The sequence below is a fragment of the Pristis pectinata genome, chromosome 28 (genome assembly GCF_009764475.1).
Source record: "Pristis pectinata isolate sPriPec2 chromosome 28, sPriPec2.1.pri, whole genome shotgun sequence".
Lineage (NCBI taxonomy): Eukaryota > Metazoa > Chordata > Chondrichthyes > Rhinopristiformes > Pristidae > Pristis > Pristis pectinata.
In genome coordinates this window covers 8,762,763-8,834,851 of record NC_067432.1, presented here as the reverse complement: position 1 = coordinate 8,834,851, position 72,089 = coordinate 8,762,763, and the positions used below count along the sequence as shown (strand labels likewise).

Below are 72,089 nucleotides of genomic sequence, written 5' to 3'. Positions count from 1 at the left end.
TTTATTGTTCCAGATCCCAGCATCTGCAGTCTCGTGTCTCCAAACGTTTGCTTTGCCTAACTAATTAACACCGGTTGGAAAATTTACAATTTACTTCTGTTGAAGAAAAAAGGAAATCCTAGTGCATATCCACAGTCCTTCACAGCAGGGTAGCACTGAGCACATTACAGCCAGTTAGCCAGTATTAGAAATTGAGTCACCAGTTAAGGCTGTCAGCAACACATTAAGCTTCCACAAACAGCATGACGAAAATTGAACAGCCTACCTGTTTCGTAGGTATTATTTGAGGGATGGATAATCAAGGACACCAGGAAGAACTCTCCTGTTCTTCCTTTGAAATTGTGCCATGGAATTCAGTGTAAGACCTGAAACATTAACTCTGTTTCTCTTTCCGTAGATACTGCCTGACCTGCTGAGTATTTCCAGTTTTATTACTTTTATTTCAGATTTCCAGCATCTGCAGTTATATTGATTTCAGGTGCAGGCTGAGGGGTGAATGTTGGTCAGGGGTCTGCAGAGAATTCATATTATGGAGCAGAATTTTCTACATCCACCTGAGAAGGCAGAAGGGCCCTCGATTCAACATCAGCCAAGATTTTGCCCTAACATCTCCTGAGTTAGAGCAGAGAATGCTACTACTGAGCACTGCTAATTGGGGAAGAAGGAGAAGGGATTCTAGACCTGCTGCTTGTGGCTTCAAACACCTACTTCTGTTCCTTAAAATCATTGTGCTCTACTGAACTTGAACTTATTCAAAACTCAGCTGCTTGCATCCAAGTTCATCCCAACATCCATTCCTGCCGCCTGCGTGGGTTCCTATATTGAGTGTCAACCCAGTTTAGAAATTTTCATTCTTTTTTTGAAATCGTTCCACAACCACACTCCCTCTATCACTGTGGACTCCTCCATCCCTGCAAAAGCTTAGTACTCCTTCATTTCTAGCTTCCCAATCTTCCTGAATTTAATCGTTCCACTGTTTATCTGTCACCGAGTTCTGGAATTCCGATACCTCAACCGCTCTCCACCTGCCTACCCTTCTTTCATTCAAGACACTCCCTAAATGCAAAGCTTAAGGTCACCTATTCTGATATCTGCTTATGCAGCTGGGTTGAACTCTGTTTGTTAATTCTCCTCAAAGCCCTTTGGGATTATTTTACCATTTTAGGTGGTATATAAATGCAAGTCATTGTTGCAAATATGCAGCAGGCATCAGTCACTGCAAAGCTGCTGCCTCAGCAGAGATATGTTTGACATTATTTGCATCTGCTAAACATAAGTCCCAGGACCCCACACACTAACTTGTATGGAGTCAAGTGAACCTCCAACACACATGGGCAGCCCTGTGCTGTCACTCAGGGGACGCAGGTGCTGAGACCCCCAATAACTCTATCCAGTGATTGTCTCCTGAAAAATGTCTTCCACTGCTCCCACCCCCACCAGTCTCTGGCTGAGCCCAGAATCATCCCAGCACTCCAAACACTCGTCATCTAATTGCACACAAAGCAAACCATCTCCTGACAAGTTTGCCACTGTATGTTATGAGGTGTAACAATATTGAAACCACAACCTCAGATGGAAGCTGTTTCACCTTCCGCTGCCTGATGAACAATTTACATCGAGTACGTGAGCTTACTCTGCACAGAATGCTTGCTCACAGAACTCTTTCCTTGCGCTTTCTTTTTAACTCTCTCTTCATCTTTATTTTCAAGTATCCTTTATCCTTTTCAAAGCTTACTTTCTTCCCGAGAAGTAGAGGTTTTTTTGTGGTGTGGGGACTGAAGTTTGTCACGGACAGTGGCACAAAGCAGCTGCAGCAAACTGCCACTGTCTGTACACAGGCACACACACACACACACACACACACACACACACACACACACACACACACACACACACACACACACACACACAGATACATATACAAACACAAAGCACACGCACAAGAAACACACACACATGCACAAGAAACACACACACACAGATACACACATACACAAACACACACAGAAACACACAGATACAGATACACACACACAGATACACACAGAAACACACACACACATACACACAAACATATATACAGAAACACAGACACACACACGTGCAGGCATGCACGCACATACACACACATAAATACATGCACAGGCATGCATTCACACATATTCACACATGTACACACAGATACATGCACAGCACATACACATATACAGACACTCACACATACACACACACAAAAACACACACACACACACAAAATTCAACCCTGATTGACTTCTGGCTCCCTGGACACATGCACTGCCTGCTGTGGTAGAAGGCTGCACAGGGCCAAATTCTCCTGGTTAATGTCTGTTCTGTTCTGAGTCAGAGAGGGCAGCACAATTCAGCACTGGGACTGGGGAGGAGGAACACACAGTGACATTTCTTGCCCCCACCCTGAACACTCCCAGGTGACTCTCCCAGCTGGGATATGAATGTGAAGACTGGAGAAGACCAGGATTCTGGAACCTCCTGACGGCATATCCCTGGATGAGCAGATTGCAGATGGTCGCTCCTTGCCTCACACACTGAGAATGATCCTGTTGTGGAGTACCTAATGCAGCCTGTGGCCTTGAACCTTTACCCCAGCATGGCTGAGAGTGACCAGGAGTAAATGATGATGCCACCTCCTTGACTATGGAAGTGAGGGGTCACTTAAGCTCAGTAGACAGGTAGTGTTTCCAAATCAGCAGCTTGGGTGTTTAGGCCCTGCTGTTTCTGGTGTAGTACTGGGGCAGTTCTGCAATGTTGGAGGTGCCTTCTTTCAGAGGAGATCTTAATCAAAAGCTCCCTCTCAGATAGGAACAAAAAATTCCACCTCCAGTCTCACTGTTGTCAAAGCTGCCACTGCTACTGAGTGCTAGTGAAGTGTCTTTGACATTCACAGACATTCAAAGTTACTCAGAACCTGTGAAAAAAATGTCGACATAATATGAAGAGCTTAAATGCTCATTTTCACACACTCAAAAGCAATTTAAAACACTTAAATTGACTTAAAACAAGTGAAAAGTTCTATGTACCCATCTCCCACTATAATGGGACCACTGTATAGGCACAAGGTTTAATCTAATGTAGGAATAGCGGGCAGTTTCCCAACCTCAAAGCTAGGAAATCTGCACAAGTTGGCTCTATCCTGTTGGAGGAGCCCAATGTGAACACACATGATCCAGGGTCTGTAAGGAAGAGCCTAGTTACCATCCCATCAGCAATCATCTCTGCAGAAGATCAAATCCAGAGTCTAATAGAACGCTGGCTTTTGTATGCACAGATGATATGCTCATGTTGAAAGTGGAACATGGTTAAAAGACCTGGTGGGCTACTCCTGCTCCTATAAGACCATAAGAGATATAGGAGCAGAATTTGACCGTTAGGCCCATCGAGTTTGCTCTGCCATTCAATCATGACTGATTTTTTTTCAACCCCATTCTCCCTCCTTCTCCTCATTACCCTTTACTCTCTTACTAATCAAGAACCTATCAATCTCTGCCTTAATGAATTCCACAGATTCACCAGCATCTGGCTGAAGAAGTTCCTCCTCATCTCAGTGTTAAAGAGACATCCCTTTCTTCTGAGGCCATGCTCTGGGAATCCTGGACTCTCCTATTAGTGGAAACATCCTCTCTATCCAGACCCTTCAATGTCCGGTTACTTTCAATGAGATCCTCCCTCATCCTTCTGAACTCCATTGAGTACAGGCCCAGAGCCATCAAATAATCCTCATTTTAGCACTTTCATTCCTGGGAACATTCTTGTAAGCCTCCTCCAATGCCAGCACATCTTTCTTTAGATACGGGGCCCAAAAGTGCTCACAATATCCTAAATGCAATCTGACTAATGCCATATAAAGCCTCAGCAGTACATCCATGCTTTTACGTTCCAGTCCTCTCAAAATGAATGCTAACATTGCATTTGCCTTCTTTACTACTGACTCCATCTGCAAGTTAACCTGAAGGGAATGCTGAACTAGGACGCCCAAGTCCCTTTGCACCTCCAATTTGTACTGCCTAAAGGACCTGTGCACCAGATGGAGAGGTTATGCTGCAGTTAGATAAAGTCCTGGTTCGAGCACATCTCTCTGTGAGCAGTTCCTGAATCCACGACACCTTAGTGGGAATTGAGCACAGATGTACTAGATAGGATGCTTGGACTTCAAGTGTTAAATTACAAAGGATTACACAATCAGAGTTGTTATTTGCTGGAATTATAAGATTAAGGCATAATTTGCTTAAAATTTGAATGACTTTAAGAGTGACTGATGGAGTCATAAATTATTTCTTCTCGGTGGAGAGTCGAGCATGGGGAAATAATCCAAAATTTGGAGCCAATCTTTTCGGGAGTAAATTCAGGAAAGAATTCCTCATGTGAAAGAAGGTAGAAGCAAGAGATGCCAAATAATTTTAATGCTGAGATTGATAGCTATTTGCTCTTCAAGTTAATATGACAAAACAACAGGTTTATGGAACGAGGTCAGAGATTGGTCATGATTACAGACTCAAGGGGCTGAATGGCCTCCTCCTGTCCTTGTGTTCCATTGGCTGTAAAGTGCTTTGAGATATCTTCAAGCTGTAACAGGCACGACATAAATGCATGGCCCCTATTTCCAAGGGTTTGTGACTATGCTGTTGTGTGCTTGCTTTTTCCATCGCTGGTCTTGGCTTGGAGTTAATTGCGCAGGTGTGTAGCCTGTCAAAGGGCAGTCAATACTTTGAACCAGGCTTGGGGAATAACCCCCCCCCCCCTCCTCTTCCCCCTAAGGGAGTGCTCATTTCCTCTCGTTTGTGTCGGAGCCATCTATTATTGACAGCTGCTGGTAAATTAGCATTCAGGCAGTAGGCACAGGGTGTCTCAGGCTTCTATGTGTTATTTCCTTTCTCTTTGTTTCTCTCTCTCTCCTGCTCTGGAAGTCTGGTGTATCTCAGGGTCCCCTGTGTTCGCAGAGGGTGAGGTGACTGGCTCTGTCTCAGAAAGCATTTCCCGACTTCAAGGGAGGAGGAAGAAAAATAGGCCGGACCCCTGGGTTAAAAGGGCAGTATCTTCCCATCAGGAACTGCATTCAGCCCTAACTAAGAACTGCTGTAGCCTGTGTTTGTATAGATTGTTCGGAAAGGAACTGGAGGTAGGGGTAGTGGGGGGAAGGAATACAGGAACAAGCTTGAATAGAATTTTTTTTAAAAAAGCAGCCAAGCCTTTTCAAACTTTTGTGCAGAATTGCTTTTCACACTTTGTCCTTTCATTGAGCTGAATCTGTGAGGTTTGGTGAGAGAGTTGACATAGTGAACTCCTACGCAGAATACTCTCTCAATCAGGACCAGATGCAAAAGACCATCGCTTCTCATGCTCCCTGGGCCAGTGATTTAAAAAATAACAGAAGCACACAAATAAAGAAAATGCTGATTGACTTCCACTTGCTCATGAATAAGTTTCCCATATTAACTTCACTAAGCAACAGAGGAGAATGAGGCCTTTTATCAGCCTTAAAGAGGCAGTAGAATGCATCCAGTCTCAGTGTGATCTGCATCCTCCCACACCTGTAAGTGCCAGCTGTGGCTTAGTGGTTGGTCTTTGGAGTCAGGAGGTCTTAGGTTCAAGACCCTCTCCAGAGACAGGGAGTGTATCTCCAGAGTGCGTAAATCTAAGGTGGTAATCCAGACTCAGATGGGGTATTACGCCAAAGATCCCCTCACACTATTCTGCAGAGCAGCAGAGTCATTCCTAGCTTTTCTGAGCATAAGCTAAACCTCAATTAAAATCACTCAAACACTGGTAGAGAAATTAATCCTTTGTTCAGTCCCACGAAACGTACAATGTTATAAGGTGCAGCACACAAAATGCTGGAGGAACTCAGCGAGTCAGGCAGCATCTATGGAGGGAAATGGACAGTCGACGTTTCTGAATCCAGATGAAGGGTCTCCACCCGAAATGTCGACTGTCCATTTCTCTCCATTTCGAAATGAACAATTGTACCTAATGTGCTTTTTCTTCCCCAGGAGCACCAGATCATTTGCTACAGCAAGGAAAGGTCTTTATATAATTTCGCAAAAGCAAACTGGTGCCCATACTGGAAATTTTGAAGTGAAAATGAGAGTGAAACAGAGTTAATGTTACAAATCAATGAATGTTCTTCAGAGCGGGGAATAGTTAGAGATAAAATGCAGAGAAAAGCAGTGAAAGGATGAATATGGGGGAATGTCTGGGATTAGGTGTAAAACAGCAGGGATTAAATAGAGTCAAAGAGACATAGTCATCGAGAGATGCAGCACAGAAAGAGGCCCTTAAGCCCTATGAGTCCACACCAAATGTGAAAGTGCAGGATGAAAATGGGTGGTATTAGGGCAAGTAAAGGGATCAAAGTGAGAAGATGTAAATGGGAGTGGCCAACCTATATCTGATGTTGTTGAACTTATTGAGTGCATGTGGGAAGTTGCAAAATGAAGTGCCCTTCCTCAGCCTTACACAAAGCTTCATTGGAACTGTATAGAAAACCAAGGACAGTGTGGAACTGAGACAAAGAATTAACGTGCCACCTCATCAGAAACTTGGGCCCTTACTTGTAGACTGAATGGGGGTGTTCTGCAAACACTCACCCAATGTGCATTGGTCTCCTCAAATGGAAATAATTTGTATCCAAACCAGATGAGGATATTCTGTAAAGACTGAGAGCTGGTATAGACAAAGATTTGGGGATCCAGTTATGGAATTGTAAATCCAGTGCAAGAATTAAGTAAAAGGCTCAATTAATTGTTGACTTTATCTCAAGAGGATGGAATAAAAATGGAACAAAGTAATGTTACAACAGATTTGTCCCAACTAGAGTATTGCATCAGGTCTCAGCACTTAGTACAGAAAGAATATCTTGGCCTTGGAAAGAGCACAGTCACACTGGAACAATATGGGGTCTAGAGGGTTAAATTATGAGGAGAGGTTGTATAGATAGTTGCACCTTTGTCTTCCTCCCTCCACGGATGCTTCTTGGTCTGCTGAGTATTTTCAGTTATTATGGCACAATTAAGGCCTGAATTCCCTTTGAACCTATTGGGTGGTAATTCTAGATAGGTTAAGAATTTGATAAACTGGATAGAAAGAAATGATTTCCTCTCCAGAATAAGAAAGTGAAGTGTTGGGAAGAACCTCCTTGCACAAACATGGAAACCAGAAACTCTTCCCACAAAAACTGTTGAGGGTGGGAGTTAATTAAAAAGTTGAAAACCAAGATCAATAGATTTTGTTCGGCAATGGTATTAATTGGTATGAAACCAAGGCAGGTATGCAGAGATAAGATATATTTAATCCCTGATCTGATTAAACAGTAAAGAGTCTCAGGCTAAATGACCTACTGCTAGTATATGAGATGGACTACAAAACAACTCCACCAGGCACTTGCACTGCAGTGACACTGCACCATGTGACTCACACAGGGTGGTGGTCGGCATTTCTACTCTCATTGTTGGTGGGAGGGACAACATCATGAATACCCATGGACACAGAGCTGTCATGTCCAAGCCACATCCACCCATGGTCTAAGTCCGCAAGCAACTGAGTAACACCAGGTCCGAACCGTTTCAGAAAGGAGTCCACCATTCATTTTACTGGTGTCGTGAGTTAAAATATTCCTTTCTTTAGAAATGTTAATGCAGACAATTTGAAGCCAAACCAGTCACATCACTCCATGATAAACACTGTGCCATTAAAAGTGACATTTTCTTGGCGCTGCCTTCTGATCACATGTGATGGAACACAACTGGAACTTGGGTGTGTCTTCTGCTTATTCTTTTATCCTCCAGTGTCAATGAATCAGGGCGCGAGGGCTTGTCTCAACAAAAGTTGGTCTTGGAACTTTTTTTTATTAATAAATAGAATTTGGTTTACCCACAGTAAAACCATCACACCTGTGTGTTTAAAGTTTGTATAGTAATTAAATCATGTTTACAAAGCAGAATAGCCCAGCTATGATCAATCTGAATGTGGTTTACTGGCACGGTCTCCCATACCTCAAGTTGACTCAGTCTTTAGCTTTCATTTATCACAGCAAAAGATGACAGGAGCTTGGCAAGTGCAGCAGTTTTTTTTTAAGTGAGTCTATTGGGCTGACATTTGCAGTGGGAGTTGCTGTGAGGGCTTGGTGCCATGGTTCCGTAAAGGAATTCAGGCTCACGAGGAGCTGAGGGTCAACACAATCCAGCTCAGGCAGGTTAGCTGTCAATCCCTTTACTTAGCTATCTGCAAGGAACCTAAGCAAGGCGTGATTGGGGCTATCTCAAACCAACCCCTCACCAGTACCTTTGCCCAACCTAACTAAACCCGGCTTTATTAATAGAGGAAGGCTTTAACCCTTTGTCACCCAGGGTCTGGTCATTACCTTCAAGATCCCACACATAATGCAACTGCTCTGTCCAGGACCGCAAGAAACTGCAGAGAGTTGTGGACACAGCCCAGTGCGTCTCGGAAACCAACCTCCCCTCCTTGGACTCTGTCTTTGCCTCTTGCTGCCTTGGTGAAGCAACCAGCATAATCAAAGACCCCACCCACCCGGGACATTCTCTCTTCTCTCCTCTTCCACCAGGTAGAAGATACAGGAGCCTGAGGGCACGTACCACCAGGCTTAAGGACAGCTTCTATCCCACTGTGATAAAACTATTGAACGGTTCCCTTATACAATGAGATGGACTCTGACCTCACAATCTACCTTGTGACCTTGCACCTTATTGTCTACCTGCACTGCACTTTCTCTGTAGCTGTGACGCTTTACTCTGTACCAGTACCAATACCTATACTACTTCAATGCACTCTGTACTAACTCAATGTGACTGCACTGTGTAATGAATTGACCTGTACGATCAGTATGCAAGACAAGTTTTTCACTGTACCTTGATACGAGTGACAATAGTAAACCAATACCAATACAACAGATGCCAAGTGGTGAACTATTGTCGGAGAAATTATGATCCACTTGCACACTTTTTCACAATTACACCTTCATTTTCAAATTAGTCTCACCTGTCTCTATACTCTTCTCTTGGTCTATGATCTCTGTGCTCCTCTCGTTTCTCCACTATAGGTTGCCATGGTGTCAATGAGCTCTGGAGTTCCCTTCCTCTGGCCTCCACTCTCATTCCTCCTTTAATGTTCTCCTTAAAACCTTCCTCTTAATTTACCTGACCTAAAATCTCCTAATGTAGCTCAATATCAAATTCAGCATGGTTGACTGCTGTGAAGCACCTTGGGATGTTTTACTGGCTATATAAGTGTAAGTTTTCTGCTTAAAAGATGCCATTCTATGTCCCTTGGAGCCCTTAACATTTCCACTATCTCCCCAGTTCCTAGAGGTCTTGTCTACTTGCTGAGAAACAGTATTCTTGTTGTTGGAATCTTTATTTTACAATTGCAGGGAGCAAACATTGGCAGCCTATTCAACTACAGAATGCCTGGTGGTACTTGGAATTCTCTCATCAATTACATATTCCATTGAAGTTGGATTTTCTATTATCCCATCTATATTTTAAACTTGAGAATCCAACTTCAAATTACTGCTGCCCACACCATTCCCTGATTAAAAGGACACATGCTCACAGTCTATTATCAACAAAGTGTCATAGGTTTCCTCGCAATACATGGTGCGATTAATATAGAAGGGCACTTGATGGTTGCCATGGATGTGGTGAGCCGAAGGGCCTGTTTCGGTGTTGCTTGACTCTATGATTCCTCATGACCGTGGAATGTTAACATGACGTTCATCAAACCTTGCCTCCACAAAACAAAGACAGAGCCATGGAGCAATACAACACAGATACAGATGAACAGGTGAGTGTGTCCATTGATGAAAGTGTCCCACTAAATGTTCAGCAAGCAGTTACAGTTAGATTATGGAACTATTCAGCACAGAAGGAGACCATTCAGTCCATTGTTCCCATGATGGATCTTTGTAAGTACATTCCACTTAATCTCACCCCCCGGTTCATTCCCCATTGCTCTGCATTTTCTTTTCCTTTCTCAAATATACTACCAGTTTCCAGTTGAAGGTTACTGTTGAATCTGCTCCCATCATTCTTTCAGGCAATGCTGGTCAACTAATTGTGTAAACAACAATTGCGTTAAATCCATGTCCCTGATTACAGACCCTACTCCCGTTGGAAGTCAAAACCTTTTGTAGTATTGCACACTTTCCCCAACACTGACAAGAATTCCCTTTTCAACTTGTTCCCCATGGCTCAGTCAGTGAAGACAGTGAAGGGTGTGCGATGGGGTCAACAGCTGGGTGAAGCAGTCTTCACATGGCAGTTGTAACGAAGGTTTATTGATCTGAATCAGTGACTCTCTTTTTCTCTCCACAGATGCTGAGTGGTTTTAGCAATTTCTGTTCTTGTTTCAGATTTCTAGCATCTACAGTCCTTTTTCTTCAACTTATATCACATTTACTGGGATGTAAGTTTAATGAGGCTCCTGCACACCATGCAGCAAGGTGCAACATTCGAATAAATCTCACAGATTCCTTAAGGTAGCTGCAAGAGTGGTCTTTTATCAGTTTCTCTAGGTGAATCAGGCAGGGTGGGAATGAAATAAGTGGTTCAGGAGGATGAACAGTCCACTTCCTGAGCAGTTTCCATGGAAACCTCTGAAAACTGCTTGTAGGCAAGAAGAAAATGTCTTGGTTGTGGTTGTAGTGGCCCACATTGTCACCAAACCCCCTTATCCCCTTGGTCCATTGCACCTGCAATCAACAAGGTTTGGTAAATCCCAAGCTTGGTATCATCTACCCACCATTTCTGAAGTCATATCATCTCTCCTCATCTTCACATCTGGAGTTCAGATTCTGGCCTTGTATCTGGAGGGGAGCATGGTGGTGAGAGTGCAGCTGTGAAATCGCTGCTCTTTCGCTTTTTGGCCTATTTTCTCTTTACCTGTTATCACTTCCCTACCATAACAGGACATACAGCACTTCATTAAAAAATCAATCTCATTGAGTACAAGAGTTGTGACATCATGTTACAGCTGTACAAGTCATTGGTGAGACTGCACGGAGTATTGTGTGTAGTTCTGGTCACCTAGCTATCAGAGGGATATCATTAAGCTGGATGGGTGCAGGAAAGATTCACCAGGATGTTACCGGGACTGGAGGGCTTGAGCTATAAGGAGGGACTGGATAGGCTGGGGCCTTTTTCTCTGGAGCATGGGAGGTTGAGTGGTGACCTTATAGAGGTATATAAAATCATGAGGGGCATAGATAAGGTGAATGGTCACAGTCGTTTTCCCAGGGTAGGGGAGTCTAAAACTAGAGGTCATAGGTTTAATGTGAGAGGGGAAAGATTTAAAGGGCCCCGAGGGGCATATTTTTCACTGAAAGGGTGGTGGGTGAATGGAACGAGCTGCCAGAGGAAGTGGTAGAACCAGTATAATTACGCTTAGAAGATATTTGGACAGGTACATGGATAGGAAAGGTTTAGTGGGATATGGGCCAAACGTGGGCAAATGGGACTAGCTCAGGTCGGCATGGACGAGTTGGGGCCTGCTTCCATGCTGTATAACTCTATGACTTCAACTAATTCTGCAGGAGGGCAGTGAAATCAGCTTGTGGTATAACTACACAAAGCCTGCTTTAGGTCAGGACAGACTGCCTGCATACTACCTGCCACAAAGGACATCAAACTACTCCAGAAGCAAAGAGAGTCAATGATCACTGAATGTCAGAGAGTGCTGATAACTTGTAGGCCACCTGTTTCACACAGGAAAGCTGACATTGCATTGAACTGGGAACTCCAGCTGCCCCCTTAATAACTCAACCTCATTTGAGATCTTCTATTCATGGGTGACTTGTGCATTTTACTATTTATAGTCTCAAGGCCTTGAACAAGCAAACTTGTCAGTCCATTCTAATTCTTCTCCGGAACACTGTCCATTTTTCCATCTATATTTTCTGACCTGATGTACACAGGCATAACCTCCTTGCACTTTGCACTCCCCAAAAAGGGAAAGAGCAGCAACTTGGAGACACGAGAGACTGCAGATGCTGGAATCTGGAGCAACAAACAATCTGTTGGAGGAACTCAACAGGTTGAGCAGCATCTATTGTATTAATGGTATTGGTATTGGTTTATTATTGTCACTTGTACCAAGGTACAGTGAAAAGCTTGTCTTACAAACTGATCATACAGGTCAATTCATTACACAGTGCAGTTACATTTGAGTTAGTACAAAGTGCATTGATGTAGTACGGGTAAAAACAGTAACAGTACAGAGTAAAGTGTCACAGCTACAGAGAAAGTGCAGTGCAATAAGGTGCAAGGTCACAACAAGGTAGATCGTGAGGGCATAGTCCATCTCATTGTACAAAGGAACCATTCAATAGTCTTATCACAGTGGGGTAGAAGCTGTCCTTAAGTCTGGTGGTATGTACCCTCAGGCTCCTGTATCTTCTACCCGATGGAAGAGGAGAGAAGAAAGAAACCCGGGTGGGTGGGGTCTTTGAAAGAATTGTCGACGTTTCAGGTCAAAACCCTGCATCAAGACCAAGAGCGTCAACTGCGTGGAAACACTTTCACCACCATGTTCCACTCCAAATCACATGGCTTGGAAACATACCACTCCTTCATTCAGTCATTGTGTAAATAGCCCAAAATTCTCACCTGACACCACTGTGGGAAGAACATTGCCTCAAAGAGCAGAGCCAACAATATCTTTTCAGGGCTAGTAGGGATAGTGACGTATGTGTAGCTCAGCAGGTTGAGCCTGAAGGTTGTGGGTTCAAACCCTTCTCTGTGATCTAAGCAGAAAAAAATTTAGATTTGTGCTTCAGTAAAGCACTGGTGGTGTCAGTTTTTAATGTAATAAAATGTCCCAAGACATAATATTGCCGAAGAAATGTTTGACACAGTGCCACATATCTTGGTTCAAGTGATGGTTCTTCAGGAGTACCTATAAGAAGGAATGCAGAGAAAGTTTAGATTGAAGAGTTGGCAGCTGAATGCATGACCACCAGTAACTAGTAATGCACAGAATGAACATAGGGACCGTGAGTAAAACACAAAGACTGATTACTGTTGCGATTGTATACTGCTCCGTAAAAGCCCAGATTCAACCTAGGCTCAGGTTACTTTCTGCTGGTTTATGGAGGTCAACTGAGAGTCTCAATTTGAATATGTTTACTCAGTGCAGGCGGTTATATTTTCCACATCTAAAACTAGGAACAATGCCTTTTGTCTCGGGGTGATGAAGTGGTCAGATAGGGTAGAGGTCTAATTGTTCCCGCGCTGTAGTCTCAGGTGATATGGTTATACTGCTGTGTGCTACATGTAGTTACTGGATTGTCAGTTCTTTGTGTTATGATGCATGCAAGAACCCTCAGGTGAAAGCATGTTCAGTTAGACATTCTTCCAGGCTGAACTTCCCTCCACCTGCACAAACAGAAACAATATTTTGTAACAGGATGAGAACTTGAAACCAACAAGAGATGCTGTCTTTCAACTCCTCAAAATTGAGTTCAATGCTTGTCCAAGTTCATGAACTGTTACTAAGCAGCTTTTGAATTTCGTGGTGCGGTGTGGGGGAAGGGATGGGGATGCCTGTCAAACCTGTATTTTTACACAGTTCCCTTTTCTGCTAAGGAGATTGGTTCGTGAGACAGTCCCTTTCCAAAGACCTAAGCACAGAAATCTAGGCCTGTCACCCAGAGCAGTACAGAGATCAAGCAGAGCTGTCAGAGATGCCACCTTTTCAATGAGGTGTTAAACCGAAGCCATCTCTGCTCTCTCATATATATGTAAAAGATTCCACGATGCTATTATGAAGGAGAGCAGGGAAGTTATTTCCTGCGTCTAATTTAAATCTAAACAATTTGATCATTATCACAGTTGGTTTTGGGAGCTTGCTATGCACATACTGGTTTCCCAGGTTGCAATAGTAACTACCCTTCAGAAAGTACCAAAGTGCTTGGGATCTCCTGAGGCAGTGAGAGTCTCTATATAAATACAAACCCACTTATTTGTTGATGACTGGCCAAAAATCATAACCAAACTATTTAATCTTGAGAAACCATACAGCTGAGCACACCTGAATCTCACACACATCCACATGTTCAGTTAACATTAGGGAATGCTTACATAGCAGTCAAGGGGCAGGGCTAATCACTGAGAGGCTTAGCCTGATGGCTCCGAGATGTGAGTTCAAATCCCACACCGGTGTGCAATTTAAATCCAGCTAATTAGGAGAATAAAAAGCCAGTCTGTGACATTAACCATGAAAATATCAGATTGTTGTAATCACCCATCTGGTTGTTAATGTCCTTTAGAGAGGGAGATCTGCTGTCAGTTCCTGGTCTTGACGATATGTGACTTCAGACTGATAACAATGTGGCCGACTTTTACCTCAAGAAATATTTATTCTAAGGCTCTTGAGAATGGAAATGAAATGCTGGCCTTGTCCATCTTCTGTAAATTAATCACCTTCAGGAACCTTTATTTTCTTTTTTACTTTCTTATTAGAAGGTATTGGTTTATTACTGTCACTTGTACCGACGTACAGTGAAAAACTTGTCTTGCATACCGGTCGTACAGGTCAATTCATTACACAGTGCAGTTACATTGAGTTAGTACAGAGTTCATTGAGGTAGTACAGGTAAAAACAATAACAGTACAGAGTAGAGTGTCACAGCTACAGAGAAAATGCAGTGCAATAAGGTGCAAGATCGCATCAAGGTAGATCATGAAGTCATAGTCCATCTCAGTGCATAAGGGAACCGTTCAATAGTCTTATCACAGTGGGGTAGAAGCCGTCCTTAAGTCTGGTGGTACATGCCCTCAGGGTCCCAGGCTAATTGTTGAAATCAGCTAAATTAATGCACAGCCCAGAGCCTAAACCTGGAAAATGGCTGTTCCACCATGTTCTTCTCAGGCAGTCCTTGTGATTAAAGATGACTCACTTCCACTTCAGTTTTGTGGTTTCTCAGGTGGCAGGTGAGGGACCTGTAGACTCACCCACAGAAATGTCGATGGTGGTTGACAGGGCGGGTGACAGGGTGGTGGTTTATGAGGTAGTGCGCCCCTTCCAATCCTTACATGGGGCCTCCTGATGCATGACCTCAAGGTTCTCAATGTCATCCCTAATGCTCCTTCTCCACTTTGATCAGTCATGGACCAGGGATTCCCAGGAGTAAGAGGGGATGTTGCCTTTATTTAAGGAGACTTTTAGTTCATCCATGAATCTTTTGTAATCCCTTCCTGTGACAGTGCTTAGAATAGTGGGTCTATTTTGGGTATTTTGAGTGTCAGGCATGCAAATGACATAGACTGTCCAATATAGCCTCAATGCTGGGGGTGTTGGCCTGAGAAAGGACATTGACATCAATTCATTTATCCTTCCAGTGAACGAGGAGGATTTTTCAGAGGCATAGTTTGTGGTATTTTTCCAGTGCCATGAAATGCCTGTTATAGGGAGTCCAGATCTTAGAAGTACATAGGAGGACAGGAATCACTGCTGGTCGGTAGACCATGAGTGAGGCTCAAGCACTTGATCTTCAAATAACCCTTTCCTTAGCCGACTCTCTTGTCTCTGTGTCTCATTCTTTTCCTTAGTCAATCAAAGACTGTGCTGGCTCTTTGAATGCTGTGATACATTTCATCGACACCTTTACCAAGAGACAGCTTCCAAGAGAGGATAAGCAATCCACATCTTCTAGGATCTCACCCCAAACCTTTCTTGTCAGAAGTCAATGTGTGCAACAGTGGAAACAATGTGAAGGACCTTTGTCTTGCGCTTGTTGAACATCAGTCCCATCCTTTCCTCTGCCACAGTGAAAGTGTCGATGGCTTGGTGTCCTCAGTATGTGCAACGCAAGCACTGTCCAATGTAAAAAGATTACAAACCAGAAAGTGACAGAACTCGTCTGTCAGATTCCTCGGATATCCCAGTGCCTTTCATAGTCATTAATGAATTGTAGTCACTGGTATAATAAAGGGAAGTTCATTGCTCCATTTCCATTCAGTAAGCTCCTATAAAGATCGATGAAGCAAGAAACTAGATGACCTCTTTCAGTGACTTACGTTAAGTGATAAATGTTGGCTTGGAAAGTGCTTCTAAATAATGGGATGAACACCTGAAACCTTGGGCTCCTCCAGCTCTGGCCTTTATGTCTCCCAAGTTTTCATTGTTCGTCATAGATTTGTCTTCAGCTATATGAGCCCTACATTCTGGAGCTCCCTCCCTAAAGCTCTGATACTAATCTTCCCTCTGGGACACCCCCAGTGCTGTTCCCCTAGCCATTCCAGTAATTAAGCTCAGCAACTAGGCAGGTGCATCAATGTATTTCCAGGACAGGATGCTTGGAGGGGAACAGGGGTGAGATGGCATTCCTACATACCAGATGTCCTTGTCTTTTAAGATGGCAGAAGCTGTAGATTTGAACAGGTCTGCCAATGAACCAATGGTGAGCTGCTGCAGTATACTTTATGGATGGCCTTACCAGTGATTGCGGGAGTGAGTATTGTGTGTAGAGGATGGGGTACTAATTAGACCTACTGCTTTGTATTGGGTGGTGATGAGCTTTGTCAGTGCTTTAGAGCTTGACTCATCGCAGCAGGGAAAGAATTTTCCATCATTTGTTTTTTGGCAGAAAGACTTTGGGGTATCAAGAGGTGAGCATTCACTGCAGAACACCCAGCCCTCTGACCTGTTCTGGTAGTTAAAGTATTTTTGAGGCTGGTTCAGTTGAGTTTCTGATCGTTGGTGACCCCCAGGATGTTGACAGTGAAGTCTTGCCAACTGCAATGTGTTGGATTATCTGCACAGCCACTGGACATTACAGTCATGGCTGACAGTACTTACCAATATGTCAAGTTGAAAGGTGGTAATTGGTAACTGGCAATTGGTTTATCATTGCCACATGCACTGAGATACAGTGGAAAGCTTTTTTTTTTGCGTGCTATCCCAACAGATCATTCCATACATAAGTACATCGAGGTAGTAAGGAAGAGAAAAAACAGAATGCAGAATGTTACAGTTATAGACAAAGTGCAGTGCAGGTAGACAACTGAAGTGCAAGGGCCATGATGAGGTAGCCTGAGAGATCAAGAGTTCATCTTTAGTGTTTTAGAGGTCCATTCAAGAATCTTATAACAGCGGGATAGAAACTGTCCTCAAGCCTGGTGGTAGGTGCTCTCAAGCTTTTGTGTCTTCTGCCCATTGGGAAAGGGGAGAAAAGAGAACGACTATGGTAGGAGGGGTCCTTGATTATGTTGGCTGCTTTCCCAAGGCAGTGGGAAGTGTAGACAGAGTCAATGGAGGCAAGGCTGATTTGCGTGATGGACTGGGCCACATTCACAACTCTGCGATTTCTTGCAGTCTTGGGCAAAGCAGTTGCCTTAGCACCTCAGTGGATGCAAGCAGTGACCACCAAACTGCCAACCTTATTCCTGCCCACTTGCCAGTGAAGCCATCCCCACACCATGCCACTGGGACCTGGCACCTGCTGGTTTTTGCATCAACCAATGACCTTCTCTCCCAGTGCTCCTGGCTCTGCCAAGAGTTTCTGGCACATCTGGACTGCTGGGTGGCATGAGGCATCTGATTGTCAGTGGCCTTGGGGATAAAAGATCCTGTCTTAATCTGGGAATTTGCTCATTTGATCGGGAGAATGGCTTTAATTCTAATATTTTACTTTATGGTTCCATTCATAATCATTCGTTGTTTGGAGGCAGAAAACATAAATGATGCAGAGGCTTTCACAGAGGTTTAACCTCCAGCTGTCAGATCATAGAATCACAGAAACATACAGCACAGAAACAGGCCCTTCAGCCCATCTCATCCATACCAACCGTGATGCTTATCTACACAAATCCCATTTGCCTGCATGAGGCTCATATCCCTCTACTCCATTCCTTTCCAAGTCCCTGTCCAAATGTCTTTTAAACATTGTAATAGAATCTCCCTCCACCCCCTTCTCTAGCAGCTTGTTCCAGATATAGATAGATAAGATAAGATATCTTTATTAGTCACATGGATATCAAAACACACCGTGAAATGCGTCTTTTGCGCAGAGTGTTCTGGGTGCAGTCCGCAACTGTCACCACGCTTCTGGTGCTTGTACATCTTTGGAATGTGGGAGGAAACCCACACAGACACAGGGAGAACGTACAAACTCCTTACAGACAGTGGCGGGTATTGAACCTGGGTCCCTGGCGCTGTAATGGTGTTATGCTAATCGCTACACTACTGTGCCTGCCCACTCAAATCCTCTTTAAATTTCTCCCCTCTCACTTTAAACATCTGCCCTCTAGTTCTGGACTCCCCTGTCTTGGGAAAAAGATTCTGACTATCTATCCTATCTATATCCCTCATAATTTTGTAAACCTTTATAAGGTCACACTCAGCGTCCTACATTCCAGTGAGAATAAACTCAGACTATAACTACAGCCTTATAACTACAGCCCTCCATTCCAGGCAACATGCTGGTGAATCTTTTCTGCACTCCCTCCACTACTACCACATTCTTCCTGTAGTGTGGTGACCAGAACTATACACAATACTCCAAATGCGGTCTAACTAATGTCTTGTATAACTGCAACATGACTTCTCAACTCTTTCTGTCTGCATCAGAAAAATGCACGTACCTCCCATGAATTTCCATTTATTTATTCTATTCTGCACAACCAACAGTCAAGGCTTTTTGTCAGTGGCTCATAATCAAAAAAGAAAGAAGCCCTCTAATCACGAGTTAAAAAATATAAATAACAGAAGCTTGTTTTGAAAAGAGCTCCTGTGTACAGCACTTAAAGTCAGACTATCCTGGCAGATTAAACTGTGAGGTTCTGGATCAAGCTAAAATGAGCACCAGGAGGTACATAACTACTCTGCATGTTTCCTTTGCTGGCAATGCATTTAATGTTGCTAAAATGTGTTAACTTGAAAGCGTGCTGCTTGAGGATATCAGGATTGCTGTACTATTAAGATGCACAATGGTTGGTTTGGAAGATAGAGGATAAAGATAGATAAATAGATAGACATAGGGCTGGATGCATTGATAAACAGATGGATAGATGAATAGATAGGTATACAGATAGACAGACAGACAGATAGATCTCCATCTACAAGTTTGCAGATGATACCACCGTTGTAGGCTGTATCTCAAACAGCGATGAGGAAGGAGATAGAGAGCTTAGTGGAATGGTGTCATGACAACAACCTTTCCCTCAATGTCAACAAAACAAAAGAGCTGGTCATTGACTTCAGGAAAGGGGGCGGTGTACATGCACCTGTCTACATCAATGATACTGAGGTTGAGAGGGTTGAGAGCTTCAAGTTCCTGGGAGTGAACATCACCAACAGCCTGTCCTGGTTAAATCACGTAGATGCCACAGCCAAGAAAGCTCACCAGCGCCTCTACTTCCTCAGGAGGCTAAAGAAGTTTGGTTTGTCCCCTTTGACTCTCACCAACTTTTATCAATGCACCATAGAAAGCATCCTATCTGGATGTATCACGGCTTGGTACGGCAACTGCTCTGCCCAGGACCACAAGAAACTGCAGAGAATTGTGGACACAGCCCAGCGCATCACAGACACCAGCCTCCCCTCCTTGGACTCTGTCTTTACCTCTCGTTGTCTTGGCGAAGCAGCCACCATAATCAAAGACCCCACCCACCCAGGACATTCTCTCTTCTCTCCTCTTCCATCAGGTAGAAGATACAGGAGCCTGAGGGCACATACCACCAGACTTAAGGACAGCTTCTACCCCACTGTGATAAGACTATTGAACGGTTCCCTTATACAATGAGATGGACTATGACTTCACGATCTACCTTGTTGTGACCTTGCACCTTATTGCACTGCACTTTCTCTACAGCTATGACACTTTACTCTGTACTGTTATTGTTTTTACCTGTATTACATCAATGCACTCTGTACTAACTCAATGTAACTGCACTGTGTAATGAATTGACCTGTACGATCGGTAGGCAAGACAAGTTTTTCACTGTACCTCGGTACAAGTGACAATAATAAACCAATACCAATAAATTGATAGATAGATTGACAGACAGGCAGACCGACAGATAGACAAACAGACAGACAGACAGATAGATAGATAGAGACAGACAGATAGATGGATAGATAGATTGATAGATAGATAGAGTAAAACTGATAATCAGCTATCTGACTATTTGGAAATCCCAAGGGCTAACAGGTGATGTTTCCTGCATTCACCTGAAACTCTCCAGGGCCCCCATTCCTCTGCACCCTTTAAAATTACTGGGTTCTTTGGAAAATTTACCATAATACTGTATGAATTTAAAGTATGTTGGTTTATTAATAGGGGTAATATTCAATAGTCCAGGAAACTGGGAGAAAATGACTTGCAATCTGATTGTGGTCATCTATTGTGCATTTGGAGGTGTGGAAGACTTGAAGAGACATGGGACTTCAGTACAGAAGGCCATATCAATTTTGTTGATATAAATGGCAATTTAAAACAATGGCTCTTATCTTTCCAAAGTTAGTTTGTGAGGTGGTTTGAAATTTGTCACATATAATTGATACAATGCTGTTGCCTTAAGAACAATAAAAGGGAATTCCTGGCATTGTTTGTGAAGCTGAAAAACCTGTTTTGACAGGCTTGTGCCTTTAGAATGGCATCATCACCCACGGGAAGGTTGATCATATGTATCAGTGCAACTAACGTGGCACTGGATTTACCACTGGGAGGGACTGCTGAACTTTGTTCTGTGTTTGAAAGGTTTGCCAAGGAACATGCCTTATGGCCCCTACTCTCATGTAGGGCAAGTCTGACATCACAGCCAAAATGTTATTGAATGTCAAGGAAAAGTGATTAAACACTCTTGTTGGAGATGGTTATTACCTGTCATTTGTGTGACATGAATATTATTTGATCACCTTAAATGCAATTTTGCAGCTGATTATAGATGTACAACAGTTTGCACTAATTTACATTATCACCCTAGATTGGATTCCAAGCAGTTACAATTATTTTAAGTGTATTGCTTAATAAATGACTAATTGCAGACTTCCCCAAGACTGAAACAGGTTGGTAGTGAAGTTAATAACATGATTAATTGAAGAAAATTACATCCTTCATAGTCAAGCATTGTCTGAGTAAAACTAACTTTTCATTACTTTGATGCTGATGGGATGTACGCCAAGTGTCAGACGCCAGAGGTTAACTGTACTTCACACCTTGTCTGACAATGCCTGCGGTAGTCTTTTATGGAGTTGCAAGGGATGGGGGGTCACATCATAATCTTCAACCCATCTCCTCTGTGGCCATTTGACTTACTTCTGGGGCTAGTACAATGAGGTACATAAGTTAGGTTACCTTGGTGTATCCATGCTTCATTAGGAACAAGGGAGTTGTTGGACACATTGACTGCCTCTCTGCAGCAGCTTAACAGGAGTGGTCAGTACTGGGGCTAAAGTATTTTGAGCCCAGAAGCAAGGCATCCCAAAACAAAGGGGAAGCAAGGGACTGAAATGATGCAAAAAAGGAAAACGTGCTCATAATGCCAAAACCACATCTGTACATGTGATTCATGGAAGCTCTATATTCCTCCAGGAATATCTATGATTTGGCAAACTCCAGAACAAAAATTCAAATCCTGATATCAATTACTTGGCTAGTTGCATCACCTGCAAAGCCTGGTCTGGATTAGTCGTGCTTTACAGACTGTGACAGCCACAGAACTGGCCACAGTACTGCCAAGTGATGGATTAATGCCTTTGTGTGAAATTTCTTTGGCATATCGATGGAGGCATTAACCTGTTTAAACTGAACACATTAATTGGTTCAGTAAAAGAGCAGGTGGAAATATCTCCCCAGGTTCCTACTTGAATGCAGGTAAGGAGTCAAACTTTACCTCATCCATCTGTTCCCCAGATTTCATCTCCAGACTGGATCTTGAATAAAAGATTTTTGTTTAGCTTCACCAGTCGACCCAGAACTCTATTTCAGATGTATAAATTCTTCCTGGTATCGGTCCTTGATTCACACTTCTCCAGCTTGAGCCATTAAACATTTTGTCTTCCACTTCCGATTTGATTTAACTTGTTACTTTAGTTTTACCTTTCTATTCTGTCCATCCTGAGCACTTCCATAATAATTGTTCCAACCGTGTCTACTTTTCAGGCTAAAGTTTCACAGTGTCTTTAATCTGCCCTCAGTCCTCAGATGGTGGCAAGTTTACTAATATAATAAGTTGTCATTGGATCAATCACAGAGTGTAGAATTGTAGAATCAGGGAATTGTTACAGCACAGAAGTAAGTCGCTTGGGTAATTGAGTCTGTGTCAGCTCGTGACAGAACAATTCTATCCATCGTACTCCCCACAGCTTTCTCCATCGCCCCACAAATTATTTTCCCTCAGTACCTATCTAATTCCTTTTTGAAGATAACAGTTGAGTCTGTTTCGCCCACCACAACAGGTAGTGAGTTCCAGATCAAAACAAACTTCTGCACAAAACAGAACTTTCTCTCATCCTTTGCCAAAAACTTTGAATCTGTGCCCTTTAGTTCTTGAACCATCTGCTAATGCAGACAGCTTAACTCTCTGTCTGAACCAGTCATGATCTCGTCCACCTCCATTGAATCTCCTCTCAACCTCCTTTGCTCCAAGGAGAATAACCAGACTAACCTTACAGCCAAAATCCCTCATCCCAGGAACCATTCTAGTAAGGCTTTTCCATTACTCTCTCTTGAGTCATAGAGTCAAAGAGTCATAGAATCATACAGCACAAAAACAGGCCCTTTGGACACCATGTCCATGCTGAACATTGTTGCCATCTATACTAATTCCAACACTTTGCCTTGGCAATTCAAGTGCTCATCTTGACAGCCTTCCGAAAATGTGGTGACCAAACGAGTATCTTGTACGGGTTCAACTTCCCTACTTTTGTACTCTAAGCCTCTGGTTGTGAAACCTTAGTTCCCTTGTGCTTATACTAGTCACTCTCTCAAGGTGTTCTGTAGCTTCAAAGATTTATGCACTTGTTCACCCAGATCCCTCTCTTCCTTCACATCCTTTAGTACAGTACCAGTTAATGCAGATTGTTTTCCTTTTTGTGGACTGGATTAATCATGGAACATTTGTGGATCAACCACAGTACATTGGATATGAATAATTGCATTATTAATTTTGCCTCCAGCTCCGTTGCTTCCTGATGTACAAAATTAAAATGCAAATGAGACGGTTCAATTCACATCCAGTTACATTCCATTAGCAAGTACTGTGCACAAAGATAAGATAAAGTATTATCTTCATAATTGCTTGATGTAGCCAGGAAAAAAGTTCAAACACTTATTGAGAAAACTCCATAAAGGAACTTAGTACAATGCATGTTCATGATACTTCCAATTTGTTCCAAGGAAATATCAAAAGTATGAAGGGCAGAATTGCTCCCTTCTGATTCTTGTGGGTAATGCTGGCAAGGCAGTACTGAGCACCTGTCCCAGATGCTCTGAGAAGGAGAGCAACTATGGATTAGGGGCCATGGGTACAAACTGGGTAAGAGGAAGTGAAATGCAGATAATGCAGAGAGAGCACCTCTAAGTTCAAAATATGCATTTCTTCAGTTCTGAATTTGAGGAGCACACGACATATTTATAAGATTCTTTATTAGTCATGCGTACATCGAAACACACAGTGAAATGCATCTTTTTGCGTAGAGTGTTCTGGGGGCAGCCCGCAAGTGTTGCCGCGCTTCCAGCGCCAACATAGCATGCACACAACTTCCTAACCCGTACGTCTTTGGAATGTGGGAGGAAACTGGAGCACCCGGAGGAAACCCACGCAGACACGGGGAGAACGTACAAACTCCTTACAGACAGTGGCCGGAATTGAACCTGGGTCACTGGCGCTGTAATAGCGTCACGCTATCCGCTACACTACCGTGCCTGCCTTAGAAATATGGAACGCTTCACAAATTTGCAAGATGTTTGGAATTTAGAAATAGGGAAGTATTGTTACAATTGCACAGGGTAACGGTGAAGCCACACCTGGAGGAGAGTCATGGAGTCATGTAGCACGCCCTTTGACCCAACTTGCCCTTTGAGAACACGCCCTTTGACCCAACTCATCTGTGCCATCCAAGTTGCCCGAGCTAGCCCTCTTTGTCTGCCTTTGGCTCATACCCCTCTAAATTTTTCCGATCCACGTAACTGCCTCTGGCACCTCCTCCGGCAGCTCGTTCTATATATACACCACTCTCTGTTTGAAAAAGTTGCCCTTCAGGTCTCTTTTAAATCTTTCCCCTCTCGCCCTCTAGTTTTGGACTCCCCTACCCTGGGGAAAAGACTTTGTGTATGCACCTTACCTCTGCCCCTCATGATTTTATAAACCTCTATAAGGTCATTCCTCAGCCTCCCAGGCTCCAGGGAAAAATGTCCCAGTCCATCCAGCCTCTCCTTATAACCCAAGCCCTCCAGTCCCGCCAACATCCTCGTAAATCTTTATTGAACCCTCTCCAGAGTACATGCACAATTATGGTCCCTTTATTTAAGAAAGGATGTACTGGGATTAGAGGCAGTCCAACAGAAGTTCACAAGGCTAATTCCTGGAATGAGAGGTAGAGCAATGAAGGAATGGGCCGAATGGCCTGCTTCTGCTCCATTGTCTTGTGATCTTGTGAATCACAATTTCAGTCTCTCAGTATCCAAAAAGAATTTAACCATAAGACTAAATTTCACCTTCATCTTCTCCTGATTCAACATCTGGACCCTCCCAACCATTATTAGCAAGGAGTACTGAATAATGAAGGAGAACCATACATTTGGCTGAATTTCCCCATCTAACCTGAATGCAACATCCCAATGTTATCTACTCTCCATTTGAGAATCAGTTAAAACCTCACAAGAAATCTGCCTACAAGAGTGAATCTCAGCCTAATTTCTGAGGCAGGGTGATGCTGAAACTTCCTGAGTATTATACTCTCTTTGTGGTTTAACTCATTTTCATATTAAACATTTCTCTCCCTCTTTTCTCATGTAAATTATACTTTCCCTCCACCCACACCAACTCAATATATAAATATAAAAACTAGATGAGTCCATTTGCTCACTCTATTAGCCACACCCTTGCACTGTGACCTACATCACTATTTTCCAATGTTTCCTGTCTCTAGTTCTAGTTAATATCAAGCCATTCCCCTGATTACAGCAAAAGGAAATGGGACCTATTGCTAGGACAATCCAAACTGAAATTCAAAGCACATTAGACCATAGTACTGGATTTTGGTTGGTCATTATTTGATAATAGAGAATTCTTTCATGGTCTCCCTATGTATTGTGGTTTTTGCTCCACAACCCTCCAAGGCCTGTGTTCTTCTAACTTTGTCCTTTGTCCCACTATTGCTGATCGTACATCTCAACAGTGACTATGCTTCAAGAAATACTTCACTGGTTGATTTCCTGGAAGGGGCATGAAAGATTCTGTAGCAATCTTGGATTTCTTTCTTAAACTCTTACTTATCTTTTAATCTCTTCACCTATCATCTCCTCCAGTCCAGTCTCAATTTCATGCAATAAAGGTTGGATATTTTTTGCATGAAATGCACTATATAAATATAAGTTATTTATTGAATAACCAATTAGGGACTGTCTCTTATTGCACCTTCAATTTAATGTCTTCTCTGTATCCATCCTCTTCATTTCTCTTGAGCTTATTATCACTGGAGACGAGATGATGAGATAAATGATCATCACCCTGTTTCAATGTAAATTCACCAACCTTCGAAGTAAATGTTGCATTAACCTTTCCTCTTCCTATTGCATTGAAGCCACTCACTTTTGCTGGCATATACTACTATTTTCCCTGTATGGTGCTACATACCAACTTACTCACTCGTGGCTATTTGTCAAACCACTCACTCGACAGACAAAATGAGTGCATTTTCCACAAATCAGGACCAAGAAGCTTGGCTAATTCTCCGGCCCTGTGTTGACTATCTCATTCCTGTGTCTTGTGCATGTTTAATCATTCCACTGGTTACTGAACTCACCCCATTTCTGTCGCCTGATATTCTGTCAGGAATCAATCCTTCACTGTTCCACCTAATCTCCATCATCTGAGATTGTTTCCTGCCTGTGGTTATTCAGTTTATTCTAGCATATCCTGACCATTTATTCAGTTACATAAATCTGTGTTATGTCATAAATTAACTGGCAAATTGGACTTGGTGATTACAAAGATTCAGTGTGATGCCCACATATTAAAACAGCCCTCCTGTGGCTTGGTTGCAGAGTTTTGAAGGCAGTAAAACTGGCCGGGAGGAGAAAATTCACAGAAACCTGCTGAGACAATTTGAAGCGGGAAATGTTTCCTTATTATTGACAGTGGCGCTAATTCAAGACTGTTGCTATAGCTGATATTTTGCCGTATTGACCAAGCCTTCTTTTAGATGGAAGTCTTTTGGAACCTTTCATTGTCATATGTATCTCAAAGTAACCAAAGTATAGGATCTTTCAGAATATTTCACTGAAAACACTTCTTGGATGTAATGTAGCAAACATGGCAGCCAATTTGTGCACAGCAAGCTCCCATAAATAGCATTGCTTTGACATCAAGAACATCTGTTCTCAATAGATATTGATTTGGGGGGATAAATATTGACCAGGTAACTGCAGGTAACATCTCTGCTCTTCTTCAGAATAGCACCACAGGATCTCTCATATGCACTTCTCAGATCCTTGATTTAATGCTACATCCAAAAGACAGTGCCCCTTGCAGTACTACACAGTACCGTCAGCCTCGATTTTTGTGTTCAAGTCTCCAGAGTGGAACTTGAACTCAGGGTCCTATAATTTTGAGGTAAGAGTGATCTATGGTTGATAATGTGGAGCCTAAATAAATCTGAAGGCTCAAATATTATGTAGAATTTGTTAATTTAATCCAGCAGCATGTAGATCAGTTGAAGATATGGGCAGAGGAGTGGCAGATGGAGTTTAATTCAGGCAAGTGAGGTATTGCACCTTGAAAGGTCAAATGCAAAAGGAAAATATGCAGTAAATGGTAGGACCCTTAACAGCATTGATATACAGAGATATCTTGGGGTCCAAATCCATAGCTCACTGAAAGTAGCAACACAAGTAGACATAAAGAAGGCATATGTCTTCATCTTCATGCTTGCCTTCTGTCACAATGTCACATGAAGAGCAAGGTCACAGAGAACCCAAATGCAGAACACTAGAACAAGACTGGAGTCAGGATGCTTCCTTGGTACTGAACACAGAACAATAAACCAAATAAACCAAAGGAATCTTGCCTCAGGACTCTGAGACAGAGAGTCCCAACACAGAAATAGGGTTTTCTAGGAGAAACTACAAAACCAGGACTGCTCTAGAGTTAACAGCTCTAAGCAACCTGGAGACAAAGCATACCCAAAGATAGACCAATAATCTGGCAACCAGTGTTTGTGAAACCAGGGTTCTTATACTAGTCTCCTGATGGAACTCAGGTGTGTGTGTCATTAGGCAAATAAAAGTTCATGGAAACCATGTGCTGCACAACAAGGTACCATCAATGGGGATAAGGGGCAGAACCGAGAACCGAGAACCGAGAACCGAGAACCGAGAACCGAGAACCGAGAACCGAGAACCGAGAACCGGCACTTGGAACCATGACACCTTCATGCTTGCCTTCATCGGTTTAGGCATTGAGTATAAGAGTTCATTTAAGAATTCGTGTTGCAGCTGTATAAAACTTTGGTTAGGCCACATTTGGAGTATTGCGTGCAATTCTGGTCACTCCATTGCAGGAAGGCTTTGGAGAGGATGCAGAAGAGGTTCACCAGGATGCTGCCTGGATTAGACAGTATTAGCTATAAGGAGAGGTTAGACAAACTTGAATTGTTTTTGCTGGAGTGTTAGAGGCTGAAGACACACCTGATAGAAGTTTATAAAATTATAAGAGGCATAGATAGGGTAGATAGTCAGTGTCTTTCTCCCAGGTTAGAAATGTCAAATATTAGAGGGCATAGCTTTAAGGTGAGAGGGGGAAATTTTAAAGGGGATGTGCGAGACAAGTTTATTTAGAGTGACAGATGCCTGGAACGCACTGCCAGGGGTGGTGGTGGAAGCAGACATGATAGTGGCATTTAAGAGGCATTTAAACAGGCACATGAACGTGCAGGGAACGTAGGGATATGGATCATGTGCAGGCAAATGGGATTAGTTTAACTTGGCATCATGGTTGGCATAGACATTGTGGGCTGAAGGGCCTGTTCCTGTGCTGTACTGTTTCATGTTCAATGACACTTGTTCAGACAGCACATTTGACTTCTGGACTTAGCAAGGGAAAGACTTGAGCCAAATCTCCATTCCCAGGGATCCCCACAGGAAAGTACACATCCATTGTAAGTGGATGGGATTTTTTCAACGTATTTACTTATTTTCAGGTTGTGAGCATCACTGGTCACTTCCAACATTGTTGCCCATCTATAATTGCCCTTGATAAGATGGTGGAGAGCAGTCTTCACAGCTCACCGCTCTCCCTCTGGCGAAGATACTCCCTCACTGCTGTCAGTTTGCATGTTCCAGGATTTAGCCCAGTGAAAATGAAGGAATGGAATCAGAATGAGAATCAGGTTTATTGTCACTGATGCATGTCATGAAATTTGTTGTTTTGCGGCAACAGTACAGTGCAAGACATAAAAATTACTATAAATTACAAAAATAAATAGTGCAAAAGAGGAATAACAAGGTAGCGTTCATGGACCGTTCAGAAATCTGATGGCGGAGGGGAAGAAGCTCTCCCTGAAATGTTGATTGTGGGTCTTCAGGCAATATATTTCCAAGTCAGGATAGTATTTGACTTGGAGAGGAATCTGCAGGTGGTGGTACTCCCTGCACCTGTACCCCTTGTCCTTCTTGGTGGCAAAGGTTCTGGGTTTAGCAGGTGCCATCAGAGAGGGCCAACTGCAGGGCATTTCATAGATTGTGCACACTGTAGCCATGAAATGCTGGCGGTGGAGGGAGTTCATCTTTAAGGTGGTGGGTAGGATACCCATCAAACAGCTGTTTTGTCTTGGATAGTGTTGAACTTTCTGAGAATTGTTGTAATTGCACTCATGCAGGCACGTGGACAATATTCCATCCCCTCAGTCAGGCAGCATCTGTGGAAGGAGAAACTGTTAACATCTCAGGTCCAGGACCTGAAGTGTTCTAATGAAGGATCCCTGACCTGAAATGTTAACTGGTTCTCCTTCCACAGATGCTGCCTGACCTGATGAGTGTTTCCAGCAATTTCTGCTTTTTGTTTCGGATTTCCAACATCTGCAGTTTTTTGTTTTATTTTCCACTCCAAACCTGCGCCTTGTAGATAACAGGAGCAAAGTGGCTCATTGGGTGAAGAGTGACTGACTGAGATGCATAAATTTGAATTATATTCTGCTATATCGAGGGATGGTCCATTGAGGGATTTAAATTATTTAAAGAGCTTGAAAAGATATAAAGAGAAAACTATTTCCCCTGCTTGAGAAGACTCATGAATAAAAGGAAGCAATGAAACTAGAGCCTTGCTATTCAGGAGCAAAATCAGGAAGCATATTTTAATGGGAAAGGAAGTTGGAATCTGGAATTCTCTTCCAAAAGGTTGTAGATACTCACACATTGAAAGCTTTCAACATTGATAGAGAAATCTCTTTGTCAGGACAGGACACCAATAGCTATGGGGAAAATGTAAAGGCGTCGAAATAGATGTCAGTCAATGGCAGAGCAGACCCAGAGGGGCTGAATGGTCTCATCTTATTATTAATGTTACTATGACTGGAGTACAGGAACATAGTCCAACTACACTCTGGTACTTGACAAATTCAGCCGACACTAGTGTATTATTTTTCTTCTAATCCCAAGTGCTTCCCAAAATTCATGTTCAAATGATGCTCTCTCACCAAACCAACACATTTGTCATGATACAAAGCCATCAGTCTTAACCACATTCTTATTCTGACTTAACTTTTCCTTAAATGCTTTTCTTGCACATTTTGTTCCAATTCCCTTCGGATACTCATGTTTTAACACAAAATATATAAAGAAAGCAACAGTACAATTCATCACCAGCAAAATACATTGCGAAAGGAACATCCCTTTGTCAGTTGCACTTGCTAAATATCTTGTTCCAATCCTCCTCTGGAATTACTTCAGATCTTTAATTATTAACTTTATTATCAAAGGAGTTTATTCGTCATCACTGTTCATTAACAATGAATGAGACATTGAGGATGTTTGACGCTCAAGCAGATCTTTCAGCAGTCTCGTAGGATTAGGGCTGACTTTTTCCACTCTGGATTCTGAGATGACCAATAAGTTCAATGTGGGAACTTCAGACTCTTCCACAGATGGGCCAGGGATTCGACTACAGCACTGGGGCTGTACATTCATAACAGCAGTGGAAGTCCTGTTATTTTCACACACAGAGAACTATATGCATAGCTCAATGTTAACCTCTGGTACAGCTCTGGTACAAAAACACAGTAAACTAGCAGTCACGTAGTGTGCAAATCCAGGTACTACCTACTCCCCATGACATTGTTCCCCTTCCTCTTCCTCTCTGCCTCCACACACACACACATGCCCTCAATGGTATTGTTTAATTGGTCTCAGTCAATGCATTTCTGGGAAAGGCCCAGAGGATTCCATGAATTTTTCCAAGGAAACAAAAGGTGGAGGTGATTAGTAGAATTATCACCATGTGCAACTGCTGGTGACGTACTGTCAAACATTCTGATTTAGACCATGTCTCTGGATAACCTCTGAGCCCAGAAAACTGCTTGATGTAATATTAAGCAAAAAATCTTCACAGAATCCCAAAACATTTCACAGCCCAAGATGTTCTTTTAAAATGGAGTCACTGTTACAATTTAGGAAACACAACAGCTAATTTGCACCAGCAAGCTCCCACAAACAATGACTGAATAATTATTGTTTACTGATATAGATTCAGAGATGAATGTTGGACAATTTAGCCAGGAGATCTCCCGTACTCTCCTTCAAAGTAGTGCCTATGGGATCTTTGATGCCCATCTGAGAAAGCAGGCAAGTCTTCGGTTTAATGTCTCGGCTTCAACAGTGTATCATTCTCTCAATATTGCACGAGAGTGTAGCCTAGATTTTTATGTGTAATTCTCCAAGTGGTACCTGCTAACTCAGTGTGCACCAAGTGAGCCACAGTGGTCACACTCTATAGACAGAGCTCTTGGATGGAGAATAACCAACAGGCGGGGAGTAAAACTCAGTTAAAAAATGTTCTCCAACCAAATTATCAAAGAGACATAGTCAACAGGGAGAATTTCATCCCTCACAGTTGCTGCATAATTTGAATTACCATGCCGGTCATAACGCTGTTGCCAATTACTTTGACGATTGACAACGTCTTGAACACTTCATAGCTTTGCAATATGTGGGATTGTCCACCTCTGTGCTCTGTAACTCCAAGTTACCAGCTCATTAGTGAGTGAACTGACAATTTTGGCCTTTCTTCCTCCCAGCCCAGAGTAATTCAAACACAAAGCAGTTACCCTACAAGTTCAAACTTGGTGCAGAGTGGTTAATACCTGATTCTAATGTTACAAGTCAGTTGTACAACTCGCACAGATAGGGCCCAACTTTTTTCTGCAATAGAATGGATTCTGTACCTGGCATTAGACAGTGGGTGGCACTTCTTTTTCTTAATTAGAAGCTTGTGAGTTCAAATTCATTGACTTCAATGAAGCCAAGCTTTAACCAGAGAACATCATGTAGCCACGATTATATTGCATTTGGTATTTGTAACTGAAGATAACTTTCTCGCATTATCTGATCATTACCATATTATTGTCTATGAGAGCTTACTGCACATATATCAATGGCTGTGTTTTCTATAATGCAACAGGAACAACACCTCAAAAATATCCTTTGTAGCACTTCAGGTCATCAAAGGTGCAATAGAAATTTGTGTTTCTTTTTCTTTTTGCAAGCTTCAACTTGATCTGATTCAGATTTAAGTTGCATTTATATAAATCTGTATGAAGCATGGTCATACAGCTATTGGGTATGTTCACAGCTAATGGAAGCGTTTCAACCTTGGCTCAATGCCTTGGTGATCATTTCACACAATTTAGTATAAGCCACGGGGAGCTGGGTTTGGTCTGCTGTGAGGCACTGTAATGTGGAAGAAATCCCTACTCCCCTGATGTGGGAGGTAAAATTCTTGTCAGACCTCGGTCTCCTATTGTAAAGTGAATGTAGGCTGTTGGGTAGGAAAAGATTGACATCAGCTGCAATGCCTTTCATGGAGGATATTTATATTGTATCTTTAATATAGTTGAACGCCCCAACGCACTTCACAGGGATGTTATCAACAAAGTTTGCTCAAGAGTGATAGTCAAAAAGATGGCTTATAAGATGCATCTTAAAGGTTGGAAAGAGACTTAGAGAGGTGGAGTGATTTAATGAGGAAATTCCAGGGCATCAACAACAGGAGGCCTGGTTGCTAATGGTGGACAAGTAAAATCGGTGACTAGAGTTGGAGTAACACAGAGGTATCAGAGGGTTGTAGGGCTGGGGAACAAAACAGGGCTTTTGAGGGATTCGAAAACAAGGGTGAGAATCCTACTGTGAAGGTATTGCTTAAAACAATGACTCTATTAGCTTAACCTTAAGAAAATACTCCTTGGCCAAGACAGGCAAAGGCTGCTGTACAGATCCCACTAAATCAACCAAGATAAATCGTCTTCTCCAGCGGAAGAGGAAGAGTAATCTGGAACTAGTCCTAAATGAGAATGACTTTAACAACTGCCTCCAGCACTGAAATTAGTTGAAAGTAGTTTAGCTTTTGTCAAAATATACTCTTAACTCCACAATCCAATTAACTCTTTTCTATTTGTATTGGTGTGTGTTTGTTATGTATTTGATTCCTCCCAAGGCAAGTGAAGCCATTCACAGTGTCCCACACTTAAAGAGTGAATCTGAGAGCACCAGCGTGTGCAGATCAACAGAGACGTCCTTAATATCAATGATATCATCCTCCAAGTGTCAGAGGACCTGTAGGGTCAAATGGAAGGTCTTACAAATTACTGTCAGTCAAATGCCTCAGCAGACAGCAGGGGGATTTGTGGCAAACTTGGATGATGAGGTCACTGCTCTTCTTCTTTGCAGAGCTCTGAGACCTTCACAAGATCAAATCAACACTGACGGCCAATTTAGTCACCACGGCTGCTCCCTGTAGTGGTCACCATAGCAACACCTGTTTGCCACCAATTATTTTTGATGTGTTGCTCAATTAACCGTTGCAGATAAGAGACGTTTTATTTCCACCTTGTGTAGTAACCTGAACCAAGACTCATACCACTGGAGACCTCAGCTCAGCCGAAACCTTGGATTGTCGAGGGAGGAGGGGGGGGGGGGGGTGAGAGAGAGTGGAAGCAGAACAGGGATCTGGCAGCTCTCCTAAGGTCAAAGGGCATCTTGCTTACTGAGATCCCATTCTTCTGTGACAATAATTGCAAATAACTTTTAATAAAGCCTTTTGATCTTTAGTCTTTTCTATTGAACGGATAAGGTTTGCATATCCCACTTTTGAATGGTCCCCTTGTACAATAAGATGGACTCTTGACCTCACAATCTACTTCATCATAGCCTTGCACCTTATTGTCTACCTGCACTTTCTCTGTAACTGTAACACTTTATTCTGCATCCTGTTATTGTTTTTCCTTGTACTACCTCAATGCACTGCTGTAATGAAATGATCTGTATGGATGGCATGCAAAACAAAGTTTTTCACTGTACATGTGGCAATAATAAACCAATTTACTAATTTACCATATCAAAGGTGAACTTGTCACCAGACAGAGAATTCCAAATTGGTTCTTGCTAAGGACAATCTACACCTCAATGTCTGTGGGTTGGTGAGAAGAGTGAGAGTAGCTTGTTAACACTTTGACAAATGCGTCAGCACTATACTGAGATTAGTCTGTTGATGAATTCAGGGGAGGTTTGCAGATGTCTTCCCACTACTCAATGGCTTATCACCAACCATGCCCCCCTCTATCTCAAGAGAGAGGTAGTAACCAAAGCTAATGCTATCCTTCAAGAAGTTCTGCTCCGCTCTCCAACAGGGTTTGCATTTGTCCCTATTGTCATGCCATCCAATGAGCAAGTGGCCTGCTATCATTTCAAGAATCTCTGTGAATTATTTTTCCCTAATCCTACACAGGCAATCAGTCAATTTCCAGGAGATTCTCGAGTCATAAAGAGATTCAGCACCAAACAAGCCTTTCAGCCCTCCGAGTCCATGCTGACCACCAAGCACCATTTTTACACCTAGTCTATAACTTCATCTCCCCACATTCACATTGACTCCCCCCAGTTTCTAAAACTCACCTACACACTGGGGGCAATTTGCAGCGGCCAATTAACCTACCGACTCCCACATTTTTAGGACTTGGAAGGAAACCAAAATACTTGAAGGAAACCCACGCAGTCACAAGAAAGCATACAAACTTCACACAGACAGGATTGAATCCAGGTCTCTGGAGCTGTAAAGCAGCAGCTCCCCTATCTGTGCCACTGTATTGCCCTAGTCCATGGTTAATGTGCAGTATTAATCCACATGTTGAGGTGGCCTTTATTTGTACTGGATGAGGATATAAATGACTGCTGGTTGGCCCTCTTGACCTATAAGCAATGCACAGAGAAAAGGTTATGGGGGACAACACAGAGGATGCCCAAAGGAGAATCAGAGCAGGAGGAAAATAAGGTGATCCTGTCAAGCACCGTTCATGGATCGTGTTGTTTGTAACCGCAAGCTGCAGTGCACCAAACACTCTGTTTCTCTTTCACCTGTGTGGTATCCTGAATGACTGTAATGAATTAGTCTTCATGGTCCACTGCAGGATCCCCTTCCAATGGTTAAATGGTCCCAGGAAACTAAGGCTTCCGACTCAAAATCAGAAGCCCTCTTTGCTCGGTGTGCTTCAGCTCTATACAATCCTACTCAGCACTTGGAAATGGACTGTGCAGACACATGCTGAAGTGGATTGATCCTGCTAGCATCAGTCAAATTTGAATTGCCTTGCAATCAAAGACCTTTAGACATCCAGGATTAGTACTTTTGATGCAATATAGCTGGAGGGCCCAGCAGCCAATCTGCACACAGTGCCCTGCCAAAGTCAACCATGTGATAATGATCAGGTAATTTTCTTGTGTGTGTTGGTGGATTGGATCCACCAGCGTACCCAGGAAGGCGTAAATCTAGCCCTCAGTCTTTACATTGCTCTCTCTTAAATCTCTTCCTTCCAATCAAATAAAATGATCAGCTGGTGCAGTATGAAGTCAAATCACTCACAACTATATCAAAAATAGGACTGATGGGGTTTTGTCACCTGCAGTATTACACCCAAGGACTAAAATCCAACTGCATCCTTCAGTTAGAAGGCAAAAAAAAATCAGTCATTCTGAGTGATAGAATAGTTTCCATTTCCAAGCCATATTCATTATTATATTCATTATTTGCTAATTGTTTATATAATAACATTTTTTATAATATTTACAGTTTAAATTTGAAAGCTGGTCTTTCTACAGGGTGGGTCAAGGTGCCGCACAATCATCACTGGTGGGATAATGTGGTAACATTTTCAGGGCAGGTCCTGTTTTAAACGTGGGCCATTCATTTGGATGGATGGGAAACATTGCTCTCTGGTGCAGTCTCTGCCACAACAGGGCTGGACATCAGGTGGCACCTGGAGCAAAGCTCCATCAGATTCATTTGCCTCTTAGCTGAGAAAAACTTCTGACCCCCCCCCCCTCCCGGTCTGATGCCCCTCCCCACCCCCTCGCCACAACCTCGCTCCTACAACGAACAGCTCTTCACACTGACACAAGAGAAATGGAGCTTTGGGTGCACTGAGGTTTGCGGTTGCAAACAACACGCTCCATAAATGGTGCTTGCCAGGATCCCTTTATTTTCCTCCTGCTCTGACTCTCCATTGTGCATCCTCTGTGCTGTCCCGGTGACCTTTTCTCTGTGCATTGCTTGTAGGTCAAGAGGGCCAACCAGCAGTCATTTGTATCCTTGCCCAGTATAAATAAAATAATAATAAAAAGCTTCATGTTGGCCAGTTCACCTGGGACCATGTGTCTGACTGTAATTTCATCCCATCCGATGAATGCAACTATCTAGGGCAAAGCTACTGGAAGATGCTGGCTATATCAGATTCAGTAAGACTGATCCTGATTGAAATTGAACCTGAACCCTCTACAAGTATTGCAGTACATTTCAATTGAGATTCTGTACTGTACTACAATCACAGTTGTTTCTTGGATTAACCACTTTGAGTTGAAGAGTGTATCAGTTAACTACAATATTGGGCTGAGCCTGAAGTGACCAGAGACCACATGCTCACTTGCAGCTTTCAAGTGAAACAATTCAGTAATCTTGTTTTGTGTACAAACAGTACAACGTTTCTTTCAGTAATGCCAAGTGTGGGTGGGCAACATCATTTACTTTTACTCAGACCCCAGAGGTGACAACCCAACCACCAACTGTCCAAACCCTGACAATGAATGTTCCACTGATTGTCAAGTGCATGCCTGAACTGTATTGCACCCAGGGCTTATAAAACATTCAGGACTTACCTGAAATCACACAAGAATTTAAAGGTACCAGCAATAAACAGGAGAAAAAGAAATATTAAATTATATTTGTGGGTTTTCTTTATTTTAGAGTCCTAGAATCATACAGTGTGGAAACCCACTGAGTCTGTACCAACTGTCAAACATCCTTTTACACTAATCCTACACCAATCCTGTTTTAATCTCCCCACAGTCCCATCAACTCCCTCCAGAATCTATCAACCACCCCTGACATTCTCTCTTCTCCCTTCTCCCATTAGGCGGAAGATACAAAAGCCTGAAAGCACATACCACCAGACTCAAGGACAGCTTCTATCCCATTGTTATAAGACTATTGAACGGTTCCCTAGTTCAATAAGGTGGACTCTTGACCTCACATTCTACCTTGTTATGACCTTGCACCTTATTTTCTACCTGCACTGCACTTCCTCTATAGCTGTGACACTTTATTCTGCATTCTGTTATTGTTTTACCTTGTACTACCTCAATGCACTGTGTAATGAATTGATCTGCACGATCAGTACGCAAGACAAGTTTTTCACTGTACCTTGGTACAAGTGACAATAATAAACCAATTCCAATTCCAATTCTAATTGCACTCACCTACACACACCAGAGGCAATTTACAGGGGCTAACTAGCCTACCAACCTGCACATCTTCGGGATGTGGTAAGTAACTTATGCAGTCACAAAGAGAATGAGCAAACTCTAAACAGATTAGAACTGGGTCGCTGGAGCCACGAGGCAGCAGCTCTACTCGTGCCACTGCTTTGGAAATCCTTATCGATTTGTTCCATAACTTATTATGTGAGTAGGGGAAGTGGAGGGGCAGTGCAGGGAGAAGGTGTTTGAGGTGAGATCATGTGATGAAACCTCGAGGGATACGCCCAGAGTTGGCAAGCCAAGAGGTGTGCGATGTGAGTGGTTTCATCTCCTGGAAGTCAAGACCCTGCCTGTTCAAAAGGTGATGCTTTGTCACAAAGGTCAACAAACTACATGGGGAGCACTCTTCTGAAAACTTACATCACTGCTAATTCACCAAAATCCTCTCTATTTCATCTGATTGTGTTTCTTTTCCTCAACTGCAGGGATTTACTTTTTTTTAAATGCAACACTGTCAAATTATAAAACAGAGGAACTTAATCCTTCTCTCACAGCACTGTGTGGTATAAATTCAACAGTCAGCACTACAGTACAAATCGAGATTCAGGGCCAAGTTTAATTCTCGGCATGATTAGTGTGGAAAACAAAGGAGAGAGAGAAAGCAAATGATTACATTAGTACCTGACTCGGAAATTAATCAAAATTGATGCATATCGTCCAAAAATGGTAGAATATTTCCAAAGTGCATTTCCCCATCTCTGGAAGTCCCAAGGTAGTTTATTCAATGAAGTATTTTTGAAGGGTAGTCACTACTATAGTGTTGAACACAATTTGTTATCCCACAGACAGCAATGTGATAATGACTGGATAATTTGTTTCAGTGATGCCGTTTGTGACACAAATATTGGCCTCAGGGCATTGAGTCTAACTCCCCCACTCCTCTTCAGGGGGGTTTTCATTTTCATTTAGGATGAGAGTGGAGCCTCAGTTCAATGCTCATGTAAAAGACAACACCTCCAGATCCAGCTACTTGAGCACAAAAACCTAATGTTGATGTCCCTGTCCTATACGAAGGGAATGCTTTGGATGAGACGTTAAACTCGGAGAGCCTTTTTGTTTTAATTGCTGTGTAATCTTTTACAAATGGAAGGGGAGATTGTGTTGAATTCTTGGTTGATACATATCCCCTAACCAGATTATCTGGGCATTACCACTTAGAGATTTTGCTGTGTGCATATTTGCTGTGAACTTCCAATAGTGACTACATTTCAAAATTACATCATTGCCTATAAAGTTCGTTGGGTTAATGTGAAAGCCACCAAACAAATGCATTTTTTTTTAATTTTATTAATTACCAGGCTGCATTAACAAGTATACTTAGAATTTCAGCTACAAGGTTAATAACTCCTTACAGTGAGAATAGCTTGCTGGAAACACAGCCCACATCTTGTTAAAAGCTTCATTTCAGGGAATCACATTCCAAGTGACTGAACTCTGCAGCCAGGTACAAGCCAGGTGAGGCAGTGCTGCAGAAGACCTTTGGGATCCTGTGAATACAATCCAAAAGAACGTCATTGACTATAAGGTGCTTGGGACATCCTGCTGACAAAATATTTGAGAAAATGAAAGTTCCCTTTCTTATCGAGGGGAAAATCAGCCATATTCCCTTGGTAGAAGACTCTGATTGGGAGTAAGATCAAAATGGAAGTGTCCATTGGCACATATCTGCTGGCATTGACTTCTTGAGAACTGTTGTGAACAGCTTCCTGGGTAAATTATCAGAGGACCATTGACTCTCAGGACATTGAAGCCAAAACTGTATTAACATTCTCTGAAAGAGAGGAGCAAGAATGAAAAGAGTTTTGAACTTGTATCACAGCTCAATTCAAGTCCCTTACAATTGAAAACAGATAAAATTGTTCTTACTGCAGCTACTTCTTGGCTCAGAAATGTGTGCGCATCACCAGTGGCTGATGAACAGATCCTGCAAAAGAAGTCGTCCTAGCAACCAGCCTTGGCGAATCAGACAAGACTGCATTGTGGCTATTGTCCTGTGTGTATTGGAGTGCCAAAACTTCAGGATTGGCATGAAGTCTCTGAAAATTGAGACTAAACTCTGGGACACTGCTACAAGCTGCCTAAGAGAGAAAGATTATAGAGACAATAATAAACATGTTGCCTAGAAATTTCATCCCTGATCAATAGTGCTAAACACTGTGTAATTGCATCAGCATGTTGTACTCTATCTGCAAAATTAATTCCATCAAACTTCCAAAGCATCTGCTGGTGATACCAAGAAGCACATTTATCAACTGGTGGTGAATTTCCTGGCATGCATATTTAAAAGTGCTTTGGTTATTTTTGTTTACTGATGATAAAATAAATCAGATTCGGGGAAAAACGTACGTGCCTAACAATCAGGAGTCACAATATTGGATAGAGAAGAGTCCACTCACCATCTGATTGGTAGAGGAAGGTAGGTCACAGTGTGATCGACTTGTGATGCAGCCAATGGCGAGAGACTGGGGGGTGGGGGTGGTGGGGCAATTAGAATTAGTTTGTGTGACAAAAGCTTTGGGGAAAATCCAAGCCAGAGTTGGCAACTCTGCACATATCGCAAATTCACAACACTTGCACACTTTCTGAAGCCAATGTGAATGCAGCTTGCCATAATCACTGTGGAGATATTGATTACAAGCTAGAGTTTTTGACGAGACGACTTGTAGACATCAGCACAGATCGGCTTTCTTTTAAACTAGGCCACAAGGAAGTGTGAGAATCAGTTTGAAATATTATCTTCAGTGTTAATGGAGATCAAGTCACTCCCTGCACCTACTGTAGAGATGGGGGAAGGTGGGCAGCAGAGCAAACATCTTGCCAGGGACTTGGATCCTGGGTGGAGCTCTCTTGAGAATTGAAAAGTTCTTCACCTTTTAAAATCTTTTGTGCTTCTTTCAAAAAAAACTGGAAAACCAACATTCCTTCTCTTTCCAGAGATGAGCATTGCAAACAAATGGGACTCACTTGGAAGGTAGCCAACAATGAGGCAGCAGCTGCCAGCTCCATCTGTGTTACAATCTCCTTGTTGCTCCAACAGGATTTGGTCTCTCTGCGTCTCCTGATATTTTCAGCCATTTTCCCCCCTAATTGTCTGTCTTTGTTTCTCCTTATCTGAACTTTACCAGCATTTCTCTAGCAAGATCCAATGGATGGCACCCCCGACTTTTAGTTCGTCATCCAATTGGTCATCCTTCCTGCCATTCTGGACCTAAAGGCCTAATCCATGGCCTTGCCTACTCCCTATTATGCTATTGGTAAAATGGCAGATGAAAATAAAATACTGCAGGTGTTGAAAGTCTGAAATCAAGCAGAAAATGCTTGAAATACTCAGCAAATCCGGCATCAATTGCCGGAGAGAGAAAATGAGTTAATGTTTTAGGTCTTCCATCTGAACTGGGACAAAGACGTTTCAAGAGACAAATAAAGGGCAGGTTAGGTGGGGAGTAGAAGAAAACAAAAAGTGAGTTCCACGATAGGGTAGCAAGAGAAGTGACAAAAAGGATGATAGTGTAAGATGAAATATCCTAAAGGGGCTATGAAGGCAAAATAACTGTAAAACATTACTACAGCAACTCTTTATATAACAATGCTGAGACGGCTTCCTTTCTGGAATTGTTGAACTCTGAACGTCTGTAATGTGCCCCGTCAGAAAGATAAGGTGTTTTTCCTCCAGTTTACATTAAGCTTAATTGGGACAGTGTGGTAGGCCAAAAATAGAGGGCTCCGAGTGTGAGTAAGAAAGAGAACTGGTAACAAGAGACAGGAAGCTCAGTGTCATGTTTTCAGCTATACAGAGATGTTCCACATGTATGTTGCCGCACATTTCTGTGGCAACCTCCCTCTTGATGAACAGTCCATGAAGTTCTTTCAGTAAGAAAACTACATCAAGCAGTGTGTCCCCTCCTGTAGATCTGCCACTGGACGCCAAAAGGTTACCTTTTTTAAATTTATTTTCCCTGAAGTTACAGCTCATATTTTAATTGGAAAAGCTCATGCATCAAATGTAGTATTCAGCTATCTTCACTCTTCACCCCATCTTTGATTTATGGCACTAATATAGCTCAGGCACATAGGTAAGATACAGTTCCAAATAAGATATATCTGGACATCAGGACAGAGTTCAGTCTGTTATAAGAGATAAGATATCTTTATTAATCATGTGTACATCGAAACACACAGTGAAATGCATCTTTTTGCATAGAGTGTTCTTGGGGCAGCCCTCAAGTGTCGCCACACTTCCGGCGCCAACATAGCACGTCCACAACTTCATAATCCATACATCTTTAGAACGTGGGAGGAAACCGGACTACCTGGAGGAAACCCACGCAGACACAGGGAGAACATACAAACTCCTTACAAACAGTGGCCGGAATTGAACCTGGGTCGCTGGCGCTGTAATAGCATTATGCTAACCACTACACTACCTTGCCTGCCATGTTGGGACTTTGAAAGGAAGGATTGGTGTCAGTGCATTGGGAGACGTTTTGGGATAAAAATTAGACAGACTGAATTGCAGGATGGCAAGATGTGGAGCAGAAACATGGCTGTTGCTCAGTTGTGCAATATCTCTGCTCTGAATTCCAAGTAATTCTGCATAATTGACATGATCATACATAGATTAAATCTGAATGAACAAACATCTTGTGACAACATTTGGGAATACTCTTTGACAGCACAGGCTCAGTTTTGGTGTAATGATATATTGTTCAAGTCTCCTTCTCACTCAATTAATCAATTAGTTCATATCTTGCCCATTAGTCCGTTGATTGTAAAGTCTACAGAGATGGCTTTTGAGGCCTTGCCAATTTTATAATCAAAGTATATTTTGAATAGTTGCCAATGCTGCCCAGATTATCCCAAGTCTGAACTCCAGTCTTAGAGAGACCGTTACCTTCATGTTACTCTGTCCATCAAACACCCAGGACATTTATTTCGGAACATACCCCATGCCTTGACCCACTCAAGACCCCTTATGATTCATGTTTGGGAATCCACCTTTTTACTCTTCTCAGGTCCCCTTTTGCTTAACAGCTCTGGAGTTTCCAAACCACGGGTTTCCAGAGATCTTGCCAGCACAGTCATTTATTTTACTTGCCAACTTTTCTATTTTTCTCTGCTTCCCTGAAACCACCAGCTGCCGTTTTCCCCTCTACAATCTGCATCAATGCACAGTCATGTATTAAAAGGAGTGGCCACATCTACAGAACTCAGACTCAGGAGTATGCACCCACTAGCGCTTCCAGGGAAACAATTCCACTGGACCACTATCAACTCACTTCACACGTGTGAACTTGTATGCCAGACATCAGCAAGCTATTCTGCCGTGGGGTGAGTTGCAATTGAAAACCAAGATTCTATTTTCTTCATCAACATCTAATCATGTTCTCCTGACAACATTCAGGAACAGAAACACACAGTGATTTTATTTTAATTCCCTTTCTAGCTTTGAAATACTGATTGGAAAATAATAATGCTGATACAGAAAGGAAAACAACAGAACTTCTTGGAAATGCTCAGAAGGTCAGGTAGCATACACAGTGAGAGAAACAGGGGGGAATAGAGCTGCTGCCACCTCATCTCCAGTAACCCTCGTTGAATCTTGACCTCCGTTGCTGTCTGTGTGGAGGTTTCACGTTTTCCCTGTGATTGCGTGGGTTTCCTGAAGGTGCTCCAGTTTCCTCTCATGTTCCAAAGATGTGTGGGTTGGTGGTTAATTGGCCACTGTAAAATTGCCCCTAGGGTGTAGGTGAGCAGTGGAATCTGGGGGAGCTGATGGAAAAGTGGGCAGTGTTAATAAGTGCTTGATTGTTGACATGGACCCAATCAGCCACAGGGCTTTTTACTGGAATCTATGGCTCTGTGACTCTAAGGGGTTAATATTTCAGTTTCAACAAAAATCTCACCTAAAAGGAGTAGAAAAATTGTATCATAAAGTACTGGGTGAGTTGAAGTTTGAAATAGAACTGTGGGTCAGGACAAGATGTTCTTCGAAAGATTTGATCCCACCAAAGGGAAAGGTTGAGAGATGCAGGGAGTGGCATGTGGGTCCTGGGATGCGGAGATCACTAATACTGGGTGGATCTGAAGAGTGCGGAGCTTCATTGGGAATCAGTCTTGGATAAGCCAGAGACAGTCTCTGACTATTAGGATATGGCTGTAGGAGCCTGTTTTGGTGGAGCTCCCTTCAGAAAAGAGAAACCAAAAGCAAGAAAGAAGAATGAGGTAAAAGTGACACATTGAAAGAAGAGCAGAACCGTTTCATTCCTGGAAAAATCGTACTGGTTAAATGAACACAGGTACAAGACCAAAATATTACCAATGGTGGAAAATTAATACAGGGATGGAAAGTAATGAAAATACTCAGCAGATGAGGCAGCATCTGTGGAGAGAGAAACACAAACATTTCTGGTCAGTGGTACTTCATCAATGAAGTTATTATTAATCAGAAATTTATTTTGTCAGATCTCCCATCAATATTATGTTCCAGTAAAACAGATCAGTAATTGGTATTGGTTTATTATTGTCACTTGTACTGAGGTACAGTGAAAAGTTTGTCTTGCAAACCGATCGTACAGGTCAATTCATTACACAGTACAGTTACATTGAGTTAGTACAAAGTGCATTGATGTAGTACAGGTAAAAACAGTGACAGTACAGAGTAAAGTGTCACAGCTACGGAGAAAGTGCAGTGCAATAAGGTGCAAGGTCAGAACAAGGTAGATCGTGAGGTCATAGTCCATCTCATTGTATAAGGGAATCGTTCAATAGTCTTATCACGGTGGGGTAGAAGCTGTCCTTAAGTCTGGTGGTACGTGCCCTCAGGCACCTGTATCTTCTACCCGATGATAGAATTGACTGCCTATAAGGGACAAGGTCGGTTTCAAAGGGAAGTTTGCCGAAGTGCATGCAGGAATTGTCAGCTGTTGGAAGAGCACAAACTCATCTTTAAGAGTATAAGGCAAACATAATGCACTTGTGACCATGACCTCCAGTTAGACATATTCAGAAATTTAATGACGGGGAGGGGGGATATCCCTGTTCGCCTCCCCCATACACAACCCTGGAAACTGGATGCCTATTTAAAAGTGAAAAAAATACTCAATCCAAGAGAGAACCAGGATGTGAGGGCTGTTTGTGGAGCTCTTCCAAAGAACCAACCCAAACACAATAAGCTCCCATTGTGCTCCCTGCACTGTGATTCCATGACAAAGCAAATAACCATCAACCATCCAAGGGGATTTTCCTGTATTTTCCCCCATCTGTATTCAAGAAGACTACTGCGCCATCTGAGATGGTCCTGTTGATTAAACAGTGCTGGACTATGAAAAAATCAGCCCAATGAAAGCAATAAATTCTACTGTAGGGAGAAAGCATCACTGATGGAGAACATTAATGGGTGTTTCCAATTGATGTGATGTCAATACTTGCTCAATAGTTGGTGAACTGTGAACAGATTTGCACCGTCACAGTAAGCATACTGGATGTGGTGCAACAGGGAATCCATGCGTAATATGTCAGAGCCAGAGATAGTCCTGGCTTTCGAGATTTGGTGTGCTCCATGGATTCATCGGGATGATACAAGGAGAAATGGGTTAGACCAGAGCGTTTGATTTAAGGTTATAAAGGACGCGCCTGAATAGGTTCAAATAATAATGTCCCAAATATAAAAAAATAACTAGTGAAAGATTATTCCACTGTTCAGTGAATCTGTAACAAGAAGATTATTATTTAGGATTAGTACAAGAAGCTTAAAAAAATAAGTTAAAAGAAAATTCTTCATGCTAAAGATTATAAGAGGGTGAAATGGATTACTGTGGATGTTTACTGAAGATAAGCCAATCATATAATGGACATTTTAATTCTGAAGTTGGAAGCTGGTGGGACATGTGAGCATCTGCCTGCAGATCTCTGTAGGATCCCTAGCTAAAAGTTATTCTCAGGGATCACTTATACCCTACCAGCCATCTACACCAATGAAAGCAGGTGAAGATTAGAAGGCATAAGGGTCATGTCCCAAAGTTCACGTGCATCAAGGGGAGGGGATGGGAGCCTGGGATGCATCAGAAGCCTATCTCAAGTAATGTTCAGGTCCTGAAGGAGTTCTCCTGCCACAAATAAACCCAAAACAATACAATGAAAGCTTACCTTTTCTTTCCAAGGAAAGTTTTACTGAGTAGGGGAAACCATGGTGAGTTCTCCTGAGTTCCCAGCTAAGCACACCATTAAAACATCAACAGAGTACCTTACGATATCCTGATTATGCTAATAATGTTCCCAACAAAATCAGATGCCCTCCAAAGCTACCAGCAAAATCAGTTGAACTATATATGCTGTGAGAGTGAGAATGAAGCAGCTTAGATTTATCCCTCATTGCACTGGAGTTAAAAGTCCCCTTTTAAAGAAAGAACATTGGGGTACTGGGGAAGAGTAGAGAAAATGACAGCACCTCTAACAGTGCAGCTGTCCCTCAGTACCACGGTGGAGACTCAGCCCAGAATTTTTTGCTATCAGTGGGAGTAGTTCTGTTAGGGAACAAGCATTAGTGCAAGATGTTGAGGCAAATTGGTGCGATTTAATTGATGCAATGGGCCTATTCATTCACTTCTGCGTCAGTGATGGCTATGTTTTTAATAATTTCATCCTGAGTTAATGGTTTGTGGATTCAAATCCCACTCTACATACTGATTGCAGAACATCTAAGCTGACATTTCAATGCAGTACTGCTGCACATTTATAGTGGATAGTGGCCCTTAAATGGCACTATTTCAAAGAAGAACAGTGGAGTTATCCCTGGAATGCTGTCTAATATTTATCCCTCACTGAATATAAAGCAGATGGTTTGGTCATTATCATATTGTTGTCGAGCTTGCTGGGTCCAAGTTGGCTGTCCATTTCTTAGATTGCAACAGAACCAAATGTACCTTACTGGCTGTAAAGTGCTATGGATGGCATAAAGTTGTAGAGTTATATAGCACAGAAACAGGCCCTTCAGCCCACCGTCCATAACGACTATCAAGCACCCGCTTACACTAATCCCATTTCTTTTTTCGCTACATTCTCATCAGGTCTCCTCAGGTTCTAACACTCACCTACGCATTAGAGGTAATTTACGGTAGCCAATTAACCTACCAATTAACATGTCTTTGGGATGGAGCACCCAGGGAAAACCCACGCAGTCACAGGGAGAACATGCAAACTCCACACAGAGGGCACCTGAAGACAGGATCAAACCCAGATCACAGGATTTGTGAGAGAGCAGCTCCATTAGCTGTGTCAGAGAAATAAAGTCTGCAAATTCTGGAGCGTAGATGAAATGATGATGCTGGAGGAACTCAGCAGGCCAGGCAGCATCCGTGGAGAAAAGCAGGCGGTCAACGTTTTGGGTCAGGACCCTTCTTCAGGACTGAAGATAGGAAAAGGGGAAGGCCAATATATAGGAGGGAAAAGCAGAGCAGTGATAGGTGGACAAAAGAGGGGAGGCGGGGTGGGCACAGGGTGGTGATAGGTAGATGCAGATAAAATATAGTGATAGGCAGGTGCGGGGAGGAGGGGAGAGCAGATCCACCGGGGGATGGGTCAAAGGTAAGGAGAGGTTAAAAAAAAGGGGGCTAGAAAAAGAGAGAACGGCTAGGAGAGGGAAGAAAAGAAGAGGCATGGTTGGGGGGTAGTGGGGGGGGGGGGGAGAATGGGTGTGGGGATTACTTAACGTGGGACAATTCAATGTTCATGCCACTTTAAGTACTCCCCTTCCCTTTCCTAGCCTTTCTCTCTCCTTACCTTTGACCCATCCCCCGGTGGATCTGCTCTCCCCCGCCTCCCCGCACCTGCCAATCACTGTCTCTTACCTGCATCTACCTATCACCACCTTATGCCCACCCCGCCTCCCCTCTTTTGTCCACCTATCACTGCTCTGCTTTTCCATCCTATATATTGGGCTTCCCCTTTTCCTATCTTCAGTCCTGAAGAAGGATCATGACCTGAAATGTTGACCGCCTGCTTTTCTCCACGGATGCTGCCTGGCCTGCTGAGTTCCTCTAGCATCATAGTGTTTTTCATCTATTAGCTGTGTCACTGTGTATGGAAAGGGTTATGAAAAACACTATACAAGTTCCATGTGTCTTATGATTGTCAAATGATGGTGTGAGTTATGTACCAAGTCTAAAGCATTCTGGCAAGGAAAATATGTTCTTTTTCTTTATAAGTCCGTTCCAAGTTATCTGTGTGTCATTAATTTCTTTTCACAAAAACTGGGTTAACACTCCAGTGCAGCACTGAGGGGGTGCTACACAGTCAGTGGTGCCAAGATTTCACATGAAACGTTAAGCTAAAGCCCCATCTGCTCTCTATGCTGGAAAAAGGTTCCACTATTCCAAAAATGAGCTGGTTAATTATCTCCTGTGCCCCAGCCAATATTTATCCCTCAATCAACATCCCTGAAAGCAGCAATTAAAAAGTAAAAGCCTGCTGTAAATCTGAAATAGAAACAGAAAACACTGGATTTGCTCGGGAGGTCAGGAAGCATCCGTGGAGAGAGAAATAAAGTTAGCATCTCAGGTCAATTTTCCTTCATCAGTATCTTCAACGCTTTCTGTTTTTGTTACCTAAAAGCAGATTATTTGGTCTTTATTATGGTGCCTTTGATGGGATCTTGCTGTGCACAAATTGGCAGCTATACATCAACAATGACACCACTTCAAAAGTACTTCATTGTCTGTAAAGTGCTTTGAGACATACTGAGATTTTGAAACATTCAGCAGAGATGTGAACGCTCCTTTTAAATTGCAAAGTACATTAGAAGGAACAAACTAACTGATGGGGGCTATTTCAGAAAGGTGGAAGCTGTCAAAGATGAAGCAATAATGACAAGCAATGAATCTGAGGGTTTAATTACAAACCCACAGTGTGAATATTTTATGTACCTCTTGCTATAATTGAAAGAGACGCAAATAAAAAATTGTGTTGGACTTTCAGACAATCGGTTTGGAAATTATTTTCTAAGATCCTTTGGGTCTGAAAATCCAGGGTTGCAGCACCAAAGAGTGTTATTGTTTGTTTGGCAAAGTTGTAGTGAAAGGAAATTGTTCCCTTGCTCCATTGTATCCCCACTGACTGGGCTGAGGGTTACAGCTCAATGAAGCATTTTGTGACCCTTTGTTTGCTTGCCTTGCATTGTGCACTTGGGTTTTTGCAGGTGCACTCCTGGGGCTTTTCATGTGCAAAGTGCTAGGGAGGGAATTTAAGTAAAGACCGCGAGCAAGGGGAAACTGAACTGTGTGGCAAGGGACTTATTTGAAAGTGGCCTTTCAAAGCAAGTCTAAACACAGAGCTGCCGTTGCTAAGCACTGAGGCACAGATATGTTGATTAAGCAAAATGGTTGCAAGACACTTTGAGAGAAAGTCTTCCTGCCTTTTTTCCCAGAACTAGTGGTTGATAACCATTGTAACTAAATACAAGTGATTTATTGGCTCACATTAGTCACTGAACAAACCTGCTTTGAATCTTTCTTCAAACAATCTCAGAATTAAAAGGAGTGTGTTTTTAACTGTTAAAATGAAAAATCAGGGGATAGAAGGGTACATTTATATAGCGTGCTTCATATCAAAATATGTTAACGTGTCATTATCCTTACAGGATTATTTAATATATTTCTGTCAGTCCCATTGTCAGCCATGCAGGTCAACACAAAGCAGAATTATAGTGTAGACATTTTTGACTTGGGAGCAGGGATTTATTATTCTGGCAGCTGGGCAGGATGCTAAATGTGTCTTAAAACATTGGGTTTGCGTTTTACAACCTGTTGTTGAGGTGTAGATGAATTGCATTCATTTTGTATGCTAATTTCATGAACCAAAAGGGACAGATCTTGGCTTTGTCAGATAGTGTAAGAGGTCTAATAGCAAGTAGGTGTCCCCTATTGAGTTCAATGGAAATAAAGACCACATATGATGTGAACTGGGTTGTAATCTTTCATTTACACAGAGCTTATAGACCAGTAACAATGTAAAACGCTATTTCAAGTTGCTGCATAGGAAGGAATATCAAATAGAATTTCGTGCCCAACTGCATATATGAAGATATGTGTCCAAATACTTAGCTACAGATGTGTTAAGGGGCATCTCAAGAGGAGAGAGTGGTGTAAGAGGGTTGGTTGGAAATCTGAAGCTTGGGGTCAGTGATGGATCAATGAAAGATGCCAGAACTGGAGCAGAGAGGGGTGTGGTGTTGGAAGAGATTACTGTAATAAGGAGATCGAGGCCGTGGAAACTAGAATATTAATGGTGAGGCTTTGTTGGAACAGGGATCAACGTGCCAAGAATTGCGCAAACGTGATCAAGATATGAGCAGCGGAGTTTCTGATGGGCTAAAGTTAACAGAGGTTGCACTGTGATCCGGTGGGATTTTATCTACTCAGCAGCTGACATAATCGGACTGGCAGGTCCCTTTCTTGGTAGGTAACCTGCACTGAGTTTATTCATCTCAGGGAAAGTAGCAATCAGAGTCATACTACTGAGAGGAGGAAACAAGTCTCCTCATTGGCATATCAGTTTGGGTGAGGAGAGCGTTCATCTGTGATGACACTCTAATTAGTATTCTAGTGCTTGTGAGTTATGCCAACACATCAGGAATATACCCTTGGGCACAGAAGGCCATTGGCACCCATGGCTCAGGCTGAGCCCTGAGGAGAGGAGTGAAAAAACTGAAGGAGAGGAAATGTTTTATTCCTCCTGTCAGTGAACAGCCAAGTCAGAAGGTTGTGGTTTCAAGACCCACTCGGGAGACTCGAACACAATAATGTAGGCTGACATTCCAGTGCAGCATTGAGAGAGCGCTACGTGACCAGAGGTGCCATCAATCAGATGAGAAGTTAAACTGAGGTCTTGTCTACTCCCTCAGTTGGAGGGAAGCAATATTTTGAAGAAGAACAGGGGAATTATCCGTTCTGTGATAGACAATATTTACTCATCAACCAACACATTACTTGATCATTATCAGATTGCTCACATTGATGTGAACTTGCTGTGTGCAAATTGGTGCTGCATTTTCAACATTGGTTTGGGTTTTCTTGAGATTATGATGGGCACTACCGAAATGAAAGACTCTTACCCCTTTCAATGAGCACCATGTACCCTCAGAGCAGGGAAAGAATGCTATCCAATGCATCAAAGTGGGGAAAATCAACATCGTAAAATAACGGTTATGTATTTCTATTCCAAGGAACTTCAGACACATTTTTATTTTCAAACTCACAAAATCTCAAAACCTGGACTCCTAATAATTGGCTCCAATCCTAAAGTATTGCTTTGCTTCAGCTGACTGGCCTTCAGACATTTCCCAGGTTCATTTGGTTTTTGAACAGCTTTCCTGGCTTATTTGGGTGATCAATCAACCTCCGCGCTCATTTGCTGTGTTCTGCAGTCCTCCTACTCCTCTCAGTTCTGTGTCTAATCTGTCTCCTGCCTGTATTAACCAGGCTTAATCCTTTTCTTTGTCCTCTGAATGGTATTATTCCATTTTCTTAAAATTACTGTCATCCTTCTTCTGGTGCGTTTTACCCCACTCCCCTCCTCCTCCTCCTCCCCCCCGAAGCTTGGATCTTGATCAGCTTCAGTTTCTCACCCACAGAGCCCAATTTGTCACATCCACAAGGAAGTGATCTCAGCTAGGTAACCACTAACAGAATCATCGGATAGGCTAATCCCCTCATATCCAACAGGAAACCCATTAATTTGCCCTCTTTATAATACAGCAACTGTGTAGAGACTTTACTGTTGATCGAGCTGAGATAGATTTGCCTCCTTCTGTTCCCAGTCATTGGATGTGGGTGTTGCTGGCAAGATTAGCGTTTATTGCCTAACCTACTCCCCCTTGAATGAATGATTTTCTAGGCCATTTCAAAGGGCTATTAAGAGTCAGCCACATCATCTTAATGTCAGGACAGGAATCTTTCTTATTGATAAAAAAAGAAAATACTGCAAATACTCAGCGGATCACGCAGTGTCCATGGAGAGGGATACAGAGTGAACATTTCAGGTCAATGACTTTCACAAGCCTGATCTGACCTTTCAAGCATTTTTGTTCTTATTACAGATTTCCAGCATCTGCTGATCTTTTATTTGCTTTTTGTTTGTCTTATCAAACCTGGTACTAACTTTTGAGTTCTGGATTTAGTTGGATATAAATTCACTACTTGCCTTGGTGAGACTGTGAACCTTTATTTCAGGATTATCAATCCATGTTTTTGGATTAAGAGCCCAGCAGAACAACCATTATGCTGCTATAGCCCATTTGAGGAACATGTCCCACTGTCTGCATGCTTCAGGTACTCAGACCCAGATATGGGAGAACCCTGTTACAACAGTGTAGAGAGTAACGCGATGGGTATACAACGTTGAGATTGTGGATCCTTTGTCACAATATTGGGTAGCACCAAAGACCTTGGGGCAAGGGTGTGGATCAAAAGTACCTTGTACCTTTTTGTGTCAAGAATTTCCCTTCTGCTATTATTGTTGGGGATTGCTGAGGTTCCAAGACCCACGTCTTGGGAGGCTGGAACGATGATTGACTTGGGGTCAGGAGGGAGGACCAGTGTCTTAGTGGAATGGGAGTAAGGGTGTTCGAGGTTTGCAACTGGGGGCCAGAGTGAGGGTGCGATCAGGAGTTAGGGGAGAAGTGTTGGGGGTCTTAAACAGGACAAAATCATTGTAGATACCATTTTGGTTTAGTGGACTGCAAAATTCCACAACCAGCTGTGAAATGGACAACAATCTGACCCCTTCTAGTTTGGGTTTGTGTGTGGGGTATCAACTGGAGGAGGACTGGTGGCCAAGACATCAGGAGATAGCTCTTCTTCAAATCGTGCCGTGGGATTAACATTTCCCCATGGCGCAGCTAGTAGAGCCACTGCCTCACAGTGCCAGAGACCCAGGTTCAATCCTGACCTCCAGTGCTATCTGTTTGGAGTTTGCACATGGTCTGCGTGACACCAGCTTCCTTCCACATTCGACAGACCCGCGGATTGGTAGGTAAATTGGCCACTATAAATTGCCCGCAGGATTTGATGAGAATATGGAGATAATAAATATAATGGCATTAATGTAAAATTGGTGTAAAAGGGTCAGCACAGATAGAAGGCTGAAGGGCCTGATTCTGTACTGCAGCTGTCCATGACTCTATATCCATCTGAACAGGCAGACAGACCCTCAGCTGAAAGTACCTCATCCAAAGCACAGACCCTTTGGCACCACAACACTCCCTCCGCATCAGCCTCGTGTTCAAGTCCTGGAGGGAATGTGAACATTAATGTTTCTCTCCGCCATTCTCTCCACTACATGGACTGAGGGCCACATAGCCTACACCTGCTCCTATTTCTCATGGTTTTATAATAACATTTTAAAATTCTGTATTTTAATTCTAATCTTACAGCAGGTATGTTTTTGTGGCACTGTTTGATGACTGAGTTTCAGCTGATTGAGGCAGACGAAAATATTCCATCAAAATCAAAAAATTTTAGATGTTTTTTACAGTCACATGACAAGCACAATATTAATCTCATGGACAATATGGTTTGGTGACTGCAAGAACAGTAATATACTCCATCTATTATTTGCTATAGTATAAATCTCTGATGGTCCTGATAAACCATCTCCATACTTATTAATCAGGCTTTACGGTTGAGTGAGATTATTTTCCATCTACTGCCCTCTAAGATACCCTTGCAGACATCTATGAGGCTCTGTGGGTTATAATAAGGGTTTTAATAGGAAGAATTTCTTTTTAGTTTTTGGAAAGTGCCTCCCATGAAATGAGAATGAAGGTTTTAATCAGGAACAGATCAAGGAAGACGGCTTTCAGTGGACAACAGGCACTTTATTTCCAATCCAATCACAGAGAGAAAATGTTTGACATTCTTTTTGTCAGTGAGGGTGAATCGCCCTGTGTCACATTAGAAAGAGACATGTTGGAAAACTGGTTTCAAATCTGATTAACCCCTTACTTGCAAGAACAGGCGGGGAGACATAGGTTTTATTCATCAGTGAAAGTAACTTATTCTTGGATGCAGTACAACTGGGGCCAAGAGAGAAGCTTTACTCGAGTCTAAAGTAACTTTCCTGTTCTGAAACTTTATTAGTTTTGCTTTTATCAGGATCTGTAATGGAAAATCTGGGAGAAACACCTGGCTGTATGATTTTCTTTCTTGAAATTCACAGGAAATCACACAACAGTCAGTAATAGAAAGGAAGAAGTTGGCCGATGATGGGACCATGTGTGGATATTTTGGTGGACACCACTTGCATATTTTCTTGATGTTTTTTGAGATATTTGTCCTCAAGCAGTGTGACACCATTGGGTGTTCTGATTTATTCCAAGAATGGGAAGGGCAGCACAGTGGTGCAACCAGTAGAATTATTGCTTCACAGCTCCAGTGATCTGGGTTCAATCCTGACCTCCAGTGCTGTCTGTGTGCAGTTTGCACATCCTCCTTGCGACCATATTGGTTTCCTCCTGGAGCACTGGTTTCCTCCCACAGACGAAAAATGTGCAGGTTGTTGGGTTAATTGGCCATTGTAAATCACCCCCTAGTGTGTAGTTGAGTGATAGAATCTGTGGGATGAATTGATGGAATGAGGAGAGAAGAAATAAAGTAAAAATAGGGCTTGATTGTCAGCACAGACTTAGTGGGTTGAAGGGCCTGTTTTCAAGCTGTATCTTTCTATGACTCAATAAAGGGATTGTTGTTTTCACAAGGAGTTCATACAGAAGGAATGGCCTTTCCCTGCACTAATGACATCTGATTCTGTCCCTATTAGACGGCATTTGGTGGGAAAGGTCTTATTTCCCATAGACTTCCTGAGTCAACATTCACGCTCCTGAACATACCCAGTGACCCCTGATCAAACGTGGCAGCCAAATAACCACTGAGAATTCCTTCATGTATTCAACATCTGTGGCTTCATGCTTTTCCAATTCTAACTTCTTCTACATCCCCATTTCCTTCAATCCATTGTTGATGTCCTTCATTGTCTTGCATACGAGCCACAGGAATTTCCTCCTGTATCTCTTCATCTGACTTAGAAATTTATCTCTTTGGCCCTAGTGTCTCCACCTCTTTAACCTGACAGCATTCCCATGTTGCTACTTGCAAGATTTTCATAAGTTAAAAGGGCATCTTGTAGTTTGAGTCTCTAGTTTAATTTCAAGTATGTCTTTAAGCATTCACACTCTTCCTTCTATACCTGTGTGTGTTCATATTGCAGTCCATTTGGATAGAAGAAACAGAGCAGCAATGTAACATTGTCACAGGCATTCAGTCAACTTCAACAGTTAAAGACCCAACGTGCTTAAGTGTGCTGTCTTGAAAATAAACCCTGACCCCTTGAGATACATATGCTGTGTCTGAAAGCATCTATGAAGACATTACAGGTTTCTCCCAATCTGTTCCAGTAATTCCAATGCAAAATGGATGCAAATCCTGGATTAGTCACATAAATGGTGTTTTCCACTGACCTCCAACCAAAGTTACAGCAGAAGAGTGTGCCGTACATAGTGATATCAGACCAAAAGTATTGGACTCTAGAATCACTACCCCCCAAAGCCAGGGATCAATTGAAAGTTTCAAACCTGAGAGTAATTGGTCTTTAATTTCCCAAAATCCCTCCCAAGGCTCACCAAGTTATTGGAGGTGATGTCAGATGGGACCTAGTAACTGTAATCAGCAGTTTCAGGATAGAAAAAAACTGTTGAAGATAAATTGATATAAGACTCTCTCTTTCATGGCTTAGAATAGCTGTGTAGTCATGTATCAGCTGTTTTCAGCTGTGCTGGCAGATATTTTTCTAACTGCTGGCTCAGTCCCTGATCCCATCCTACTCCCTCGGTTACAGGACTGCTTGGCTTAAGTTTTACAGATGCAGCTGATGGAAGACATTTGAGAGACAGAGAGAGCAAGAGAGAGAGAGAGAGAGAGAGAGAGAGAGAGTGTGTGTGTGTGTGTGTGTGTGTGTGTGTGTGTGTGTGTGTGTTTGTGTGTGTATGTGTGTGTGAGAGAGAGAGAGAGAGAGAGAGAGAGAGAGAGAGAGAGAAAGGAGTGGGAACAAAATGGGTAGCGAGCTGCACATAGTTCAGCAACCATGGATTGGAAATATCATTGGGAAGAGGACGAATGATAACATAGCAGAATTCCCATCTGGATCTCTGCCCACTTTCTTTCAGAAACTGTACAATCTAGATTTTCTAAATGACACAACCACCTGTGTCAAACCTCAGAGCAAATTTGTGTTTGACTCTGATGTACTTCACAGTCAAATAGCCTTCTTTACTCAGGCATACACATGAAGAATGGCCACTTGAACACAGGTTCAGTCAAAACTCCACACCACCTGCCCTATCTCCTGTCCTACCTCCAACTCTCTCAATATCAATAATTCAGAAAAAGTCAGAAAAAATTCAGTTGAATTAGTAAACAAAAGTCAGGAACATAGGTTCAGCCACTGGGGAGAGTACCACCACAGATCATGGCTGATTTGGATCTGCACACCTTCTACCCAACGTGGTTCTATAACTTCATTACCAAAGCCCGATAAAGAGCTAAAAAAGCAAACTGCTGGAGGAACTCAGCAGGTCAGGCAGCATCTACGGAGGGAAATAGATAGTCAACGTTTCAGGTCGAGACCAGTCTCAGGTTTGAAGCTTTCACACAACCCTGGGCTTTGCAGGGAGAGAGAGATCCAGACTCCAGAAATCTTTGTCTGTCATCACCACTGAATGGTCTCACTCTAATTTTAAGGTTAATCCCCTTGGTTCTCTGGACCTGCCCACTTGAGAAAATAATTTATCTTTATCATCCATATCAAATCTTTCAACCATCTTATCCTAATATTAAATTTGGAAATATGATTGTCTTAGCCCAGGTATCGTTGGGGTGAATGTATGTTACACACAATTCCAAGACCAATATACCCTCCTCAAAGGTAGCATAACAACTAGCCCAGCAGATGTTCACAGTTAACACGGTTCCATTACTGTGAGGCAGTTGGAGAGCTGCCAGTAACGAGAATTCATACCTGAGGATGAATCACTGCCTTCAGGGAATGAGGGAGAACAGTGAAGGAAGGTAAAGTGATGTGATCTCTTGACTGTGACCTAATGAGAAACTATCAGCTGTTCCTAGGCTGGTGGGTGGGTCATTGTTAAAATGAAAACAGGCAAACTCTGCACCATATATGTGGTGAATTTGCACAGAGTTGTGACCGTGACAGGAGGGAGACCAGGTCCTTATCATTCTCCCAGTAACATATATATAGTTACAGTAAACCTCTACAGTGTAACTGATATTGTGTTTACTGCAGGTTCCAGGGCGCTTGTGTTAAAACTATTTCTGTTCTTGGAAGGAATCCAAGCACTGTAGTAACTGACTGCTGCATGCTGGACTTAGTCATTCACAGAGCAGCTTAGAATACCATCTAGGCACCTGATTTCCCCAGTTTTTTTTTGAACCCAAGAATATACTTCTTACTTTGCGGTACATACATTTATCAACACAGTTTGTCTCTTGCCTGCATCTTGCTCCTTACCAAGTCACCATTTTCGAGCACTCTGACCAGGTGGCTCAAAATATACCCTGGATGTATTGTGAGCTGCCTGTCACTTTCAGTGATCCAGAAGGAGAGATTAAATAATGTAGCTTCCCACAGTGATTATGGTTCAGCAGGACATTATTGTCTGCAAAGTGCTTTGCGACATCTTGAGGCTGTGGAAGGTGCCAAGTAATGTGCACATCTGCGTATTATTTCTTTTTCACTCCATTTTTCCCTCATCTTCTTTCTTTCCCTTTTCATTCCATCCAATTAAACTTGTAGTGCTGAGTAGTTAATAGTTCAGAATAGCAGGCAATCTCTCGGGATCGAGGATTGATCTTCCCAGGCACCGCTGCGAACAACCCACGGGTAAGATATACAAGTTCGCCTGGGAATGGTGTTCCCTTCCCAGGCTCCATCCCAACTCCGCACAGCTGCTCCCATGGCACAACCGCTCTGTTCACACCATAGAGCAGTTTCAGCAGCCTGGGACACGGTGGGTACCCAGTGCCACCACTGTTACTATCTCCACTGTTCAAAAGCCCTTTAGCAACAGAGAAGGAGTCATCTGGTGTGATCAGGAAAATAGCCACAAAATTTTGAAAAGAAGGATGTGACATTTTGAATGGGGGTATGATTAGCTTGACACCACATCTCATTTTGTTTCCCCATGGTCAGTCTTGATTCATTGATAGAAGACAACTTCATTCCCATTAGCTTTAACATGCCACTTTTAGCAAGTCCTGAATGGTCCCAAGCTAATGAATCACTTGCACATCAGTAGGAATTCCTCTGTTGATGAAACTGCTCCTCTTCCTCTTCCCTCTCTTCAATCACAAAAGATTTTTCCATTCAAAAGTTCTCAAATACACATCAACATGTCTCAAACTCCCAGACTGAATCCAAAGGAAAGTGGTTCCTTCCTCACCCTGGATCTCGCATTCCTCTTACATCCATTCCTCTGTTCATGATGGTGTCAGCCTTCTGAGCTCCAGATGCAACTACACTGCTTCCAGTTTGCAATGCCCTACATTGAAAGGAAGACTCATGTTTTTAATGAATTTTACAGACGTGCACATTCTGGTACAGCCAGCATTTATTCCTTATCTCTAATCCCCAATGATTTCTTGAACCATTGCCAACCCGATGTTGAAGGTACAGTCACAATGCAGAGACTGTGGAGGTTTGCAGCAGGCAGAGGTTACAGAGAGAGTTGAGGGATTTGAAAAGAAGCTCATGAAACACACACAGTAATGTATCTCCTTTTATTAAACACAAGGGTGGTCAGTTCTGCTGGTGTGCAGCTTTATTTGCAATCTTTATTTGCAATCTTTATTTATCCTAGCTTTGGTTTTCCACTATCCAAGTGTTTCCATATTTAATAATGGATGATACAATCTTGAAAATCAGTTCCAGGATTTAGATCCAGAGATGATTAAGAAATGGCAATACATTTCTGTCTTGGATAGGAATCTGGAGATGGTGATGTTCCTTTACACTTGTCTTTCCAGGTGAGGACATGGTGAGTTTGAGGGGTGCTACCTCCATGCTTCCTTGCTTCAGAGTATCACCCTTGGTGTTTGATCCTGGTCATATTCTTTATCTCCTTGTGGATGGACTTCTGTCCTCACTTTATATGCTGGTGTGATGTCAGTGACAAAGACATTCCACAATCCAATCATCACAATAGCATTAGACAATTGTGGTCTGAATGGACTTTACTTGATCAGAAATCACATGATTAGGTAGCACAAGATCAATCCATTGAGTATTGACAACCCTATAGTTGTATCCTCAGTCATATGTGAAACTATTCTCTCATTTGTTCAAGTCAGTTTTAATAATAAAATTCTTCATTGGAACAATATTGAGGACTGTTTTAGAATCCAGTGCTGGGTCTCATTAAAACCTCTGCCATTTGAGTCAATGTTCCTGCTTTGCCAAATTGCTTTTTTTTTACTTTCCTGCTGTATTTTATTATAACAAAAGCAGGAATCTAAAAATAAGCTCAGCCCAAGATTTTAAAATAGGCCTCAAAACGGATTGACTATTCCTATCCCAGTGAGATTTTGATTTTCTAGACTGTTGCATCTGGACTATGGAAAATAATCAATTGTGTAGTGAAAAGAAAACAGGAATAAAGTGTGCAAATAATGGCTCCTGTAAGAGGGACTGACCACCCTTATTGGGTTTGCATCAATGTGCCCATTTCCTTAGTTTCTTTTCAAATCCCTGGGTCCTCCCCATTTCTGTGATGTCTGTCAGCTGCAACTCCTGATGATCTCTGGACTGATCTCCACATGGGCTGATAAGTAGCAAATAACATTTCCACCATGGAAATGCCAGGCAATGACAATCCCCAACAGAGAGTCTAACCAAATCCCCTTAATGTACAATAGCATTACTATCACCAAATCCCCATGATCAACATCATAGGGGTCACTATTGACCAGAAATTCAACTAGACTAGCCACATAAATACTGTGACTACTGGGTATCCTGCAGTGAGTGACTCACCATCTAACAACCCAAAGCCTTTCCACCATCTACAAGGCACAAGTCAGGAGCATGATGAAAAATTCCTCACTTCCCTGGATAAGTGAAGTTACATCAACTCTCAAGTGGTTGGATCCTGTCCGGGACAAAGTAGCCCACTTCACTAGTGCCCCATCATAACTATTGCCTCCACCAACAGTGCACAGTGGCTGCAGTGTGTACCATTTATAAAATACACTTCAGTTACCTGCACAGCTACTCCTACATCAAGATGGACAGCAGGTGCGTAGGAACAAGAGTTGTCTGTTTCCCTTCAAATTGCACAGTACCCTGATTGAAAATGGTTCGTCGTTCCTTCATCTTTGCTGGGTCTAAATCTCAAAGCACTGTGCCCTATGGCACTGTGGAAGGACTGCAGCAGTTCGAGGAAGTGGCTCACCACCAACTTCCCAAGCAGAATTACGGACGGGCTTGATGACCTTGCTAGCAATGCCCAGATCTCAAAAAATGAAGAAGTAAAAATCTCCTCCAATTGGGTCCTTTCCTATATCCTCAGTTTTAATTGCTCACCACTGGTGGCTTTGCTTTCAGCCAGCTAGAAATCTAAGTTTTGCAATTTCCTCCCAAAGTCTCTCCCCACCTCCACATCTCTTTCACTTCTTAAAACCCATCTCCAGTTTGTTGGGTGATGACCAGGTCTGAGACCAACACCTGTGTCCACCTGTAGCAGCACCTGTGATGCAGACTCAGCTGCAATATGTCATATTCCTGAAGGTGATTTTTTTCACATGCCTCGAGTGGGACATAATTCCCTGCATAGTTTTTTGCCCTGGAGTAACAAAATCCAAAGGAGATCACCACAGTCAGAAAGATCGTAAGTTCAAAGATAAAAAATATGTTATAATATGTGGGAGTAATTCTAAAGGGGTTATAGAGAAAGGGAGATCTGGGGCATATATGTACAGGTAGCAGGGCAGGTTAGGAAAGCAGTTAAAAAGCCTACGAGATCCAGGACATTATAAAAAAAAAGGTACCGAGAACAAGAGCAAGGAAGTCGCAACGAACCTTTATAAAACAGTTTCAGCTACACTGAGTATTTTGTCCGGTTCTTTGTGTCACACGTTAGGAGACATGAAGACTTTGGAGAGAGAGAGAGGGCAGAAGAGATTTACTCAAATGGTTCCAAGAATGAAGGACATTAGTTCTAAGCATGCACCAGAGAAGCAATGGTTGTCCTCCTTGGAACAGAGGAGGTTGTGAGAGCAATTTAAAGACATTAAGGGTACACGTAGAGTATAGAAAACAATTCCCAGTGGTGAAGTGCCAAGAACCAGAGGACACTGAATGAAGCTAATTGCCAAAAGAACCAGAAGTGATATGAGAAGAAACCTTTTCTATACACTAAATGATCAGGATCTGGAATGGGCCGCCAGGGTGAAGCAGTAGAGGTTGGGGGTGGAGGAGGAGAAGAGACATAGTGAAGGCAGATTCAATTGTAATGTTCATAAAGGAACTGGATAAATACTGGAATAGGTGAGGGCGTCAGCCAATGACCATACAAAATTCCCACACTGAGACATGGACCTTAACCCATGTTGCCTCTAGGATGCCGTATGTGCTAAGGACAGAAAAGGCTTCCTTCAATAGAGCAAGGCATTGGGGAGAGAGCAGAGGAATGGAGCAAAATGGATTGCTCTTGCACACAGCTGGCATGATGGACCAAATTGCCTCCTTCTGTGATGTAACCTTTCTGAGATGCCGTGATTTTTGTAATACAATTTGAGATATTTATGACTAACACCACACACGTCCACTTTGGTGAGCACTGTCAATATATAATCAATATCTGCTCTATTAATAGTTTATCAAGTGTCCTGACAGTGCAAGTCATATAAGGTGGCTGTGGAATGAATTTGTCTTGTTTTCAAATCTCTGCCTATTCATGGCACTTGCTAATACTCTGTGATAATCTTCAGAAATCTTGGCTCTTTTCTTGGATTAGTATGAACGTAACTGGAATACTGGAGTCTGCAATAAGCCGGTAATCATAAGAGCAAGAAACAGCAGCAGGAAAGGCCAAGCAATTCTTGAACCAGCTTTAATGACTGATCTATTGCCTCAAGTCCACTTTCCTACCCCATCTACATGTCCCTTGATTCCTCAGTATCCACAAATCTATTGATCTTAGCCTTGAATATACTCAATGACTGAGCATCCACAGCCCTCTAAGGTAGAGAATTCCAAACAGTTACAACCCTTTACATAAAGAAGTTACTCCACATCTCAAACTGTAGAAGAGTTTTGATTCCCACGTTAAAACTAAAAACTACTATTGCTGAAGGATAGATAGGAAAGAAAGAATAAGGAGTGCCTTGCATAAAGGAAAGAATAGAATAAGAATTCTGTAGTTACTCATTTCCAACCCTCAATCCCCAGCAGGCAGATACCCTACGGACAGTTGACAAGGGCATCAGCCACACCATTCCACAGTAAAGCATGGTCTATGCTGATTTAATTGACCTTAACCCATGTTACCTTTGGAATGTTGCATGTTCTAGGGACGAGAAAGACCTCCTTTCAATAGAATAGTTCTCAGGTGTGGGGGTCCCAAAACTCTTTGAACTCAAACATTTGAATTATAGAGAGGGAAAGGTCCCCGCTCCAGTGATTCCCACTGCCAGGAGCATGAGGTAAGGAGTGAATGCCACTGACGACAGGATTCAGAGACAGGAATTTGAATTCCACTGTGGAAGCTGGTGAACATAAATTCAAGGAATTATTTAAATGTGGAACTTAAAGAAAAGTTTACTCTCGGTAGCAGTCACTATGAAACTACTGAACTGTCATATATTACCCAACTGTTACATTAATAGCATGGTCTGTCTGGATGGTAAACAAAGCTTTTCTCAGTACGTGTGACAACAATAAAACAATATCAACCAATACCAATGTGGATGAGTGAATAAGTAATCTAAGGGAGAAAGCTGTGCTCCTTCTCCGTGCATACAAACAGAAGCTGAAACGGGAGGATCCAGTACAGAGAGTCGTACAGTGCTGGTCTGAGGAAATAGATGAGCTTCTACGCAACTGCTTTGAGTCGGTGGACTGGTCCATGTTCAAAGACTCAGCTGCCAGCCCAGATGAGTATGTTGCCATTGTCATGGACTTTATCAGCAAGTGTGTTGAGGACTGTGTACCAAAGAGGACAATCCAGGTGTTCCCAAATCGGAAACCATTGATGAACAGGGAGATCCACTCCCTACTGAAGTCTAGGATTGCAGCATTCAAATCAGGTGGCCCTGACCTTTAGAAGAAATTGAGATACAAACCTCCGTAAAGCTTCAGAGATGCCAAGAGACAATAGTAGTCCAAAACCAAGTCCCAGACCAACCATCCGTTGTGACAGGGCCTACATCGTATAATGGGCTACAAAACAAAGTCGGGCAGCATTGCCGACAAAAGTGCATCCCTTCCTGATGAGCTTAATGCATTCTGTGCATGTTTTGAACAGAAGGGGATTGGAATGTCACCACCCACCCCAGCAGCCCCCAGTGCACCTGAACCCAGAGTCTTCTGGAGAGTGAACCCATGGAAAGCATCTGGCCCATATGGTGTCCCTGACCGTGTCCTCAGATCCTGTGCAGGTCAGCTGGCAGGGGTAATTGCAGACATTCTTAATCTCTCCTTGCTTCAATTTGAGGTTCCCACCTGCTTTAAGAAGACCACTTTCATTCCGGCACCTATGACAACAAGGTAACGTGCCTTAATGACTGCCGCCTGGTGGCTCTTACATCCACCATCATGAAGTGCTTCGAGAGGTTGGTCATGGCACGCATTAACTCCAGCCTCCCAGAAAACCTCGACCCACTGCAATTCACCTACCACCGAAACAGGTCTACGGTGGACGCCATCTCCCTGGCCCTATACTCATCTCTGGAGCATCTGGACAGTAAAGACACCTATGTTAAACTATTGTTTATTGACTACAGCTCCGCCTTCAATACTATAATTCCAAGCAAACTCATCACCAAACTCTCAAGAAGCTCAGCACCATCCAGGATAAAGCACCTTGCTTAATTGGCACCCCATGCATCACCCTAAACATTCATTCCCTCCACCACCAATGCACAGTAGCTGCTGTGTGTACCACCTACAAAATGCATTGCAATCACTCCCCGAGCTTCACCAGTCTGCACCTCCCAAACCCAAGACTTCCTCCACCAAGAAGTATAAAGGCAGCTGGTGCATGGGAAGACCTTCAACTGCATGTTTCCCTCCAAGTCACACACAATCAACACTTGGAAATATTTCACAGGTCCTTTGTTAGTCACTGGATCTGAATCATGGATATTCCTACCCGACAGCACTGTGGAAGTACATTCACCGGAAGGACTGCAGTACTTCAAGAAGAGTGTTTCCCGCCGCCTTCTCGGGTGTAAATGGGGATGGGCAATAAATGCCTTCCCACCAATGCCCACATCCTGAAAAAAAAACAATAAATGTGGATTGGTTGAGGCAATGGGAGAAGGTGAAGGCTATTAAACTCAATTTAATTACAGTAAGTTTCACACTAAGACCAAGAATTGAGGCTGAGAAACATGAGAAGGGGATGGAAGGATTTGCTGGAACAGTTGGATGAAGATCTGTGAGAAGGCTTATGAGAAGAATCAATGAAGACATAAACCATTTGGATCACATGGGCGATTTTAACTTAACTTAAACTTTAAGATCTTTATTAGTCACATGTACATCAAGACACACAGTTGAAATACATCTTTTTGCGTAGTGTTCTGGAGTAGCCCGCAAGTGTCGCCACGCTTCCTGCACCAACATAGCATGCCCACAATTTCCCAACCTGTACGTCTTTGGAATGTGGGAGGAAACCGGAGCACTGGAGGAAACCCACACAGACACAGGGAGAACGTACAAACTCCTTACAGACAGTGGCTGGATTTGAACCCCGGGTCGCTGGCACTGTAAAGCATTACACTAACCGCTACACTACCGTGCCTGCCTATACGTTCTACGTATTTCACGTATTATGTTAAATACTTGATCAAAAATTCACAGCTCTTCTTCAATAGTGCCATGGGATGTTTTAAATCACTTATAAGAACAGCTTAACATCTCATTCCAAACATGGTACCTCTGTCAATGCAGCACTCCCATGGTACGCCATCAGCCTAGAAAAAATGGTGCTAAACCCCAACTCACAGGTCTTCCAGCTGAAGCCAAGCCAACATACAACGAGAAACTGATAATCACAAAGGCAGCGTGGAGGCAATTGTACGTTTGTAATATTGTGTTCCCACGATGTTTTAAAGCTGTGAATATGACTGAACAATGGGCTTGAGTATTTATACCGGTAATAAAACCAAGCCTCCTCCAGAGCTCTCCTGTTTCAATACATTACAAAACTACAATCTAAAGTGCAGATATAAACAAGCAGATTGAAAAACACATGCATTACTATCTATAATGAGGTCCAAGTCATTATAACTAAGTGCCACCAGCTGTAATGGTAATTAATGCAAGAATGTCCCCCTGTGGCTAAAGCTGCATAGAAAACAACTGGGAAATGGACAGGGGTATGTTTCATTTCATCAGCATCCTGCTGAAATAGTCAGGCAAAGATTTCCGGCTTTCCACACACAATTTCAAGCTGGTGAAAGGCACACTTACAATTGATGCCACGAAGTTCTTTGCTCAAGAGGTGATCAGATTGTTGGTTTCGATAATGGAGGCACAATTCTGGCATGCGTTCAGCTGCTCTCAGTTGCTGCTCAGCGTAACTTCAGAGAACTTGGAAATCAGGATTGTCAGGTGACAATCACACAGCAGGAATGGTCCAATTCCCCAGATGAAGAGTTATCCCAAGGGCACTTCTGCCTTCTCAGGTGCATGTAAATAATTCCAAGGCACCACGTTAAAGTTAGAGTTCAGGAAAATTACTTTTGAAGTTCCCTGCAAAATTACTTCTCAAAGAACATCAAAGTAAAACATTACTTTGTCATTATCACGTGGCTATTTATGGGAGCTTGCTGTGCACAAACTGGCTGCTGTCCCTCCTAGTGATTACAACTCATTGGCTGCAGAGTATTTTGGGATCCAAAAGGCTGTGAGAAGTGCGACATAAATGCAAGAATTTCTATCTTTAGTCAAGCATGGCGGTGTAAATCTGTCCAACAAACTCAACTCAATTACGTGAATTTAACATTAAGAACCGATGCAGAGAAATATTCCAGGAAATGGTATATAAAAGTGTCATGGAGTCATGCAGCACAGAAACTGGCCCTTCAGCCCATCGAGTCCATGCCAACCTTCAACCACCCACTTACACCAATCCTATATTAATCACATTTTTTATTCTCCCCACATTTTCATTAGCTCACACCAGATTCTACCACTCAGCTCGGACACTGGGGGCAACTTATAGCAGACAATTATCCTACCAACTGGCACAACTTCGGGACCGGAGCACTCAAGGGAGAACATTGCAAATTCCACACAGACAGCACCTAAGGTCAGGATTGAACCCAGGACTCTGGCATCGTAAGGCAGCAGCTCAACTAGATGCACCAAAGTGCCACTACTGTGCTTTGGGAACAGTGTGGCAGAATGTATTGAGCATCAGATTTCAGAATTTCAGAATTCCAGTTTCACTGATTCTTTTTAGCCCGCATAATATATTCTTGTGTCCAACTCATTTGCAAATTTTTTATGGTCATGTCTTAATGAGTTGGAAAAGGAATTATGTTCTGGGAGCTATTTTATCACCAATCCTGCTAATTTCTTTCAGACATGAACTAACGCAGTGCAGAAACCTTTCAGTTGTTATAAGTCACTCAAACTCTGCCTGACGTAAAAAGGCTTGTATTTGTATAGCACCTGCAATGACCTCAGAGTCTCAAAGTGCTATGCACACTAAATACTTCTGGATATGTATTCACTGTTGTGGTACTGGAATCCTGCAGCCAAATTGTTCACAGAAAGATCCATGACAATAAAGTGATAATGACTGACCAGTCTATGCTGTCTTTCAATATACTGTCATGGAATCATAAACATATGCACATTTGCAAGGGTAAATGGGCCATTGGTTTATGGACTCATGCAAAAAATTGGGTTATTGTCTGAACTGCTTAAATCATGGGCTGACTTTTTCTTTGATACAAAAAAATTTCAATAATCCAGCACCCTTGAAACTTTTGTCAGTACCGGACTGTTAGACTCTCTGGACTATTGGATGTTATTGCCATTAATTCTCCACACACTTTTAAATCACTTTTTTAAAGTTGTTACACAGTGGTATAATAAATTTTCCAGTGAATCTGGTGAGCTTAAGGAGAGTGTGGGAAATGAGATCCTAGTGAGGTTAAGGGATGACAGGAAATGGGGCCCTGATGAGCAGATGCCGGGAGTTGCAAACTATGGGATAGTGAATTATTGTAGTACTATGTTATCTATACCATGCTAGCCAGCATAATCAAAGACCCCACCCGCCCGAGTCATTCTCTCTTCTCTCCTCTTCCATCTGGTTGAAGATACAGGAGCCTGAAGGCACATACCACCAGACTTAAGGACAGCTTCTACCCCACTGTGATAAGACTATTGAATGGTTCCCTTATATATGATGGAGTCTGACCTCACGATCTACCTTGTTGTGACCTTGCACCTTATTGCACTGCACTTTCTCTGCAGCTGTGACACTTTACGCTGTTCTGATATTGTTTTTACCTGTACTACGTCAATGCCCTTTGTACTACCTCAATGCACTCTGTACAAACCCAATGTAACTTCACTGTGTAATGAATTGACCTGTACGATTGGTATGCAGTACAAGTTTTTCACTGTACCTTGGTACAAGTAACAATAATAAACCAATACCAATACCAATAGTTAGGTTTGGGGAAGGAAACCTAATGTGGACAAATGACATGCTTCTGACAACCATTTTAGCCTGACTTCTTCCTTTTAAGTGGGTTAAAACATGAGCCATAATATCTTAATTTTTCCTCCACATTATTCACTTGATGCACTGTGCTCTGAATCTCCCCGGTGTGGATGGTGAGAATAGGGTAAAAGATTTTAAACTGAATGAAATGTAAGAACATTTGCTATGTTGCTAATTGCAACATGCAGAGTTGTGAGGACTCTTAGATTAATTTAAAGTCCATGGGAGCTAATTGGAGCAGTAATGTGTGCCCTATACATACCTGAGTTAAGGAAGGGACATCAGCAAGCAAAACACTTACTGGCTATCAAGTGACCGCTGTTGGACAATGCACGCATGCTCACCTCAGATGGAGGCCAGATTAAGTTCAGCTGTAATAATCTCATTGATGAATAGTTTTCCAACAGTCACCATCTAGCCTTACACATAAAGAATTTGGGAGAGTTGCCTATGCATGTCCAGCTCCTGTTTATTTGTACTCCCAGCAGAAATAAAGGCTTTTGGATTTTGGAGAAAAATTCACCTTTTCTTGACCCTTTAGGAGTTGGGACCTTGTGTCTGCTCTACCACATCACTACCAGTCTTCTCAATCCCAGGTCACTAACATCACCTTTAATATCCAGACTAGGCACCCATATCCCTTTTAATACAGGAGACCCCCATGTTACAGCCATTCGGTTAATGGAAATTCACCCCTAAAGAATTCACAAATCACCATCCAAAAATTTGAGATATAGAATAAAATTTGCTCTTATAGAACTTACGTGAGAAAAAGTAAATAAATAAACACAAAATTTATGTCTTTTCAACTTCTATTTCTTGACAGATGACATGCCTGTGTGTTGTGGAAAATCTTGAAAAGGACCATTTTCTAGGAATGCAAACCCCCTCTACCACAGCGATCAGCTGTAACTCAATTGATTTTGTATTCACGGAGTTTGGGTCAATATTGTTTTATTCCTTTCCAGAGACAACAGGTACCATCCCTTTGATGTGCACTTCTAGAAGGAGGAATCATTCCATCAGCTCCTTCCACCATCTTAAACAGCTCAACCAAATCACACTTTACCCTTTCTTCCTCTGTGTGTTACCAATAGCTCAGCCAAGGCATCCTCCCAGTCTAGTGTCACCGTCCAGGGATACATAAAACTCTTTGTGAAGGGCTATTTGGCTTGGGTATTATTGAGGAACACAGCTGAGATGAATATCTGGGGATAAAATTAAAATCTGACCCAAACTCAGATGCAATCCAAACTCAACCTGAGTCCAAGAAATACTCATCCCTGATCATTGCCATAAAAATAACATCCTCTAACATGCTGATGCTCTTTTTGAGGATGAAATACCAAATGTTGATCAAGGACAGAGGACACACATGGTAATAGCATAAAAATCAGCCTGACCTGAATAGAGTGCTGAGCCAGGCTTACATTGCAAGGCTTGACCCCACCAGAATCTGACACATGTATTCAGATCCCATTGGCTAGCATTAGTAGCTAGGCTCCAGTGACACGTGAGTTGTTCCGAGCCAGCAGTGCAGACAGGATCTAAGAATTGCGGCCAATAAGACAGATTGTGTGAGGCCATTCAGCCCATCAAGCCTATCTGTGGGTGATGTACATCAACTCCTTGCCTCAGTATCCTTGTCCAACAAAAATCCATCAATCTCAGATCTTAAAGTATTCACTGAGATACTGTATTTGTGAGTGAGGGGTTTACTACAATTTCTACTACAAGTTAATCGAAGCAGGGTTTACTAACATCTAGCTTCAATGGCCTGGCTATAATTTTAAGGTTATGTTTCTGGCAGAAATTTTTTCTCTCCAATTCCTTTTAAAGTACTGAAAACTGAAGTGTGAAATTCATCTCTGGCTGCTATAAATGCCAGCCGTTTTGGCCCTTGTGCTTGTGAATAATGATAAAGATTTAGTGCAGGACACAATGGAGACATGACTGCCTTCCTTCATTGCCACACTCACATCACTGAGCATGCTCAAAACTGTTCGGAATATCTTAAGGAGGAAATATACATAGTGTAATTAAAAAGGAAATTCAGTAATGTAGCATGATATTACATTACAAGAAAATAATTCAACAGATTCTAGTGTCAAATGTGTGTTAGTGCATCGATCACTATGATCATAGAGTTATACATCATTGTAAACAGGACCTTTGGCCCAACTTGTCCATGCTGACCAAACTTCCAAACTGAGCTAGCTCCATTTGCCTGTGTTTAGCCCATATCCCTCTAAATCTTTCCCATCAATGTATCTGCCTTTTAAATGTCGGAATTGTACCTGCCTCTACCACTTCCTCTAGCAGCTTGTTCCATATACTCGCCAACCTCTGTGTGAAAAATGCTGCCCCCTTAGTTCCCTTTTAAATCTTTCCCCTCTCACTTTAAACCTATGCCCTCTAGTTTTGGACTCCCCTACCCTGGGGTAAACACTATGGCTATTCACCTTATCCATACTAAGTTGTGCTGACCTCTCCAATTTGAAGTCAATTGAACCATGTGTGCAGGAAAGGTGTACTGCAGGCAGCCAACACCCTTGATTGTGTTTGGTGCCGGTAACCAAAGACAAGTATCCAGCTTGGGATGAAATGGTGACTGCCCCACTGCAAGGAGTTTTCCTCCCTTCATGAGCGCATCTCTTTCAGATTAATTGAGCAAGATTGTTCAGATTAGAGATGTGCCATTATCTTGATATCATGTGATCTGGAGTGGAGGGTCACGGGGAAGGAGAACAAGAACATTACCTTTTATTGTCCAGCAATTCCAGACAAAATGCAGATGCATGTATCCATCCAGTGGACTCAAGTGAGGCTGCCTCGAGTTCCAAGAGGCTCCACAAAATAAAGATCCCTAGCGGTACTGAACCTCTCCAGATTGATCCCAATATTCCAAACAAGTACTTGTTAATAGCACAGTAATGCTTTTTCAATGATGCTCATGACATTGTTTATGAAGACCAGACGTGCCCTGACAAAGACTTGTATAAGAGCAATATTAATTTCAGATGCCTGAAGGGCGATATTGCAAAATATTTCTTGATGCGTGGGTAATATTAGAATTCAGCCATCGCTGTGCTTGTTAGACAAACACCTTGAAAAATATGATCTCAATTAAATACTTCACATGTTGCACCCATCTCATATCAAAGAAACCCAGCTGTGCAATATGGTTTTCATAAACAGCTAACTTGTAGAGCTCACCTGCACACATTGTTGGAAAGCTGAATTTGATTTCCGTAATTCTGAGGTTGCGTCATTGCATTGTGAACTTATTCTGAGATGTTCAACCTTGCATTCTGATTCTTTCAGGCAACAGAGATGGGGCGTTTTCCAGACACATGTGAGCTACACAAACCAATGGCTTGGTTGTATATTGAGTGAGTAAATTTCAGAAGTAAACATGTGGTTCTGTGGGTGTGGAATATATTCACCATGTCTGGCCGAGTGTGTGGGCTGTGTGTGTGTGTGTGTGTGTGTGTGTGTGTGTGTGTGTGTGTGTGTGTGTGTGTGTGTGTGTGTGTGTGTGTGTGTGTGTGTGTGTGTGTGTGTGTGTGCTCATACACACTTGCATATGTATGTTTATTCACCAAAGAAAACACACATAGAAAGTTGAGGAGAAATTCCTCTTTGATCATTGACACCAGACAAGTGTGAGAGTATCAACTGCCTTCAAACATTCAGTTCCATTGAACATTGGGAACTGAGTTTAAACCAGCGCCAGGTCCTCTAGTACATGATTAGAGCCAACTGTTACAGAAGAATTTCCTCCAAAAGATCATAGAAATTTCAGCATATAATGAGCCCCCATTCTGCTGACTCCACGTTGGAGATTCATAAAATATTGCTTCTTGAAATTGTTATCTACCTCCCTGTGTTTGATTGGGTTTCAATAAGCCATTATGGTGAGGGTTTCTATATTCTAATAACTCTTTGTATGAAAAATAAATTCTAATCTTCTCCTAATGCCACTAGCATTAATCCTGAATTTGTCTCTTTGTTCCAGATTCACTAAATGATTGAAGTAATCTTTTGGGCAGAAGGTACAAAAGCTTCAAAACACACACCGCCAGGCTCAAGGACACCTTCTATCCCACTGTTATAAGACTCTTACATGGATGTCTTATACAAGATAGATGAATTCTTGACCTCACAATCTACCTCCACATGGTCCTTGCACCCTATTGTCTATCTGCACTGCACTTTCTCAGTAACTATGTTCTGCATTCTGTTATTGCTTTTCCCTTTGTACTACCTCAAACTACTGATATTTTGAAATGATCTGTTTGAATGGTATGCAAAACAAAGTTTTTCCACTGTTTCTCTGTACATGTGACAATAATAAGCCAATTTCAATTCCAATTTAGGCTTTATATCTTTCTTATTTTTATCAGGTCTTAATTGTCTCAATTTCTAATTGTGTGCTATAGAATCATCTCAGCAAAGGAAAGCATTTGACCCATCATTACTAGGCCAGCTTCTGGTAGAGTAATCCAGTCAATCCTATACCCTGACCTTTCCCCACAGCCTAACAATATATTTTCCTTGGAGACACAAGAGACTGCAGATGCTGGAATCTGAAGCAACAAACAATCTGCTGGAGGAACTCAGCGGGTCGAGCAGCACCTGTGGGGAGAGAGGAATTGTCGACATTTTGGGTCGAAACCCTCCATCAGGAAAATCACTTTTCCTTCAAGTGCCGATCCAATTTTCTTTTGAAAATCCTGATTATCCACCCCTCAGGCAATGAGTTCCAGATTAGATCCA

General features: G+C 42.4%; 1 long non-coding RNA gene across 1 annotated transcript; it reads right to left on the bottom strand.

Annotated features, from left to right (window-relative positions):
• Positions 1-38,641: 38,641 nt before the first annotated feature.
• LOC127584082 (uncharacterized) lies at positions 38,642-70,624 on the bottom strand. The gene is made up of 3 exons (XR_007958340.1): positions 70,527-70,624; positions 63,714-63,837; positions 38,642-38,772 (listed from the first exon to the last, which is right to left on the bottom strand). It is a non-coding gene; the product is annotated as an uncharacterized LOC127584082 (long non-coding RNA).
• Positions 70,625-72,089: the final 1,465 nt, after the last annotated feature.